This window comes from Haematobia irritans, chromosome 1 (genome assembly GCF_050003625.1).
Source record: "Haematobia irritans isolate KBUSLIRL chromosome 1, ASM5000362v1, whole genome shotgun sequence".
In the NCBI taxonomy this organism is placed as follows: Eukaryota; Metazoa; Arthropoda; class Insecta; order Diptera; family Muscidae; genus Haematobia; species Haematobia irritans.
The window spans coordinates 221,325,738-221,397,826 of record NC_134397.1 but is presented as its reverse complement, the minus strand read 5'-3'; the positions used below and the strand labels follow the sequence as shown (position 1 = coordinate 221,397,826).

The 72,089-nt window shown below is 33.0% G+C and overlaps 5 protein-coding genes and 2 long non-coding RNA genes across 8 annotated transcripts; 4 read left to right on the top strand and 3 right to left on the bottom strand.

Moving 5' to 3' along the window:
* The first annotated feature begins 18,885 nt into the window (after positions 1–18,885).
* Positions 18,886–20,387, top strand: LOC142219487 (uncharacterized). 2 transcript variants are annotated; one of them, XR_012717599.1, is made up of 4 exons: positions 18,886–19,141; positions 19,777–19,853; positions 19,921–20,013; positions 20,084–20,387. It is a non-coding gene; the product is annotated as an uncharacterized LOC142219487 (long non-coding RNA). The 2 variants fall into 2 exon arrangements; XR_012717598.1 differs by having other exon boundaries at positions 18,888–19,141; positions 19,780–19,853.
* A 6,545-nt stretch (positions 20,388–26,932) lies between these two features.
* LOC142219486 (uncharacterized) lies at positions 26,933–27,392 on the top strand. Its single transcript, XR_012717597.1, has 2 exons — positions 26,933–27,134; positions 27,197–27,392. It is a non-coding gene; the product is annotated as an uncharacterized LOC142219486 (long non-coding RNA).
* A 6,825-nt stretch (positions 27,393–34,217) lies between these two features.
* Positions 34,218–34,727, top strand: LOC142219485 (uncharacterized). Its single transcript, XM_075288450.1, has 2 exons — positions 34,218–34,327; positions 34,393–34,727. Exons 1-2 carry the CDS (start codon positions 34,318–34,320, stop codon positions 34,677–34,679), a joined length of 297 nt encoding a protein of 98 aa, XP_075144565.1. The 5' UTR covers positions 34,218–34,317; the 3' UTR covers positions 34,680–34,727.
* A 5,296-nt stretch (positions 34,728–40,023) lies between these two features.
* Positions 40,024–41,994, bottom strand: Ir62a (Ionotropic receptor 62a). The gene has a single exon (XM_075306236.1). The coding sequence runs from the start codon at positions 41,992–41,994 to the stop codon at positions 40,024–40,026; it is 1,971 nt and encodes a 656-aa protein (XP_075162351.1).
* Positions 41,995–48,324: 6,330 nt separating this feature from the next.
* On the bottom strand, positions 48,325–48,944 carry LOC142219483 (uncharacterized). The gene is made up of 2 exons (XM_075288449.1): positions 48,850–48,944; positions 48,325–48,632 (listed from the first exon to the last, which is right to left on the bottom strand). Exons 1-2 carry the CDS (start codon positions 48,857–48,859, stop codon positions 48,364–48,366), a joined length of 279 nt encoding a protein of 92 aa, XP_075144564.1. The 5' UTR covers positions 48,860–48,944; the 3' UTR covers positions 48,325–48,363.
* Positions 48,945–61,849: 12,905 nt separating this feature from the next.
* On the top strand, positions 61,850–62,345 carry LOC142219481 (uncharacterized). The gene is made up of 2 exons (XM_075288447.1): positions 61,850–61,927; positions 61,987–62,345. Exons 1-2 carry the CDS (start codon positions 61,918–61,920, stop codon positions 62,271–62,273), a joined length of 297 nt encoding a protein of 98 aa, XP_075144562.1. The 5' UTR covers positions 61,850–61,917; the 3' UTR covers positions 62,274–62,345.
* A 5,665-nt stretch (positions 62,346–68,010) lies between these two features.
* On the bottom strand, positions 68,011–68,588 carry LOC142219482 (uncharacterized). Its single transcript, XM_075288448.1, has 2 exons — positions 68,485–68,588; positions 68,011–68,341 (listed from the first exon to the last, which is right to left on the bottom strand). Exons 1-2 carry the CDS (start codon positions 68,492–68,494, stop codon positions 68,073–68,075), a joined length of 279 nt encoding a protein of 92 aa, XP_075144563.1. The 5' UTR covers positions 68,495–68,588; the 3' UTR covers positions 68,011–68,072.
* Positions 68,589–72,089: the final 3,501 nt, after the last annotated feature.

Genomic DNA, 72,089 nt, shown 5'->3' with positions numbered 1-72,089 from the left:
TATAAAATGTATCCTGTAAACGACTTAACAGTCCATTGATGTGTGGAAGGGGGTATGCATCTTTTTTTGTTATTGTGTTAAGCTTCCGCGAGTCAAGACAAAGTCGTATTTTACCAGGCTTTCTAACTAATACTATGGGGCTACAGTACGGACTATTACTCTCCTCTATGACACCGAGGGATAGCATGCGATCTAACTCAGCATATGCTTCCTGTTGACGAGAAGGTGAAAGTGGATAGTGCTTTATCTTGAAGGGAACTGAATCAGCTGTATCGATATGATGAATTTCTAATTTAGTACGTCCTAGACCAAGCTTTTTAAAAGATGGAAATTTGCCTATCGCTTGTTTCAATCTGTGTAATTGTGGATCGGATAGTTGGTGCATATTCTCAGAATGTTCTACAAATGCCTCACTATCTAGAGAAACTTCTGACAAAAATAATTCGGGTGCTATCTCGAATTGTTTCCAAAAATTAATTCCTAAATACACCTGTTGTCTTAAACCTGGAGACAAGTAAAACAAAATATCTTTTGTCGAATTTTTGAATGTAACAGGAACCTTCGTAAAGCCTATAACTTCCTGAATGCCGTTATTGGCTGTTTTGATCGAACTTTTTATCGGTGTAAAAGTAATTCCAATTTCCTTCAATAATTCTATAGCTCCCTTTCCCATAACACTGATTGTAGCACCTGAATCAAGGAGACCAAAAATTTCCTTTTTACCAATAATTATTTTAGCATAAGGTCTACAGTCTTGGTTATCGTCGATACAGGCTGACTCAATAAGCTTTGTGTACATTTTCCGCTTACGAAATCTTTCGCGACATTTTAATATTTTTCTAGAAACAGGATGTGTATTAAAAATCCTCTTCCTAGCCTCGTCATATCTTAGTTTTCTTTCATGAAGTGACATTTTCGAATCTAGTGTAACTTTTATATCATTGTTTTTACTAACAGAGCAATATGGTTTTTCTAGATCTTCTTTTAAAATATGGTTATCATTACAATTTCGAGTAGAGGGAATCTGTCCCAGGAACGAGGTACCCTCACTTACTCGTTCGACTTCCCGTTTTCCTGATGTTTTTGACACTGTGGGGTCGTAACATTTTTTTCGCCACAACGATAGCAAAATATATTTCGAACTTTAGATGGACAATCGTAATAAGAATGACCCTGTGTGTCGCAATTCCAACACTTAAAACGCGAAGTATCTATTACTTTTCGTTCCCGTTCATTTGAATTTTGAAACCTCATTGCTGCTATTTCTTGCTCTACTTTATTACTCATCTCTCCCTGACTATCTATTTCCGAAACAATCCGTCTATGAACTTTAAATTGTTGTTGCCTTTGGACATATCTCTCGGCTTTTCTTCCTGCGTCCCTTAAACTATCTACATCAAGCGAATCGTCCATAAAAAGCAAAGCTCCTATTGATTCCTTGGTATTATTCTTTATTAGGTCAATAATTTTTATTTCATTCATTGGCTGAGACAATCTAGAATTCATATTGATAATGTCGGAAAAGAAATCATCGAACGATTCCTTTGGCATTTGTCTCCTCTCTATAAGACGCACAATTTTATCGCAATCATTTTCAGTTCTACCAAATTCTTTTTTCATTGCCCGTTTCAATTCAGCTAAAGTAGTATTAGGGGCTTGACGTAAATACGCCCAAAACCATGTTTCGGCCCTACCTTTAAGTAAAATGTGAAAATTAGTTATAAGTGTTTCATCAGAACACCTGGAACGTTTGCTAAGGGTATCTACCTTGAACAAAAAGTCACCAATATCGTCTTTACCATCATAGAAAATGTTCCATTTGTCAATCCTTATGGAATTATTGTAGGATCGAGACTCGCCACGAAAGTCTTGATTCCAACTTTCATTTAAAGAACGGTCGTTAACCGCAGTCCCATCACGACTGTGATTATTAGAATTTTCATTGGCAGTGACACGATTCGCACTAGAATTGTTTGCATTGAAGCCATTACTTATTGTTTGTCTGATTGCTGACAATTCATTCAAAAATAAACTTTCTAGCCGTGTAGCAATATCACCTACTTCTGTTGGCTCTCTGGATGTACTTGTCTGCCTCTGGGGCACGCCAGATTGATTCGACGGTTCTGACATATCTAAATCGTTTTGCCTTACTTGTCTTGCCCTCGACCTTGTAATAATGGGACTAATATCTATTCGACGTCTAGCTCGGGACTGGACTTCTCTATCTTCGTCAAATGTATACTCTAAAAATTGTAGTCCGTTTAATGATTCTAAGCTACTTGCTCGTTGTGTGACCTTACGTCTTCTTGGCATTACTTGTCCACTTTCACTTTATATTAAAATAATCGAAGTTGTATAGCGTATATTGTATACTTAATTCTTTTTTTTTTTTTTTTTGATTCTTACAATGATTCTTAATAATTATCTGGAATTGCTGACAAACGCTTGAACAAATTGGGTTACATGCTAAAATTATATACATCTATGACTCTAAACTCCCCAAAATGAAATTTATATCAAAACTATGTTGCAATAAAATTTCCTATCAGTGTAGGTTATAAATTATATGACTCTCACAGTCTCGAAATAAATACTATTGAATATTATTGTGTGAAAACTATGTCAGTTAAAAGTCGCAATAAAATTATCGAATCTTTACATAGAAGTATAATTTAGACTTACTTTATCACTGACAAATTGAAATAAACAATTTAGTTACCTCTCATTACAATATGGATACATAACACTTGTTAACATATGACAAAATGGATGGTAAAAATATACTATGGCAAATCTCAACCAATTTCTGTTAAAATTAGTTAAGGACTCGTCTACTAAACTTTAAATGAAAATATACGATACCAACAATTTGCAAAACCACAAAATTGCCGATCTCGTTGGGCGCCATCTCTTTTGTAACAGTCAGTTTTTTTTTTTTTTTTTAATTTGAAAATTCATATAATCGATATTTCGCCAAGCGATGCTAGGAAGGTGTTGAAATAGGCTGAGCTCGTCGGATAGGGGAGAGTCCTTGCTTGGCACAAAAATATCATAAACTATTACTTGAGAAAGAAACTTCTACCTTTCCAAGACTAAATACAGACATGTTTCTACGATTTATTTAGAGCCGTTGGTGTTCTGCAATAGATGTTGTTATTGCCTGGACACATTATGTACCCCACCCTTCATTACCTGAAATGACCCGTGTCCAATTTAATTTCTATGGCCAAATCCCTGTGATACATTAAATATCAATATTTAGCCATGTACCCACTTTTGTTTTCGCTGCCAGCAATTCCAATTTAAAACTTTACCACATCATGTTCATAATATCAAAAAGAACTTTATTAATATAAAATGAAAAGTCTAATTTCATAACTCTATACTTATGATTCTTCAGTTAAAGCAAATCGTTACAGTAGTACTTCAAAATTAAATACATACTATGGAAGCGAATATTTTTGAATATATTTTTTTTTTGTTTGAATAATTCATGTATATCTACAAATCGAACCCATGTATAATTTTATTTGAATGATTACTTACATAAAGAAATCCGTAATGGATATCGATGATCTAAAAATTGCCAAAAAAAACTGATCATTATTTTACATCCCTGCAAATATCCGATGGACTGAGCTCAATTCATGCGGTGCAGCTGAGATCTATAAAATGTATAGAATTTCTTTACATTAATATGAGATTTAACAAATATCTGACATTTCATTCATATAAATGGTAAGCATGTAAATTCTTTACATTCGAATGTTAACCAGAACATCCAAATGATTTGTTCACGACATATATGTCTCTCCGCGCAATGTAGAGAATTTACCATCAAATAAATTCAAACATGCTAAATTTTGTTTTAATCTAATAATTACAATAACTTAAAAAAAATATTTTATAGAAACAAATTCAATATTAATAAATACTGTAATGTTAATTCATTTTGTTTGCAAGTGTTTTAACAAAGAAATATTATGATTAGTGTGTATATACATATGTTTGTTTGATGTTATTTTATTTTGTTATTTATGTCTTATTTTCATCAAATGTAAGTTTGTCAGTACAGTGAGAGATCTTACGATATTTATGGCTACGATATGACACAGGTATGTTTGTATGTTCACTATAATGAGGGGAACTTCAAAGAGAGTAGCATACTCATCATATGCACGTTTGTCTAACTCTTAAAAATTCATCGTGTACCTTTTCTTGACTAGTTATGTTTATGACGTCACAAACCACATTGTGAGGGAGCCAATAATTTTAGAAGAAGGTTAAGTCCATTTTCGTTTTAATTTTTTTTTATTAGGATAGCCAAATACATCCACGTGAAAAATCTTCTGCTCAATTTTTTTCCAATTCTACAATAACACCACCATCATCTGATTTCGGCATGCTTATAGTCAGGCTCGTTGATATAATTATTTTAAATCAGGATTTTGTTTTAGGTGATGATTAAAAAAAATTCTTCTCTGGCTACATCCACATTACTGAGAGACAACTTCTTCGGTGAGGCAAATGCGCACTTTAGGTAATTGGGATTGGAGTTTTAATGGTTTTGCCATTAACCCCAATCCCCACGTTTTAATGATTAAAATTGGGAACGTGGTGCAATCAAAAGCTTTTCTTTTTGCACTATATGAATTAAAAAAATTGGAATTTATACTTTAAAAGAAATTGGCACTGCGAATTTATTTTTTTATATCACTACCTGGTCCTCATATAATATATAGGCTTGTTAAAACACAGGTTAAATATATTTCACCGGCAGAAGTCAATTTACAAAAGAACGACTTAGAGTTTCTTGATTCGCCTCGTAGCTTACTGCGCGCTTTTTTTTTTTCTTTTCTTGCCTGTCTATGATTTTTCTCTCTTTTAACATTCAAGCATGGATATTGGATGGCTATCGATTACATTTATAGAGAATTGATAATCAGAAATTCGATTTGTGTTATTCTGGAAATTTAATAATTCACTAATTAAAAACTCGATTTCTGTTATTTTTGAAAATTTTGTAATTCACTAGCAAAAACTCGATTTCTGTTATTTTTAAAAAATTATTAATTTACTAATTTAAAAAAAAATATTTTTTTTTATGTAAGTGAAAATTTAATAATCTGCTACACTTTTCATAGTGTATATGATTTGAATTGCAAACTCAAATTTGGGACGATTTATTTAAATACGTGGTCTCCTTTTAATCATTTTCTTTAAAATTTTGACTTTTCATTTTTGATTTTTATGCATATTATTGAAAGCATACCAAATATTCTTTGAGGTATTTGACATAATAAAAAACTGTGATAACGATTTCAATAGTAACATCTACTTTCTCATCTCATAGTTAAGATAATTATTTCAATGAAATCAAATTTTCCTAGAAAATCAAAAGAAAACCAATTATTATTAACTTTATAGGCAAGTTTTCGCATAATTTTTAATAACATTTCGTATTAGACGAAACTTTTCCAATTTCTCATGTCATATTCATGCATGCCTCCACCAACAAAACATTCAGTCTCTTTCTTCACACTTTGTCTCTCCCTTAATCGTCAAAATATTGCGGTAGACATTAGTGACAAGGTATGCAGACATTTCGTATTAGAATATTTTTTTATTTTATATTTGACTATATGTTACAATAAATTCTCTAGAGGATTTGTTCGAAATTGATATTGGCAGATGTCAAAAAGAGAACTTATTGCTTTATTTTTGGTAAAGATAAAACATAGTAAATGGACAATGTAATGTGAATGCCATAAAAACGATACGTTCTGGTGTCTTCTCCATGCCCATCCAAGGAAAGGGTGTAAGCCATTTTGAAATCCATTAAGGTAGAGTACATAAGATTTGTTTAATCTTCTTTTCTCAATGTTAAATCTGTCATTTATGATTGTAGCAGAAAATCATGAATTCATAAAAGATAACACTTTTGACATTGAGTGTGATATTCAATAGCAAACATTGATTGGAACACGATTTTATGTTTAATATTAATGCCAAATTAATATCAGCACATTGAAAAAATATTAAAAACAAATTAAAGATATTTAATAGTAAATATTAATTCAAAAACAAAAAACAAGTGCATTCAATAAGTCTTTATATTTAATGAATATGTTTTCAATGTGGATGAGCATTTATGTGTGCGTATTTTTTATATGCGCAAAAAAAAATAATTCTTTCCTCCTAAATGAAATTTTAGATAAACGCAGTTTCCTCTGTTATAATATATTTTATTTAAGAGCAACAAATTTAAAAGTGTCATCGCTAAAATAAAATTAAACAAGTATATATGTCCGTAAGCAGTGTTGCCAGTATTGGGGATTTTTCCCCAAATCGGGGATATTTTTTCGTGGATGGGGACAAAATTTTTGAGTTGGGGACTTGGGGATTTGGTGGGGAATTTCCACAAATTTGGGGTTTTTTGTGGGGAATTTTCGATATTTGTTCAGTATACGAGTAATTATCACAGTATGGTTTATATGAAATTCTTTACATGCTTAAAAAAAAGGCTTAAAGAAGTATAGAGATTCTCAAAAAAAAAAAATAAAAAAAACTTTCCTCCTCTTTATTCCACGGAATTTATTTGGGTGGCCCAAGAGCTTCTTTACAATTTACTCGTTTTCCTAAGAAATTGTTTACTATTGTGAAATTATTTCGTAAGGACTCATATGGGTACATCACTGATTTTGAACATGTATCCCATATCTCGCACATACAGAGTAGAGTTCATATCGGGACAGCAACGCATTTTGATCGAAAAGTCAATTTTATTTCTTGACTATATGTTGACCGAACTCCCATTTTTATTTCTCGAGCGAGGATTTGCATAAGATGACTCGATGACACTTTATACGAATAATTAACTCTGATGGGGGCTGGTATCGGATGATATTTTGAGCACCCGTCTCCTGGGTTTGTGTTTTGAAATATTCATTCAATTGCACATTTTTATTTTATTTGAAATGTTTTTTTTTTTTTTTAATTTTGTACGGATTTTTTTTTTTCAAAAAACTTGCCAAACATTTCTTGGGGATTTTTATGGGGAATTTTAAATTAAATTGGGGATTTTTGGGGATAAAAGCGATCCATTTTGGGGACAAGAGCTCGGAAAATACTGGCAACACTGGCCGTAAGTTCGGCCAGGCCGAATCTTATGTACCCTCCACCATGGATAGCGTAGAAACTTCTACGAAAGACTGTCATCCACAATCGAATTACCTGGGGTGTGGTATCTTAAATCGTTTTCTAAATTGTGAGTTAGTCCATACGTGTTAACGGCCATATACTAGCACAATGTACCAAATTTCAACCGAATCGGGTGAAATTTGCTCCTCCAAGAGGCTCCAAAACCAAATCTCGGGATCGGGACCGATATGGACCACTTTTGGCATGGTTGTTATGGTTGTCATATACTACCACCACGTACCAAATTTCAACCAGATGGGATGAATTTTGCTTCTCCAAAAGGCAACGGAGGTCAAATCTGGGAATCGGTTTATATGGAGGTTATATATAATTATGGACTGATATGAACCAATTCCTGAATGGTTGTTGGATACCATACACTAACATCACGTACCAAATTTCAACCGAATCGGATGAATTTTGCTCTTCCAAGGGGCTCCGGAGGTCAAATCGGATCGGATGCTTCTCTTAGAGGCTCCGAAAGCCAAATCGGGGGATCGGTTTATATGGGGGTTATATATAATTATGGACCGATATGGACCAATTTTTGCATGGTTGTTAGAGACCATATACTAACACCATGTACACCCAGAAAAAAGTGACCCCTTCTTTAAGTTAAAATGAACTAATTGTGAAGAAAATTGAACTTCGTATAGCGCCAAAGACATTTTTATTTGTTTGAACAATGTGATTTTCGTAGAAATTAGGTAGATTAATTAGTTAACATTTTCCTATATTTATGTACCCTTATACTACAGAATGAAAAAAATTAACTGAATTGAATTTATATATGGAATTATTTTATTGAACTTTTTTCATTCATTGGGACAAATCTTCGATATTTGTGGTAAATCTTTTTACTTCAAACTTAGAACTGCTTACCTTCGTTTTTAAATACAATTTTATTTATTTATATAGGCAATTTTTTCTTCAATAAAATACAAGTTTCATTAATATATTAAATATATTTATTAAGAATCAACAGCATCGACTGGCCTTGAAATATTAGTTTATTATTCCACTATTTCCAATTTCCATGTAATGTCATCAACTGTAAAACGCGTTTTCCTTCTTCTTGTACCTTTCACTTTTAATAAGTTGCTGCGTACACCCAGAAAAAAGTGCCTTCGAAACTAAAGGAAAAAAATTTCATCAATATAGTTTATCCATTTTATTTCCATCAAGGTAAATTTTTGTGAAAAATAATAAAATTTACTCGTTTCAGTAAAAAAATCCTAAACTGTAAGCAGTTAGGAATAGTTCATTAACTAGAATAAGGCATGGAATTTTACTCATACTATTTTCTTCGCTGGGTATAAGAATTTACTACTGAAAAAGAAAATTTTATTCACCGATAACAAAGCATTCGTAAAAATAAACAAAAACCGAACTAAAACCAAGTTTCCTCAAAATTAGTAAAATTTCTTATAAAATGATAATTGCGACTTCCTTTATAATAGAAAGTTTTTCATACATTCGAACAACACTTGGCATAGAAAATATTTTAGTTCATTCGTACTGAGAAGTATACAATCCTTTCAAAACTTAAGGAAACACACTTGTTAGAATATAGGAAATTTTCCTAAATTTCTATTGTCTACCTGTAATCGATACCTGTCATCGTAATCGATGTGTTTGCGCGTGGGTGTAATCGATATGTTTGCGCGTCGGTTGTTTTTTCTAGTTGGAATCGCGTTGTTTTGGTATACGGAGAGATTGTTAAAAAATAATATGGTAAAATAATATAATAAATAACAAATAAAATATATAAAATATTTGTTATTTTAAATTAGTGAGAAAATTTTTCGATTTTAAAAATAAATCTATCAATGTTCGTGATAGTGTATAAAGGAAGAAAACACCAGCAGAATAACAACCCTTTCATTTGTCTTCATTTTGGAATCTTCAATTATCAGGTAATATTCAGTGACGCTAACCTTTTGGAACAAAAATGTTTTATGATTTTTTATAAAGGGTGATTTGTTAAGAGCTTGATAACTTTTTTAAAAAAAAACGCATAAAATTTGCAAAATCTCATCGGTTCTTTATTTGAAACGTTAGATTGGTCCATGACATTTACTTTTTGAAGATAATTTCATTTAAATGTTGACCGCGGCTGCGTCTTAGGTGGTCCATTCGGAAAGTCCAATTTTGGGCAACTTTTTCGAGCATTTCGGCCGGAATAGCCCGAATTTCTTCGGAAATGTTGTCTTCCAAAGCTGGAATAGTTGCTGGCTTATTTCTGTAGACTTTAGACTTGACGTAGCCCCACAAAAAATAGTCTAAAGGCGTCAAATCGCATGATCTTGGTGGCCAACTTACCGGTCCATTTCTTGAGATGAATTGTTCTCCGAAGTTTTCCCTCAAAATGGCCATAGAATCGCGAGCTGTGTGGCATGTAGCGCCATCTTGTTGAAACCACATGTCAACCAAGTTCAGTTCTTCCATTTTTGGCAACAAAAAGTTTGTTAGCATCGAACGATAGCGATCGCCATTCACCGTAACGTTGCGTCCAACAGCATCTTTGAAAAAATACGGTCCAATGATTCCACCAGCGTACAAACCACACCAAACAGTGCATTTTTCGGGATGCATGGGCAGTTCTTGAACGGCTTCTGGTTGCTCTTCACTCCAAATGCGGCAATTTTGCTTATTTACGTAGCCATTCAACCAGAAATGAGCCTCATCGCTGAACAAAATTTGTCGATAAAAAAGCGGATTTTCTGCCAACTTTTCTAGGGCCCATTCACTGAAAATTCGACGTTGTGGCTCGTTAGTAAGTCTATTCATGATGAAATGTCAAAGCATACTGAGCATCTTTCTCTTTGACACCATGTCTGAAATCCCACGTGATCTGTCAAATACTAATGCATGAAAATCCTAACCTCAAAAGAATCACCCTTTATTTGTAGGTATTGAAATTGTAAAAGGAGGACAAAATCGTTAGGCAGCAACTTATTAAAAGTGAAAAGTACAAGAAGAAGAAAAAGTGCGTTTTACAGTTGATAATATCACACGGAAATTGGAAATAGTGGAATAATAAACTAATATTTCAAAGAGATTCGATGCTGTTGATTCTTAATAAATATATTCAATATATTAATAAAACATGTCTTTTATTGAAGATAAAGTTGCTTATAGAAATAAATAAAATTGTATTTAAAAACGAAGGTAAGCAGTTCTAATTATGAAGTAAAAGTTTTACCACAAATGTGTAAGATTTGTCGAAATGAATGAAAAAATTTCAATAAAATCATTCCATATATGAATTCAAATTAGTTAAATTTTTTCATTCTGTAGTAAAGGGTGATACGGTCAAAATTTGGTCAATATAAACTTGACGAATTTCTTTCAATTTTGCATTTAAAAAACCTGAACATCCCTCATTTTGAAGGTGTGTGTGTGTAGAATGTTACTCCTATTTTGATTTTGGAATTCACTCTTCAGTTGTCAAAATGCCGTCCAAGCAAGAAGAGCAGCGTATCAAAATTTTGCTCGCGCATCGCGAAAATCCGATCTACTCGCACGCAAAGCTGGCAAAATCGCTAAAAGTTGCCAAATCAACCGTTACAAATGTAATTAAAGTGTTTGGGAAACGTTTGTCGACAGCCAGAAAGTCTGGATCGGGGGGAAATCGAAAACCGGAAGCCGCTGAGACGACAAAGAGAGTTGCCGGTAGTTTCAAGCGAAATCCTAACCTCTCTCTCCGAGATGCCGCAAATAAGCTGGATGTATCGTCTACAACCGTGCATCGAGCCAAAAAACGAGCCGGAATTACAAGAAGGTAGTGACTCCAAATCGCGATGATAAACAAAATACGACGGCCAAAGCGCGATCCCGGAGGCTGTACACGATGATGCTTACGAAGTTTGACTGCGTGGTAATGGACGACGAAACCTACGTCAAAGTCGACTACAAGCAGCTTCCGGGACAGGAGTTTTATACGGCAAAAGGAAGGGGAAAGGTAGCAGATATTTTCAAGCACATAAAATTGTCAAAGTTCGCAAAGAATTATCTGGTTTGGCAAGCCATATGTACTTGTGGCTTGAAAAGCAGCATTTTCATAGCTTCCGGGACTGTCAACTAAGAAATTTACCTGAAAGAGTCTTTGATTAAACGTCTGCTGCCTTTCCTGAAGAAACACGGTTGTTCCGTACTGTTTTGGTCGGATTTGACATCTTGCCATTACGGTAAAAAGGCCATGGAGTGGTACGCCGCCAACAACGTACAGGTAGTTCCCAAGGACAAGAACCCTCCCAACACGCCAGAGCTCCGCCCAATTGAGAAATACTGGGCTATTGTCAAGCGGAACCTAAAGAAGACCAAAAAACTGCTAAGGACGAGCAGCAGTTCAAGGCAAACTGGCTTTCTGCGGCGAAGAAGGTGGACAAGGTGGCTGTACAAAATCTGATGGCAGGTGTCAAGCGTGAGGCCCGGCAATTCGGATTTGGAAAAGCGAAAGCTTAACTAAATATTTTTAATGAATTTTATACTAATTGAACTTGAAAAAGAAATTTAATTTGATTTTTTAAATAAACGATTTCACCGATTTACACGCGTTTTCCCTTGACCAAATTTTGACCGTATCACCCTTTATAGTGGTATATAAATATAGGAAAATGTTAACTAATATATGGAATGCATTATTCCTAATTTCTACGAAAATCACATCGTTCAAACAAATAAAAATGTCTTTGGCGCTATACGAAGTTCAACTTTCTTCACAATGAGTTCATTTTAACTTAAAGAAGGGGTCACTTTTTTCTGGGTGTAACGAGTTTGTCCTCCTTTTACAATTTCAATATCTGCAAATAAAACAATCATAAACAAATTTTTTCACAAAAGGTTAGCGTCACTGAATGTTACCTGTTAATTGAAGATTCCAAAATGAAGACGAATGAAGGGGTTGTTATTCTGTTTTCTTTCTTTATAAACCATAACGAACATAATTTTTTCTCACTAATTTAAAATAACAAATATTTTATATATTTTATTTGTTATTTATTATATTATTTTACTATATTATTTTTTAACAATCCCTCCGTATACCATAACAACGCTATTCCTACTAAAAAACAACCCACACGCAAACATATCGATGACAGGTATCGATTACAGGTAGACAAAAGAGATATAGGAAAATTTCCTATATTCTAACAAGTATGTTTCCTTAAGTTTTGAAAGGATTGAATACTTCTTAGTACGAATGAACTAAAATATTTGTCTATGTCAAGTGTTATTCGTATGTATGATAAGCTTTCTATAATAAAGGAAGTCAGAATTATCATTTTGTAAGAAATTTTATTAAATTTGAGGAAACTTGGTTTGTTGTCAGTGAATAAAATTTTCTTGTTCAGAAGTAAATTCTTATACCCAGCGAAGAAAACAGTATTAGTAAAATTCCATTCCTTATTCTAGTTAATGAACTATTCCTAACTGCTTTAAGTTAAGGATTTCTTTACTGAAGCAAGTAATTTTTATCATTTTAAACAAAAATTTAACTTAATGGAAATAAATTGGCTAAACTAAATTGATGAACATTTTTTCCTTTAGTTCCGAAGGCACTTTTTTCTTGGTGTACCAAATTTCAGCCGGATCGGATGAAATTTGCTTCTCTTAGAGGGTCTGCAAGCAAAATTTGGGGGTCCGTTTATATGGGGGTCCGTTTATATGGGGGCTATACGTAAAAGTGGACTGATATGGCCCATTTGTAATACCATCCGACCTACATCAATAACAACTACTTGTGCCAAGTTTCAAGTCGATAGCTTGTTTCGTTCGGAAGTTAGCGTGATTTCAACAGACGGACGGACGGACGGACATGCTCAGATCGACTCAAAATTTCACCACAACCCACAATATAAAGGGTGATACGGTCAAACACCCCTCATTTTGAAGGTGTGTGTGTGTAGAATGTTGCTCCTATTTTGATTTTGGAATTCACTCTTCAGTTGTCAAAATGCCGTCCAAGCAAGAAGAGCAGCGTATCAAAATTTTGCTCGCGCATCGCGAAAATCCGAGCTACTCGCACGCAAAGCTGGCAAAATCGCTAAAAGTTGGCAAATCAACCGTTACAAATATAATTAAAGTGTTTGGGGAACGTTTGTCGACAGCCAGGAAGTCTGGATCGGGGGGAAATCGAAAACCGCAAGCCGCTGAGACGACAAAGAGAGTTGCCGGTAGTTTCAAGCGAAACCCTAACCTCTGTCTCCGAAATGCCGCAAATAAGCGACTTACAAGAAGGTAGTGACTCTAAATCGCGATGATAAACAAAATACGAGGGCCAAAGCGCGATCCCGGAGGCTGTACACGACGATGCTGACGAAGTTTGACTGCGTGGTAATGGACGACGAAACCTTGACGTAGGTTTCGACTAGAAGCAGCTTCCGGGACAGGAGTTTTATACGGCAAAAGGAAGGGGAAAGGTAGTAGATATTTTCAAGCACATAAAACTGTCAAAGTTCGCAAAGAAATATCTGGTTTGGCAAGCCATCTGTACCTGTGGCTTGAAAAGCAGAATTTTCATAGCTTCCGGGACTGTCAACTAATAAATTTACGTGAAAGAGTGTTTGAATAAACGTCTGCTGCCTTTCCAGAAGAAACACGGTTGTTCCGTTCTGTTTTGGCCGGATTTGGCATCTTGCCATTACGGTAAAAAGGCCATGGAGTGGTACGCCGCCAACAACGTGCAGGTGGTTCCCAAGGACAAGAACCCTCCCAACACGCCAGAGCTCCGCCCAATTGAGAAATACTGGGCTATTGTCAAGCGGAACATAAAGAAGACCAAAAAACTGCTAAGGACGAGCAGCAGTTCAAGGCAAACTGGCTTTCTGCGGCGAAGAACAAGGTGGACAAGGTGGCTGTACAAAATCTGATGGCAGATGTCAAGCATGAGGCCCGGCAATTCGGATTTGGAAAAGCGAAAGCCTAACTGAATATTTTTCCTGAATTTTATACTAATTGAACTTTAAAAAGAAATTTAATTTGATTTTTTAAATAAACGATTTCACCGATTTACACGCGTTTTCCCTTGACCAAATTTTGATCGTATCTCCCTTTATATACTTTATGGGGTCTTAGAGCAAAATGTCGATATGTTACAAACGGAATGACAAAGTTTATATACCCCTATCCTATGGTGGAGGGTATAAAAAAGGTTACCTTGTCACCCTTACCTTGTTTCAATAACTCATACACACAAAAAATTTTTTTTCTGATTCAATCACCAAATTAATTGATCCAATTAATTTTTTAATTGAAATGTCTTCAATCACGAAAATGATAGTATCAATCACAGTTTTAATTGGGCATACAAAAAATTCTTGATTAAAGAATTAATTGATTTTTTCATCAAATTTCAATTAATTTCTTAATTGATTCAATTAAAAATTTAATTGATGTTGATTGCAAAACTCAATTAATTTATTAATTAAAAAAGGTAACTATTTTTAATTACTTTCTGAATTGACTTAGAGTTTTTATTTGGATTAACAAATGATTGTTTGAAATACATTTTTAATTAAAAATTTAAAAAAATCAGCACTTTTTTTAACTGAATTAGTCTTCCGAATTTGATTAAAAAGTTAATTGTATCAATTAATTTTTTAATTAAAAATTTTAAAATTGTCAATCATTGGCTTAATAAACTTAATGCTTCTATCATGATTAAAAAGTTAATTGTATCAATTAATTTATTAATTGAAAACATTTTCAACTTCAATTAACTTTTTAATTGGAAATATTTTGGTGATATTTATTTCTGTGTAATAAGCGAATGTCAATACTCGATCAATAATAATCAATCGCCATTGTAGAGCGATGCATTCACAATTCATCATTAATTGTAAATATTCTAATTCATTTCAATGAATATTATAGCTACAGTCAATGTCAAAATAATTTTATTCAAAACTGATTTCATGTATTTGAAAGTATCGTCTCAAATTGGTTCTAACAAATTCATATTTCATTGAATGTATCAATATAATTTTACAAATATTACAACATATGTTATATAATAATGTGTGTGTTTTTTTATATATTTTTTAAGTAAAAATATGTCGTATTTTGGTGGCATTTTAAGCGTAAATATATAATGTTCATAATCCATATATAATATATAAAAGGCATTATTTATGTATTACTTGTATTATTACTATAATTACAAATTATAATAAATTTATATGTGATATGTTAGAATTTCAGTCAGATCTAAGTTGAATTTTTTACTGTTATAGTTTTTTAAACATCACACAAATTAAACATGTTTCTAAAATCACAGATAATTTCGTTTTAAAAAAGTGAACCCTTTAGAGTACTAAACTACCCAGCAAAAAATTTGGAAGTTCTTCTAAAGGCACAACTTTAAAAGCACTTCCAAAAGTGTACTCCCAAGTATGTTCTTTATTTTAACTGCACAGGAAGTTCATTTGGGTCAATTTTTTATAACTCGCTTTTTTCATACTTTTAATGGGAAATTTAAAATTTTATTGTTTAAACTAGGTTAAAAACAGATTAAGAATTAATAAAATAGTGCACATTATTTAAATTTTGCCGAAAAAAAAGCTAAATTCTTTCTAGAAAAATTTTGAAGTTTTGAAAATATTTGATGTCAAACGTTCCAGATAAGCGTTATAATGCATTAAAAATCATAAAAAATTTTAAAAATTATTTGTTCGTCAAAAAATGGATTCGCACCAAACCTTAAGAAATTATGCAATTTCGGTGCAACAGCTGTTGAAATGGTGGACATCCGTCGTATGACAAACCCATATTAAATTCATTGCTTCTGCGTCAATTTTGCACCACTTCCGGATTCAAAAAGAACATTTTCACAACTCCAATTTGGAATGCCGTTTTGACTCTGCTATAAAAAGGAGGGCCTTTGTTACTGAGCTTAACATGGAATCGGGCAGCACTCAGTGATAAGAGAGAAGTTCACTAGATAGGGTCGCGAAAAAAAGTTCATGCAGTCACCCCCCAGTTTTGTAGCATAGTTGAAGACAATTTCAGAACACTAAAAGTTTTTTTTCCGTGCACCCTACGACCCCCCGAAATGCAATTTACTGTACTGTGACGTCATTTGAAGTCCGATCGAAAAGAAACGCATATCGTTGTTCATGGTTGATCAGGGGCTATATTTCGTGCATTGGTCATTTTTGACTCCAACGTCAAATTTGAATTTTAATTTTTTTATTTCGCTTCGTATACCCCTATGATGCCCATTTCTTATAACCATTATAAAGATCTTATCAAAATATGAAACTTTTGCTTTGGAAGTATTTAATTATATTCATAAACAAAAAAGTTACAGAGATTTTAAAAAGTCAATAGGTCACCCTACACCATCAAATAGCTTTTGCTGTGTTGTCATGATATCCGATCGAAACCACATGCACATCGTTATTCACATCTACGAAATTAATTTGAAAGGTATTTAATATACACAAACTGTTTATCTGTAAATTTCTAACCGTATCATTGTATACATACTCGTTGTGTGCACTACGGCATTTTCTGCGTTATGCAAAGTTCTTGTGTTTTTGCTTGAACAACTTGAGAGCCTACTGTTTTAAAATCTAACAATCAATCTAACAATAAAAGTAAGTGGTAACGGAATTGTGGAAAATTACGAAGATCGTTATGCTGCTTACACATTGGTTAAATTTCTGCCTTTCAACATCTGACTACGCCGTATTTTTTTTTTTTGCGTTTTCTTGTCATTTTCACAATGGTGAGCAATGTTGTCACATGAGTAAATACTTTAAACAAGAAAATATTAGATTAGATTTGAATTTGATTTGAGTACATTTCATGTTTATTAATTGTACAATTTTATTATGCGGCTAACAACTTTTTAGAATTAATTTATAACAAATCCTGTCTAGAATCAAGTTTACTATGTTGTTGGCGACTTTTAATTTTGGATATTATATAACCCAATCGTTTATCGTCTGTAACATGACTAGTAGATTCATTTTTAACACTTGCGGTGCCTGCTTTCTTTAAATATAAAAGGAATTCAATAACTTGATGATTTGTTGGTAATTTAGTTTTGTCGATAACCCGAGCTTCGAATTTCATTTTGTTTTCACTTTTTTCAAATACTATCAACAGCCTTCTCTCACAAAAATATGGACAGACTTAAGAAATCATGTAGCGAAAGTGTTTGTTAGATTTTTTGCTAGAAGAATTTGAGAGCCTACTGTTCTCAAATTGTTCTAGCAAAAACACATGCACTTTGCATAACGCAGAAAATGCCGTAGTGCACACAACGAGTATGTATACAATGATACGGTTAGAAATTTACAGATAAACAGTTTGTGTGTATTAAATACCTTTCAAATTAATTTCGTAGATGTGAATAACGATGTGCATGTGGTTTCGATCGGATATCATGACAACACAGCAAAAGCTGGATGGTGTAGGGTGACCTATTGACTTTTTAAAATCTCTGTAACTTTTTTGTTTATGAATATAATTAAATACTTCCAAAGCAAAAGTTTCATATTTTGATAAGATCTTTATAATGGTTATAAGAAATGGGCATCATAGGGGTATACGAAGCGAAATAAAAAAATTAAAAATCAAATTTGACGTCGGAGTCAAAAATGACCAATGCACGAAATATAGCCCCTGATCAACCATGAACAACGATATGCGTTTCTTTTCGATCGGACTTCAAATGACGACACAGCACAGTAAATTGTATTTCGGGGGGTCGTAGGGTGCACGGAAAAAAAAAAAGTTTTCGTGTTCTGAAATTGTCTTCAAATATGCTACAAAACTGGGGGGTGACTGCATCAACTTTTTTTTTTGCCTTAGGCCGTGACCCTACCTAAAGTTCACCACTGTGGTATCACATTGGACTGAAGTGCCACCTAACCTATTACACAGAAAAAAAGGTGTCTTGTTAATTTTAGGACCAGTTTAACTTCCACATAGTTCAAAAAATTTACTGTAATATAGTTCATTTTTCGTAACCACTGCGAAAATTAACTTAGCTAAAGGAAAACTTATAAAAATTCAGTAAATGTTTTTTAGTTCACTAACTACGAAATGGGACGGATTTTTCCTTAAATAAATTTCCAATACAATAGTTAATGCATCGTTGATTGTATTATAAAAAGACATAGGCAATATAAAAATCTTACTACGAAATGTGGACAATTTACTAAGAAAAATTTTTGTATGGAAAAAAATTTTTATAGTAAAAATTAACTTAACCACAGTACCGATTCGTATGGCGGCTTCCTACAGCTTATTTCGGCTTTTACTATAAGTTGGAGTATATTTCCTCACATTGAAAATTTTAGATAAAGTAGAATAAAAAGTAGTTAATTTAATCCTTGACGGGTGTATATAATTTTTTATGGATTCCTCGTAAATTTTGTATATATTTTACCTTATCCTATAGATAGAATACCAACTAATCAATAAACGTGATACTGGAAATTGAAGTGAGAAGAAATTATGAAATTATTGCATCATCTTTTTTTTGTTTGTGTTTGTTATTGCGATGATGTTATGGAATGTGTGTTGTTGGTATCTTTTGTGGTGATAGTTGTTTTGTTGCAATAGCGAGATCAGAAAGGGATCATGTGTGTGTGGAGTTGTTTTTCTTTACATATGTGTCCTTTATGACTATTTGTGTCTTTGAGTTTTATTGGTGCATTCAGTTCTGTTGATGCATTTATGAAGTGCACACGTGGTGCGCTTGCGTGCGGTATTTGTGTTTATTAATAAAAATACATTTATTTCGTAACATTTTAGAAACTGATAAGTGAATGGTGTGATGTAAGAGAAAACAAAAACACTTTATATTGATAAAAAATAAATAACTCTAAAATAAATCACATATTAAGAAACTGTATATTTCTATTAATAATTTAAAATTAGTGCGGTTTTAAATTGGTTTACATAAAAATATTCATAATGAGTGGTAATAAAATGATCTATATTTACTCTACATCTGGATCACAGTACAATTTTTTGAGTCTATATTTTTATGTTATAGCGAGTCCTTAAGGTGTTTACTAAGTTCGAGTTTAGGTGCTAAAATCAGAAATAAATCAGTAAGAAAAGTATAAAATTATACGCCTTCGATGCAAATTTAAATATAACTTGATGGAGAATAGCTCGAAACAAGTTTTTTATAAAGTTTATATTCTTTAAATGGATTACACGATTAAGAACAGAAAATCGTTTTTAAGCTTATGTAGAACGCTGTTTTTTAATTTAATATGATGAATTGTTTTCAAGTTATTCCTATATATATAGCGGAAGTCCCTTAATTTTGAACATAACCGTATATCTCAAAAAGTCGAGCTCTTAAAAAAACAAGTGTAAATTTGGATTCAGCAACCTCAAATTACTAAAAATTTGATATAAATTTTAAATGAACACAAAAACGGTTCAATTTTGTTCCCATGTATTTCTAAAGAAAACTAATCATGAAAAATTGGGATTTTAGCCACTAAACTCGAACTTAATATCCACCATAAATACTAAATGCTATATTGACAAGTGGAAATTATATCTAATTTTATAATATTTTTATTTCATTTATATTCTGAGAAGGATTTCAAAAATGTCCCATTTGTGCATGGATATGATTCCACTAATGTAGTAATTGGATGATTTTTTTCAATGTGGTAAGTTTTTCGTCCATTTGTAATAAAGCCAAAATTTCTATTTATTAAAAATAATTTTCATTTGCAGGATGACAGCAAATCTAATGGTATTTTTTGGAATCTTCTTACTGTTTAATGCTATCTAAGCTGATATCCCTATTGGCTCTAAGAAAATTCTCTTGTAAGTTAAAGATCAAAATACCATAGAATTTGATAATATTTTTATATTTCATATACCTTTTTAACTTCAGAGGCTTATGACGCAAATCCACACAACAAAAACTAGCGAAATCGGTGAAATTGGACAAAAATGAAACGAAAATAGCAACTTATGGCATATATCTTTCATATGGATAGAAAATGGAAATTGATATTAATTAGTTTCATTCTACTAACATAGAATATTACTCTTTTGAAGAAGCAATTACTAACTACGGAAAAGTAACAACATACAGCGTACAAATAAAAACATTTCTTTTATTGTATATCATAAGCCATAGTTTTATGTAATATAATAATAATTTTTTGAAATAAAATACTGGTAGTTATGAAAAATTGTCTTATATTGTACGAAAAATTTCTTAGTTGTATACAGGCTTGTTGTACCTTTAATTCCTAAATTTATTTACTTCTTTGAAAATTATACTGATAAATAGTTTATTTGAAACCAATTTCTAAATATAGGATTCCCAAAAACTTGTTCATTTTTCCGGATAGCAGGAATATTTTGAATGAGTGTAAGTACATTCTTCCCTCAGCGTAGTAAGAATGAACTAAAATACGATGCAATACATAAACTTATTTATAAGAAAATCATGAACTTATCTAGATGAAAAAAACCTTTGGCGCCAAATCATGGTCATTCTTACTATGGGTTAGTTCATTTTTCGTAAACAATAGTAAACTTTTTTTTCGGTGTATGTTTTGAGAAAGTTTCATCGACTTTAATAATTTTTTGCGGACGTTAGCTAAATGAACAAAAATGAGGGTACAAAATTATACACAAATGAAGATTAAGGATTTACTAAATTCGTATTTCCCACAAAATGGTTTAAGTAAAAATAATTTTACCACAAATGAACATTTTTGCAATTTTTTTTGTTTTCTCTAATTACGAAATTTTCTTTAACAAGTGAAAAAATTTAATTAATATGTCGAAAAATATTTACTTATTTTTGTGATATCGGCATGTAATCAATTTTAAAGCAACCTAAATATTTTTAAAATTCACCAAATTTTCTCTTGGCTTTAAGCTTAAAATTTTCCAGTGGCTTTAAGCTGCAAGCAAGGAAGCAATATCATATCATTTAAAATCTTCCGAAAGTTTTTGAAGTACAGCTGCAACCAACTTCAGGTTACTATCATGTCTAAAACACTTTATTTTACTGTTTACAAGCTTACAAAAGCATTTTGGTGTTTTGAATTCAGAAATAACCTTATTCACAATTGATTTTAAGCGTGATAGTGTAATTTCTTTATATTTCACAGAAGAAACACAAGTTCGATCGCCAGCATTTAAATATGAATAATCTTTTTCGTACCATTGCTAGTTAGCGTGATACTGGCATCGCCTTCTAAAAGTGGAGGAAAAAAACGCTAACAACATCAGAAATGGTCCGAAAAATGAAGGCCTGATTTGATCGAAATTCACGCCGCAGTAGCGAAAACTTGCTCGTGTGCTTTGAGTGAAAAGCGCACGAGTGCACGAAAGTGGCCAGTTAGAAGCCATTCTAAATTGAGCAGTTTTGTGAACAAACAAAATGTTTGGATTTACTTGCTTTACTTATAGATGTCAGCTGATAATTTCATCCGTAGGATACAAATAATCAAATATTATCGAGAAAACGGCCTAACGGCAGTATTGAACATTTCGGCCGCAGACATTCCAACAGGACTCAGCACCATTGCACTCAGCATACGTCAGTCAAGAATGGCTACAAAAGGAGGGCCCCGCTTCATTTCTACCGCACAATGGTCCCCAAAATCTCCGGATATCATTCCGTTGGTGCAGTTTGTGTCTTTAGCGCTATACGAAGTTCCAGACAGGTACGATTTTAGTAAAAGTTACTCATTTGAGAGACTTATGAACTCAATTTATGCTAACTTCTCCCATTTTAGGAAAATATGAACTATTTTATTTTTTAGTAAAATTGTGTACTACACTGAAAAAAAAATATTTAGGTGATATTAAAGATTACGCAACCTAAATTTTAGAATGCGAAATTTAAGAAATATTAAGGACAAATTTCTTTAAAATAATGTAATTTTAATTAAAATAAAGTTTATAATCTTTGCTTCAAAAACTTTTTTCATTAAATTTAGGACACAAATTTTGTAAATTTGCGACCCTCCGTTAAAGTCTCATGTCTTTGAACTAAGGTTAATTTTCCTTAAAGTAAAGAAACACATTTTTGATTTAAAGAAATTTTACTTAAATTAACTGCCCAGAAAAAATATGGAAGTTCTTCTCAAGGCACAACTTTAAAAGAACTTCCAAAAATGCTTTCCCAAAGATGTTCTTTATTTTAACTACACAGGTTGTTCATTTGAGTCAGTTTCTTTATAACTCGCTTTTTTCATATTTTTAATTGGAAATTTATTTTTTTTTTTTTTTCAAATAGGTTAAAAACAAATTAAGAATTAATAAAATGGTACAAATTATTTAAATTTAGCCGACAAAAATGCTAAATCCTTTGTAGAAAAATTTCGAATTTTTGAAAATATTTTATCACAAAAGTTCCAGACAAGCGATATAATGCATTAAAAATCATAAAAAATTTAAAAATTTTTTTTTTGTCAAAATATCACAAAATTTCTTAATTCACATCCAAACAAGCGATATAATGCATTAAAAATCATAAAAATTATTTATTTGTCAAAATATCATAAAATTTCTTAATTCACATCCAAAACACTGAATTCGCCTCACACCTTAAGAAGTGATGCAAATTCAGTGCAACACCTGTTGAAATGGTGGACATCCGTCCAATATTTCAAGCCCATGTTAAATTCATCGCTTCTGCGTCAATTTGGCACCTCTTCCGAATCCAAAAGAACATTTTCACTACTTTTCTGGCGACGCTTTTTTGCTGGGTGAAATATCGAAACTTTAGATTTAAGGTGGGTATTAAGTTCGAGTTTAGCCGCTAAAATCGTAATTTTTTCACTAAAGGGAAAACTAAATCACTAAAAATAGGCATAAAGTTATACATTTTTGTTTCAGATTTCATTATAACTTGATGGGGAATAACCCAAAGCAAATTTTCACAAAATTTGTTTCCTTAAAATGGCTTATTAAAGAAAAGTAATCATGAAAATATGATGATTTTAGCGGCTAAACTCGAACTTAATACCCACCTTCAAGATAAAAACTAAGATTTATTTTGAGGATTTAGCACCTTTGGTTTACAGCTTGTTTTTGGAATTAAGAAAATATCCGTTATAAGTTGGATTTTTAAACTTGCATTTGTTTGTACCTGAGTACCTTTATTAATAAACCGAAAAGAGAATGAAAATTTGATAAATGAGATATGTATCCTAATTTTAATTTTATTGATCCTAGATTTAAAGCCAGAGGTCGCTAAAAATTGTCTTTATTTAAAAAAATCGCATCTTTGGCTCGGAATCAATACCAAAATCCTTAAGGGAAGGTCAACATCTTTGGATTCAAGTAAACTTTTTTTTGAGTGTATATTTGTATACAATTTTTTCTTCATTTTTAGTTCACGTTCAAGTACGCACAAAATTATTAAAATAACGTACATTTGCTCACATTGGGCAATATTGTATTAAAATCATTTAGCTGATAGCCTAAGTAGCTAATGCTAGATTTTTCTCTATTATTCTTATACTAAAGGGTGATACGGTCAAAATTTGGTCAAGGGAAAACGCGTGTAAATCGATGAAATCGTTTATTTAAAAAATCAAATTAAATTTCTTTTTCAAGTTCAATTAGTATAAAATTCAGGAAAAATATTCAGTTAGGCTTTCGCTTTTCCAAATCCGAATTGCCGGGCCTCACGCTTGAAACCTGCCATCAGATTTTGTACAGCCACCTTGTCCACCTTCTTCGCCGCAGAAAGCCAGTTTGCCTTGAACTGCTGGTCGTCCTTAGCAGTTTTTTGGTCTTCTTTAGGTTCTGCTTGACAATAGCCCAGTATTTCTCAATTGGGCGGAGCTCTGGCGTGTTGGGAGGGTTCTTATCCTTGGGAACCACCTGCACGTTGTTGGCGGCGTACCACTCCATGGCCTTTTTACCGTAATGGCAAGATGCCAAATCCGGCCAAAACAGTACGGAACAACCGTGTTTCTTCAGGAAAGGCAGCAGACGTTTATTCAAACACTCTTTCACGTAAATTTCTTGGTTGACAGTCCCGGAAGCTATTAAAATGCTGATTTTCAAGGCACAGGTACAGATGGCTTGCCAAAGCAGATATTTCTTTGCGAACTTTGACAGTTTTATGTGCTTGAAAATATCTGATACCTTTCCCCTTCCTTTTGCCGTATAAAACTCCTGTCCCGGAAGCTGCTTGTAGTCGGCTTTGACGTATGTTTCGTCGTCCATTACCACGCAGTCAAACTTCGTCAGCATCGTCGTGTACAGCCTCCGGGATCGCGCTTTTGGCCGTCGTATTTTGTTTATCATCGCGATTTGGAGTCACTACCTTCTTGTAAGTCGATAGTCCGGCTCGTTTTTGGCTCGATGCACGGTTGTAGACGATACACCCAGCTTATTTGCGGCATCTCGGAGAGAGAGGTTAGGGTTTCGCTTGAAACTACCGGCAACTCTCTTTGTCGTCTCAGCGGCTTCCGGTTTTCGATTTCCCCCCGATCCAGACTTCCTGGCTGTCGACAAACGTTCCCCAAACACTTTAATTACATTTGTAACGGTTGATTTGGCAACTTTTAGCGATTTTGTCAGCTTTGCGTGCGAGTAGCTCGGATTTTCGCGATGCGCGAGCAAAATTTTGATACGCTGCTCTTCTTGCTTGGACCGCATTTTTACAACTGAAGAGTGAATTCCAAAATCAAAATAGGAGCAACATTCTACACACACACACCTTCAAAATGAGGGGTGTTCAGGTTTTTTAAATGCAAAATTGAAAGAAATACGTCAAGTTTATATTGACCAAATTTTGACCGTATCACCCTTTAAATAAATAAATTTGACAAGCATACTTTTCCTCTGTTGGTTAAACTACACTTGTAGTTTAGTCAATGCATGGCTTTAAGCTGAGATCAAAAACAACAATATTATTCTTATATTTACTATAAGTTTAATAAATAAATAAATAAATAATATTAAAATCAACTAATTTCTTTGAACTAAAATAAAGTTATATTGGCACTAGCGTCCCCGTTTTTGAGTGAAAAATCATCGATCATCTCAAGCCCGCCCCTTCGCCTGGAATAGGTCAACATACCGCAGAGTCACTTTCGTGTCGAGTATAATGGTTTGCGGCCGTGCCAGTCACCCTGTATATATTTAAAGTCGAAATCTATAGATTGAGTATGAAATCACATATCGAATACTTTCACATATTTAATATGTTTGATTTGCATAAAGCATTTAAAAGGGAGTAGGATTAATAGTTCAATTGTAACTTTATTTATTGTACGTTGCCAATGCTTTCGGTATCATTCTAATATAAATATTCAAAATGCATTTGTTGTTCCGTTGAACTTTTAATGTGAAAAGTAGTTTGACATCCTGAAATTACATACCAACCACCTTCATATATTTCTAAAATTAGATTTCCAAGCAAATATTGCAATAGGTACACACAAAAAAAATAATACATTTATTTTATGAATAGTGTTCACAAAAATTTTCCAAACACGGGATTCATAAATTATATGAAAACAATTCATAAAATCAAAAATACAGGTTTTCATTGACTATGAATGTGTACATAATATGAATGGAATTTTTAATATTACAAATGAAGTATACATTTTTTGTCATTGAAAAATATGTACCTTTACATAATATGTACTAAAAACGTCATGCATTATATGCAACATTTCTTTTAATTTTTTTCTCCTGATTCCTAATGCCTGCATAATTGGTCAAAATGTATGAACACATTTATTAAAATCCGCATTAAAGTCCAACCAGCAAAGAATATAATTTTATAATATTTTATATTATTGATAAACATGAGCACCAACGCCTCCAGTTAATATTGTTTTTTCGTAAATTTTTTTTACAGCAATAAAAAATTTCAAATCGCGACGGCGACTCAAACTGTACTGAAAAACTCAAATACATCAAACTCGCGTGTTACCTTCAAAACGTTATGTTTCGTTTTTTGTTGTCTCGTATTATATGCTTGTTTTGTATACATATGAGAGTAACTCTATGTTGTGGCTCTCTCACTCTAAGAGAAAACCAGTATTTTTGATACATTAAGTAAAATTTCGTTAATTTTATGAAACCGTCTCTATATATTATTAAACGATTCATAATTTCAAAACAAGTATTTATGAAAACAACACCCAGAAAAAAGTGCCTTCGAAACTAAAGGAAAAAATTTTCATCAATATAGTTTATCCATTTTATTTCCATTAAGGTAAATTTTTGTGAAAAATAATAAAATTTACTCGTTTCAGTAAAAAAATCCTAAACTGTAAGCAGTTAGGAATAGTTCATTAACTAAAATAAGGCATGGAATTTTACTCATACTATTTTCATCGCTGGGTATAAGAATTTACTACTGAAAAAGAAAATTGTATTCACCGATAACAAAGCATTCGTAAAAATAAACAAAAACCGAACTAAAACCAAGTTTCCTCAAAATTAGTAAAATTTCTTATAAAATGATAATTGCGACTTCCTTTATAATAGAAAGTTTTTCATACATACGAACAACACTTGGCATAGAAAAATATTTTAGTTCATTCGTACTAAGAAGTATGCAATCCTTTCAAAACTTAAGGAAACACATTTGTTAGAATATAGGAAATTTTCCTAAATTTCTATTGTCTACCTGTAATCGATACCTGTCATCGTAATCGATGTGTTTGCGCGTGGGTGTAATCGATATATTTGCGCGTCGGTTGTTTTTTAGTTGGAATCGCGTTGCTTTGGTATACGGAGAGATTGTTAAAAAATAATATGGTAAAATAATATAATAAATAACAAATAAAATATATAAAATATTTGTTATTTTAAATTAGTGAGAAAAATTTTCGTTTTTTTAAATAAATCTATCAATGTTCGTGATAGTGTATAAAGAAAGAAAACACCAGCAGAATAACAACCCTTTCATTTGTCTTCATTTTGGAATCTTCAATTATCAGGTAATATTCAGTGACGCTAACCTTTTGCAACAAAAATGTTTTACGATTTTTTATATTTGTAGGTATTGAAATTGTAAAAGGAGGACAAAATCGTTAGGCAGCAACTTATTAAAAGTGAAAAGTACAAGAAGAAGAAAAAGTGCGTTTTACAGTTGATAATATCACACGGAAATTGGAAATAGTGGAATAATAAACTAATATTTCAAAGAGATTCGATGCTGTTGATTCTTAATAAATATATTCAATATATTAATAAAACATGTCTTTTATTGAAGATAAAATTGCTTATAGAAATAAATAAAATTGTATTTAAAAACGAAGGTAAGCAGTTCTAATTATGAAGTAAAAGTTTTACCACAAATGTGTAAGATTTGTCGAAATGAATGAAAAAATTTCAATAAAATCATTCCATATATGAATTCAAATTAGTTAAATTTTTTCATTCTGTAGTATAGTGGTATATAAATATAGGAAAATGTTAACTAATATATGAAATGCATTATTCCTAATTTCTACGAAAATCACATCGTTCAAACAAATAAAAATGTCTTTGGCGCTATACGAAGTTCAACTTTCTTCACAATGAGTTCATTTTAACTTAAAGAAGGGGTCACTTTTTTCTGGGTGAATATATTGTTTTCATAAATACTTGTTTTGAAATGTAAGTGTACACACTTTTTATGAAAAAGTCCATAAATTTATAAAAATGTACAAATTTATGTTCAAATTCATATTTTATTTTTTTGTGTGTATAAGATTAATCGTTGGACAATTGTGACTTTATTTATTGTGATTATAGGCTTGGCCAGAGAGACCAAGAGTAGCGGCCTAAAATTTAACTAAAAAATTTTCCTTTAATTAACGAGTAATCATGACTATGGACAAATTTCAAATTAATCGCATTTTACAAAGTGTAAACAGTCTGTAATCGAAACTTGTACGTACATCGCACCTATTTTAAAAGACCATCAGACCATTTCTAATGGCCCATAATGGAAATGTGTTATTATTGGAATCGATTATGTAACACCTATCAAAATCTGATGTAATCTTTCAAGCAGAAATAGCAATTCGTATCACTTTACCTCAATATTATACTACCAACCAACCGCAGTCTCAATTGCCCATTAGAGTGCACTTGAACTCATTCATTTAATAACCATCAAATGTGCCTCATATTCCTCAAGTACAACATGACTGCCATCCATCCATCCATCGCATCCGTTTTTTTTTTTTATTTTTTGCTTTGTTACATGAACTGAATGAATCTGAAGAAGATGAATTTTAAAGATCTGATAAATGATGACCAACTACATATCGATCGATGATGGGCAACGAAGAAACTACCAAAAATCGAAAAAGCCAAACCACAACACTGTAAGCGATTATGGTGACGATGACTATGATGAAAACGTCTTAGTGATGATACATGCACATATTTTGAAAGTGAAATTTTGAAATTTTTTGTTTTTCGTTAAGTATCATTGCAAAGGTTTTGAGAAATCCCCAAAAAGAGACCACCAAAAACTCCATAGTTAGCCAATGTTTAGGAGAAACATAAAAGCACACTCACTTTTCGGAATTGGTTTTTTTAAGTCTCACATATATGTCGGTATACAAGTCAGTAAAATTAACCCTTAAGGGTTTTGGTATTTTTTAGTTTGAATGTTGAAAGACATTGAACGTCAATTGCAATCGCAAATTAGTTGTTGATCTATTTTCTCGAGTAATTTGAATTGCACTTAATGGTCGAAAATCTTTCAAAGTGGCAAGTGGTGAATGGGATTATGAAAAGGGAATTTTTGTGTCTAGTAGAGAGACCACACCAATAATCGAAGACTGATCATTTTCTTTTCAAGTTGGTATCACAGTTGCCATAGTTGGTAGAATTCTACCAAAAATTTTGACAAAATTTTCTATAGAAATAAAATATGGACACATTTTTCTAAAGAAATAAAATTTTGGCAAAAATTTCTAAAGAAATAAAATTTTGACAACATTTATTATGGAAATAAAATTTTGACAACATTTTTTATAGAAATAAAATTTTGTGAAAATTTTCTATAGGAATAAAATGTTGAAAAAATTTTCTATAGGAACAATATTTGGACAAAATTTTCTATGGAAATAAAATTTTGACAAAACTTTCTACAGAAATAAAAATTGGACAAAATTTTCCATAGAAAGAAAATTTGGACAAAATTTCCTAAAGAAATAAAATATTGACAGAGTTTCCAAAGAAATAAAATGTTGACAAAATTTTCTATAGAAATAAAATTTTGAAAAAAATTTCTATAGAAATAAAATTTTGACAAAATTTCCTAAAGAAATAAAATATTGACAGAGTTTCCTAAAGTTATAAAATGTTGACAAAATTTTCTATAGAAATAAAATTTTTAAAAAAATTTCTATAGAAATAAATTTTTGACAAAGTTTTCTATAGAAATGAAATTTAAAAAAAAAAATCTATAGAAATAAGATTTTGAAAAAAGTTTCTGTAGAAATAAAATTTTGAAAAAATTTTCTATAGGAATAAAATTTTGAAAAAAAAATTTTTTTAAATAAAATTTGGGCAAAATATCCTAAAGAAATAAAATATTGACAGAGTTTCCAAAGAAATAAAATGTTGACAAAATTTTCTATAGAAAGAAAATTTTGAAAAAAATTTCTAAAGAAATAAAATATTGAGTTTCCTAAAGAAATAAAATGTTGACAAAATTTTCTATAGAAATAAAATTTTTAAAAAATTTTCTATAGAAATAAAATTTTTAACAAAGTTTTCTATAGAAATGAAAATTTGAAAAAAATTCTATAGAAATAAAATTTTGAAAAAAGTTTCTATAGAAATAAAATTTTGAAAAAAATTTCTATAGAAATAAAATTTTGAAAAAAATTCCTATAGAAATAAAATTTGGACACAATTTCCTAAAGAAATAAAATATTGACAGAGTTTCCAAAGAAATAATATGTTAACAAAATTTTCTATAGAAATAAAATTATGAAAAAATTGTCTATAGAAATAAAATTTTGACAAAATTTTCTATAGAAATAAAATTTTGACAAAATTTTCTATAGAAATACAATTTTGACAAAATTTTCTATAGAAATAAAATTTAGATACAATTTTCTATAGAAATAAAATTTTGAAAAAATTTTCTATAGGAATAAAAATATGAAAAAATTTTCAATAGAAATAAAATTTGGACAAAATTTCCTAAAAAAATAAAATATTAACAGAGTTTCCAAAGAAATAAAATGTTGACAAAATTTTCTATAGAAATAAAATTTTGAAAAATTTTTCTATAGAAATAAAATTTTGAAAACATTTTCGATAGGAATAAAATTTTGAAAAAAAAAATCTATAGAAATAAATTTTGGACAAAATTTCCCAAAGAAATAAAATATTGACAGAGTTTCCAAAGAAATAAAATGTTGACAAAATTTTCTATAGAAATAAAATTATGAAAAAATTGTCTATAGAAATAAAATTTTGACAAAATTTTCTATAGACATAAAATTTTGACAAAATTTTCTATAGACATAAAATTTTGACAAAATTTTCTATAAAAATAAAATTTTGACAAATTTTTCTATAGAAATAAAATTTAGACAAATTTTTCTATATAAATAAAATTTTGACAAAATTTTCTATAGAAATAAAATTTTGACAAAATTTTCTATAGAAATAAAATTTTGACAAAATTTTCAATAGAAATAAAATTTTGACACAAAATTTTCAATAGAAATAAAATTTTGACAAAATTTTCTATAGAAATTAAATTTTGACAAAATTTTCTATGAAAATAAATTTCTTTCTTTTTCTCTGTTGGTTAAGCTAAACTTGTAATTTAGCCAAGCAAGGTTTTAAGATGAAATCAAAAACAACAAAATGATTGAAGAATAAACCAACAATAACAAAACGAAAAATAAAATTTTGACAAAATTTTCTATGAAACTAAAATTTTGACAAAATTTTCTATGAAACTAAAATTTTCTATGAAACTAAAATTTTGACAAAATTTTCTATGAAACTAGAATTTTGACAAAATATTCTATGAAAATAAAATTTTGACAAAATTTTCTATAAAAATAAAATTTGGGCAACTATTTTTATATAGATATACAATTTTGACAAAATTTTCTATAAAAATAAAATTTGGACAACTATTTTTATATAGATAAAAAATTTGGACAACTATTTGTATGGAGGTATAAAATTTTGACAAAATTTTCTGACGAAATAAAATGTTGACCAAATTTTTTATAGATATAAAATTTTGGCAAAATTCTCTATAGAAATAAAATTTTGATACAATTTTCTATAAAAATAAAGTTTTAAAAAAATTTTCTATAGGAATAAAATTTTGACAAAATTTTCTATAGGAATAAAATTTTGACAAAATTTTCTATGAAAATAAATTTCTTTCTTTTTCTCTGTTGGTTAAGCTACACTTGTAGTTTAGTCAATGCAAGGTTTTAAGCTGAAATCAAAAACAACAAAATGATTGAAGAACAAGTATATACGGCCGTAAGTTCGGCCAGGCCGAAGCTTATGTACCCTCCATCATGGATTGCGTAGAAATTTCATCTAAACACTGCCATCCACAATCGAATTACCTAAGTTGCGGTAACGCTTGCCGATGGCAAGGTATCTTAAAACCTCCTAACACCATCTTCTAAATTGTATAGAATAAAAATTTATAGAAATAAAATTTTCACACAAGTTTCTTTAGAAATAAAAATGTTGACAAAATTTTTTATAGAAAGACAATTTTGACAAAAATTTCTACAGAAATAAAATGTTAACAAAATTTTTTATAGAAATAAAATTTTGACAAAATTTTCTATAGAAATAAAATTTTGACAATGATGAAAATTTTATTACGAACCGAATAAAATTTTAACAAAATTTTCTCTAGAAATAAAATTTTGACAAAATTTTATATAGAAATAAAATTTTGACAACATTTTCTATAGAAATAAAATTTCTATAGAAATAAAATGTTGGTAGATTATTTTTGGCTCTAGTGGCAACCATGATTATGAACCGATATGGACCAATTTTTGTGTGATTGGACCAATTTTGGTATGGTTGTTAGCGACCATATACTAACACCACGTTCCTAATGTGAACCGGATCGGATGAATTTTGCTCCTCCAAGAGGCTCCGGAGGTCAAATCTGGAGAATGTTTTATATGGGGCTATATATAATTATGGACCGATATGGACCAATTCTGGCACGGTTGTTCAAGATCATATACTAACACCATGTTCCAAATTACAACCGGATTGGATGAACTTTGCTTCTCTTGGAGACTTCGCAAGCCAAATCTGGGGATCGGCTTATATGGGGCTATATATAATTATGAACCGATGTGGACCAATTTTTGCACGGTTGTTAGAGACCATATACCAATACCATGTACCAAATTTCAGCCGGATCGGATGCAATTTGCTTCTCTTTGAGGCTCCTCAAGCCAAATCTGGGGATCGGTTTATATGGGGGCTATATATAATTATGGACCGATGTGGACCAATTTTTGCATGATTGTTAGAGATCATATACCAACACCATGTACCAAATTTCAGCCAGATCGGATGAAATATGCTTCTCTTAGAGGCTCCACAAGCCAAATCTGGGGATCGGTTTATATGGGGGCTATATATAATTAAGGACCGATATGAACCAATTTTTGCATGGTTGTTAGAGACCATATACCAACACCATATACCAAATTTCAGCCGGATCGGATGAAATTTGCTTCTCTTTTAGGCTCCGCAAGCCAAATCTGGGGATCGGTTTATATGGGGGCTATATATAATTATGGACTGATGTGGACCAATTTTTGCATGGTTGTTAGAGACCATATACCAACACCATATACCAAATTTCAGCCGGATCGGATGAAATTTGCTTCCCTTTTAGGCTCCACAAGCCAAATCTGAGGGTCCCTTTATATGGGCGCTATACGTAAAAGTGGACCGATATGGCCCATTTTCAATACCATCCGACCTACATCGATAACAACTACTTGTGCCAAGTTTCAAGTCGATAGCTTGTTTCGTTCGGAAGTTAGCGTGATTTCAACAGACGGACGGACGGACGGACGGACATGCTTAGATCGACTCAGAATTTCACCACGACCCAGAATATATATACTTTATGGGGTCTTAGAGCAATATTTCGATGTGTTACAAACGGAATGACAAAGTTAATATACCCCCATCCTATGATGGAGGGTATAAAAATAAAATTTTGACGAAATTTGCTATGAAAATAAAATTTTGATAAAATTTCCTATGAAAAAAAATGTTTGACAAAATTTTCTATGTAAATAAAATTTTGACAACATTTTCTATAAAAATAAAATTTTGACAAAATTTTCTATGAAACTAAAATTTTGACAAAATTTTCTATGAAACTAAAATTTTGACAAAATTTTCTATGAAAATAAAATCTTGACAAAATTTTCGATGAAAATAAAATTTTGACAAAAATTTCTATGAAAATAAAATTTTGACAAAATTTTCTATAAAAATAAAATTTGGACAACCATTTTTATATAGATATAAAATTTGGACAACTATTTTTATATAGATATAAAATTTTGACAACATTTTCTAACGAAATAAAATTTTGACAAAATTTTCTAACGAAGTATTATTTCTATAGAAATACTATTTTGACAAAATTTTCTATACAAATAAAATATTGACAAAATTTTTTATCCAAAAAAAAATGTTCTAGAGAAATACAATTTTGACAAAATTTCCTAAAGAACTAAATTTTTGACAAAATTTGGACATCATTTTCTATAGAAATAAAATTTCGCAAAATTTTCCATTTTATTTCTATATTGGACTAAGAATTGACCTTGAAACTCGTAGACACATGTCTCCCTTATACTCAGCGATAAAATCGAAAGGATACCGCACCCATATATCCCGTCATATTAAACTACATGGCGATCTGTTATCAGTAAATTGCAAAACAACGTTAAAAAATATTCTCCATATATAATAAGAGAAAAAAAATATGAACCTTGATACCTTAATTTTTAAGATATTGATAAGATATATGAAGCTAGTGCAACAAATGTTCCATGTTTAATATAAATAAACGAATTTTTGACAATTAACAATCAGTCAGTGATAGATTCATGAAACATTCTCACACTCAAAATGCATAAAGGTATATATATATAGGTCTTTTTGTAGATAAAATTCTATAAAGAAATTTTACTTTCATACTTTCAGTTTCCATATTTGTTGTATGTGCTCTTATGGCCTTGGCTTCTGGTGCCCATTTGCCTCAAGCTCGTTATGAACCTCAAGATATTTATGCCGAACCCAATTGCGCCATTGTCAGTGATCACACACGCATGTTCCGTGATATTTCCGATCCTACTCATTATTGGATTTGTCCAGAGGGTAAAGAGAAAGCCGATTACATTCAATGTCCACCCAATGAAGCCTTCATGGAAGCTCCACAAAAATGTGTTGTCTGGGAGGAATGGAAATGGGTTGAACCTTATACCAGATAAGAGATGATTTGAAACTAATAAAGACATGTGCTTACTAAAATTTAATAATTGCTAAATTTTAAGGGATGTGTTGTCTAAAGCTTTAAGTTTGGTATAAACTTGGCGATTAATAATAGGTGCACGCTAAGAAAAACACATTTGGAAAACGTTTACCGAAAACGTTTTACTTTTGTACGAGTTTTTCGAATTTCTTCGAAAATATCAAACTTTTATCATCAAAAAAATTGTGTTATAAAATTTTTATTTTTTGATCCAAACAGTCCATTTCGTTTATATCAAACAATAAGTCACATTTTGAAGTTTCACAGTGAGAATGAATATAGTAGTATGTAATGTCGACATCTTTTCGGTATCTTCCGAGAATTTTTGGAATATATGTAAAAAAAACTTTTTGGTGTTCGGTGTAAGCAGTGATTGGACACATGTATGTTTCTGTTAAATAAAGTTTCTTTACATCGGCTCGTGTGCGCCCAAAACTATGCTATATAAATATAACTGTTTGACTGTTTGCGTTGCTTGAGCGTTGGTAGGCTATAGCGATAATTGTCTGTTGATGACAATAACAGTGACGTAGCTCAGTGGATAGTGTGTTGGCTTACAAACTGTATGGTCCAATTAAAAAATTAATTGGATCAATTAATTTCGTGTTTGATTCAGAAAAAAATTTTTTGTGTGTGGTCCATATCGAGGCATTATTTTATATATATGTCCCATATGAACCGATCCCTAAATTTTACTTCTTCAGCTTTCCGGAGAAGCCAATTTTGTCCGATTTGTTTGGAAAATGGTAGGTTTTGTAAATATATGCTTTCTACTAATCGTCCAAAAATTGGACCATATTTGTCGATAATTATGTAGACCCATGGTTGGGTTAGGTATAGTGGCAGCCCGATATTTCAGGCTCATTTAGTCTATTCAGTGCATTGTGATACCATAGTGGTGAACTTATCTTTTATCACTGCTGCCCGATACCATGTTAAGCTCAATGACAAGGGACCTCCTTTTTATAGCCGAGTCCGAACGGCGTTTCACATTCCAGTGAAACCACTTAGAGAAGCTTTGAAACCCTCAGAAATGTCACCAGCATTACTGAGGTGTGGATAATCCACCGCTGAAAAACTTTTTGGTGTTCGGTCGTAGCAGGAATCTAACCCACGACCTTGTGTATGCAAGGCGGGCATGCTAACCAATGCACCACGGTGGCTCCCTAAGGCGGGCATGTTAACCATTGCACCCATATTTGACTTCAGGACCATCTTCACCCTCAAAAAAATCGCTTCTGTAACATATACCCCAAACACATTTTGCTTCAAGCATATATATTTTCACGATTGGTCCAAACAAAATATTGTTTGTATTGCTCACACATATTATGTTTCACCTTAATGCATACACTGGTGGAAATAATTTTAATGAAATTTTCTTTGTATGATATATTTTTAAGGCAATTTGCGCCTTCCATTAGTTTACTTGCAGCTTACTCTCTAGGCCTCTCTTTCTAAACACATACATGTTTATAGGCTATTTCTAAACAAGTACATACAGTAGTAAGTTCGGTAGTAAGTTCCTTTTTATAGCCGAGTCCGAACGGCGTTCCACATTGCAGTGAAACCACTTAGAGAAGCTTTGAAACCCTCAGAAATGTCACCAGCGTTACTGAGGTGGGATAATCCACCGCTGAAAAACTTTTTGGTGTTCGGTCGTAGCAGGAATCGATACACAAGGTCGTGGGATCGATTCCGGCTACGACCGAACACCAAAAAGTTTTTCAGCGGTGGATTATCCCACCTCAGTAATGCTGGTGACATTTCTGAGGGTTTCAAAGCTTCTCTAAGTGGTTTCACTGCAATGTGGAACGCCGTTCGGACTCGGCTATAAAAAGGAGGTCCCTTATCATTGAGCTTAACATGGAATCGGGCAGCACTCAGTGATAAGAGAGAAGTTCACTAATGTGGTATCACAATGGACTGAATAGTCTAAGTGAGCCTGATACATCGGGCTGCCACATAACCTAACCTAACCTAAGTTCGGCCGGGCCGAATCTTAAATACCCACCACCATGAATCAAATATAATAGACAATACCAGTATATTTACATTGAGCAAATCGGGTAAAAACTACGGTTTCTAGAAGCCCAACGAGTTAAATCGGGAGATCGGTCTATATGGGGGCTATACTAAAACATGGCTCGATACACACCATATTTGGCTGACATATTTTTGGTCCTAAAATACCTAGGTTTCCAATTTCAGACAAAACATGGAAACATGGCGAATTATATAAAAACTACGGATTCTAGAAGCCCAAGAAGTAAAATCGGGAAATCGGCTTATATGGGGGCTGCACCAAAACATGGACCGATACACCCCATTTTCAACACACCAATTTGTGGTCCTAAAATACCTCTTGATTTTCACTTTCAGGCGAATCGGACAGAAAATACACTTTCTAGACGCCCAAGAAGCAAAATCGGGAAATCGGTCCATATGGGGGGCTATACCAAAACATGAACCGATACTGACCATTTTCAACACACCTCTTTATGATCCCAAAATACCTCTAGATTTTCAATTTCAGGCAAATCGGATTGTAAATACAGTTTCTAGACGCCCAAGAAGAAAAATCGGGAGATCGGTCCATATGGAGGGCTTTACCAAAACATGGACCGATACTGACCATTTTCGACACACCTCTTTATGATCCCAAAATACCTCTAGATTTTTAATTTCAGGCAAATAGGATTGTAAATACCGTTTCTAGACGCCCAAGAAGTAAAATCGGGAGATCGGTCTATATGGGGGCTATGCCAAAACATGGACCGATACTCCCCATTTTCGACACAACAATTTGTGGTCTTAAAATACCTCTAGATTTCCAATTTCAGACAAATAGGATTGTAAATACAGTTTCTAGACAAGAAGCAAAATCGGGAAATCGGTCCATATAGGGGCTATACCAAAACATGGACAGATACTGACAATTTTCAACACATCTCTTTATGGTCCCAAAATACCTCTATATTTCAAACTTCAGGCAATCGAATATCAGCCAAATCGGTTCAGATTTAGATATAGCTCCCATATATATCTCCCGTCCGATTTGCACTCATATGACCAAGGGGGCCAAAGTTATACTCCCATTTACGTGAAATTTCGCTTAGATAGCAGAATTATTATTCTAACTACGCATGTCAAACTTAGTCAAAATTGGTTCAGATTGTATATAGCTCCCATATTTACGTACACCAGAGTTGGGCAAATATGGTAGACTGTTTCATATTTTAGACCCATTTTTAATGGGATTTTCCTCCAATTGACTGGATAGTTTCCTCAGAGAATACAAATATGGCCAAAATTCTCACACTTTACAAAATTCTGTGATGATTTGCCCATATCTTAGCCATATCCTACACATTGCAATACCAAAATTTCCACAGAACGGATGAGTTTTAAATAAGGTTCCAAGTCGCCCGACTAGACCAAATAATATATCACAACCCACACTTGACCACATATCTTGGCGAGATCTAACCAATATCCTTGTAAAATCGCCACTGCTGAGTAGCAAAAATTGTAAATATTACTCAAATTGTCCTATATCTCGAATAAATCATAAATGCTCTTTTGTACAATTGCATTAAAATTTCTCTTGCTTCATATTTCCCATATTTATACCCTTCACCACTACTGTGGTACAGGGTATAATAAGTTTGTGCATTTGTATGTAACGCCAAGAAGGAAAAGTCTGAGACCCATCGTTTAGTATGCCGATCGTCTTAGAATTAAATTCTGAGTCGATTTAGCGATGTCCGTCTGTCTGTCTGTCTGTCTGTCCGTCTGTCTGTTCATGTATTTTTGTGCGCAAAGTACAGGTCGCAGTTTAAATCCGATTGTCTTCAAAATTTGCATGGGTTCGTTTTTTGGAACAAAGACAATCGCTATTGCTTTTCGAAAAAATCGGTTCAGATTTAGATATAGCTGTCATATATATTTATCCCCGATCTGGTCATAATTGGCGTGTTTATCAACCGATGTTCTTCAAATTCAGTACATCCGAATATTTTATGAGTCTCGAAAAACTTGCAAAATATCAGCCAAATCGGTTCAGATTTAGATATAGCTCCCATATATATCTTTCGTCCGATTTAGACTCATATGACCACAGAGGCCAAAGTTTACTACGGATTGTCGTGAAATTTTGCATAGAGAGTAGAATTGACATTCTACCAATGCTTGGCAAATTCGATTGAAATCGGTTCAGATTTAGATATAGCTCCCATATATATCTTTCGTCCGATTTGCACTTATATGGCCTCAAAAGCCAAAGTTTTGCCGTGATGTGGTTCAAATTTTGCACAAGGAGTACGTTTAATAGTATGGCTAAGTGTACCAAATTTGGTTGAAATCGGTTCTGATTTAGATACAGCTCCCATATATATCTTTCGCCGGATTTGCACTTATATGGCATCAAAAGCCAGAGTTTTGCCGTGATTTGCTTCAAATTTTGCACGAGAGGAACGTTTAATGGTATAGTTATGTACGCCAAATTTGGTTAAAACCGGTTCTGATTTAGATACAGCTCCCATATATATCTTTCGTCCGATTTGGACTTATATTGCCTCAAAAGCCAGAGTTTTGCCCTGACTTGCTTCAAATTTTGCACAAGGTGTGCGTTTAATAGTATCGGTAAGTGTGCCAAATTTGGTTGAAATCGGTTCAGATTTAGATATAGCTCCCATATATATCTTTCGCCCGATTTACACTCATTGACGGGATCTAACCAATATTCTTGTAAAATCGCCACTGCTAAGTAGCAAAAATTGTAAATATTACTAAAATTGTCCTATATCTCGAATACATATGTATCACCTGATAAATCATAAATGCTCTTTTGTACAATTGCATTAAAATTTCTCTCGCTTCAATTTCCCATATTTTTTATTAACATTGTGTTTCATTCCAGGGCGTTAGCCGATTTCAATTTTAATTCTAGAGATTTTGTAGAAGTAGAAAAAATTGTTTCCATTAAAAGTATTTGTATCTGGAAATGCAAACTTTTACATAGCTCCCAGCAAATTTTAAATAGTTGAGATGGTAACACAAATGTTTGTCTACATAGTGGTGAAGGGTATAATATAGTCGGCTCCGCCCGACTTTAGACTTTACTTACTTGTTTTCAATTATGTTGTGCCTTTCTTTATTGATTCTAAATTAAGGTGAGATTATAATGATAAAATTGAATAACATTGATAACACAATTCTTAGTGCATTGTGATTAAAAGTTGGAGCCAAGAAAAGCAATACGAATTTGTCAAAAAGTTACTTCATAAATCTTCATTCACATTTCAACTCATCTTCTTTAGAGCTTTCCAAACTCTGGTTTTACCAAGAATCTGCATCAGTTCTTCACCATACAATTCCAAAAGAAAAACAAAAATACTGCATGTGTAGCCCACAGTTAATACAAAAATCATGGCAGACATTGTATTAAAAGTGAAAGCCTCATCATTGCCATCCGATAGTTCGTCATCTTGATAATATTCCATTTTACCATGTTCTCGGGCTCTCTTAAAAAGCTCCGTTTTAAAATGGGCAGACAAACCTGCTTCACGTTGACGCAAAACGAATCGATGAAAGGCCTCCGTAAAATGACTATCAGCCTGTAATTGTAATTGAACAGGAAATGTACCATAACAAATTTTAGTAAGAATAAAAGGTTGAGGATCCACCAAAATTTGTTGTTGCTTGTGGACCTCATAAACGGTACTCGATACCATATACATGAAGGATGTATTGAGTTCATTACGATGCTTCAGTATTTCTTGGTGGGATTCTATTACGAAATACTTGCGTTTTTCAGCTTCACTAAGTTTGAAACGTTCACTTAATAAATCAGCCATGAATTGATCGGTCATCAGAGGTATATCACGGGAAAATATATTTTCGAAATGAAAATGGGGTTCCTTCAAACTACAGGCTGTCAAAAAAGAGCTGAGATTTGTGGAGAACAGTTGGTTGATACAGGTGCCACACAAATTGATCAGGGAAAAAACCACAAGAATACGGCTGAAAATAATGAAACTCATTCGCCCCAAAGATGGAACCTGTATTGGGGGTACAGGCATGCCGAGAAGTAGGAATACTACATATAACCAATTATAGGATCTCTTATAGCTTCTCTGTATGGTTGGAATTGGATAATAATTGCGATAAATAATCCAAATTATTTCGTTGACTCCAACAACTATACCAATAAAAAAGCACAAGGTCCAATCCACAAATTTTCCAATACTGATATCCTTTATGATGTGACGAGGAGTCATAATGCACAGAGGAGTAATCAAATAGGGATATGTGTAGTCAATATCCCTTGGAGCTACAGTGGTAACCATATGGGGACTCAATTCAATTTTGCCAGTATGTAGCAGATGTAGTATATGATCGATATTCAAATAATTCGATTTATTCACATACAAAGGATATACCCGCAAGGTAACATTTAATTGTTGCATAAGTGTCGATATCAACCAACCTCCTATGCCATCGATCACAAATTCGGAAGTTTCCTGCTGGCGATAGAAGAAAGTAAAAGGTACATCCATTTGTACGGGTATATTGAGAATGTAACCCTGAAAATCACGAATATTATGAACTTTGGGGAATATCTGCGAAACAGGTTTGTTGGTAACATTCAACACACGTAACTTGGGATATGGATCCATGGTAAAGAATTCCTTGCTATCCACTATTACCAAGGGTCTACGTAATTGATATCTCCATAACATTTCAAATAGGTACTGCATATCCTCTTTCGTCATTGGTGAATTGTGGATCAGATATATGGTAAAGCATGTTCTACGATGACGAGTAGCGTAGGCTGTCCTCTCTACGATTCTATCATAGGCATTATGCACGAAGCTGACAACCAATGAAGATTCATTGAATCCTGGTTCAGTGTAAAATTGATTTTCTATTTCCTTATCAGCAGGTATCATTCGTGGTAATTGACCCAGGTAAGTTCCATTAAATGATAATTCTTCAAGAATATCCCGAGTTGATTGATATTGAAGCATCTTCAAGTTATAAATCATGAAAATCGATGACATATTCCAATATTCAGCTATGGTATTAAGATATCGCGAGAGCTTTGATAATCGATTTGTATTAGCTTCATTTTCTAATGATTTAATATTCCAAGACTGATTGATCTCCTTTAATATTACATTTGATTTCAAATCTATATCATTTTTAACTCTTCCATTTCCTTTCACTGTATACAGTACGCAGAAAATTAGAATGAATTTCAACAAATCCATATTGAAGAGTGTAACTTTATTATCCTATCACTTTCTTTTTTTGATTGACTTTTTTGAAGTTTTAAAAATTCCTAACAGGCGAGGATGATACACTATTGTAAAATTTTTTGACTTCATGGAAGATGATTGTTATAATTGTTGCTATTAGATGTTGATTTAAATAATTGAATGTAATCATTGTCCCCAGTGATTTATCACCTATTGCATATTACATGAATCATTTTTAATGAAACCGAGGGCATATTTAGTATTGTAAATTAGGGTGTATCGAATCGTATATTAAATACGATGACTTAACAAACTTTTAACCTCTTTTATTGAATATCGAAGAAACTATGAAGTAATGTCGCTTCGTCGAATCCCACCGGTGTTCAAGGAACTGAACTCGGTGAATGTGAACCATAGAAGGTGAAAACAGTTTTATTGGCTAGAAGAGTAATGGACACCGTGTTCTGGAATTCACAACACATAATCGAATACTTGGAGAATACCGACCAAGACCAATTCGACGCTAAGTAAAATCGGTCGACGAGAAGTAAAATTCAAAATTACAAAGTTACATAAGAACCTACATTCATGAGAACCATTTTTATACCCTAAATCACATAGTGGTCAGGGTGTAATAAATTTGTTCTGCCAAAAAATGTGCCTACCAGAAATATTGACTTAAGACCCCATAAAATATATACCGATCGACTCAGAATCACCTCCAGAGTCGATCTAGCGCTTGGTGTCCGTCCGTCCGTCTGTCCATGTATTTGTTGTTCACAGGATTCCGGTTGCAATTATTAACCGATTTTGATGAAATTTGGTACAGGACACAAGGAGGAACGCTATAGAATTTGGAAGAAATTTAGATATAGCTCCCATATATATGTATCGCCCGATTTCGACAACTGGGGTTACGTTGCGCTTTTTTAAAAACGGATCGTCACCAAATTTGGCAAAAAATAATCTTTTTCATCGCCCTTCAAGTCTGCAAAATTGCATCCAAATCGGTTCACATTTAGATATAGCTCTCATATATATGTATAGCCCGATTTTCCCAAATTTGTCCACAAAACCCTTATTTATCAATCGATCTTACTCAAAGTTGGCTAAATGTAATCTTCTATAGCACTAACTAGATGTGCAAAAAATCATCGAAATCGGTTCAGATTTAGCTATAGCTCCCATATATATGTACCGCCCGATTTTTTCTAAATTTGGCCATAAAACCCTTATTTATCAACCGATCTTACTCAAATTTGGCTAATTGTAATATTCTATAGCACTAACTATATGTGCAAAAAATCATCGAAATCGCTTCAGATTTAGCTATAGCTCCCATATATATGTATCGCCCGATTTTTCTAAATTTGGTTATAAAACCCTTATTTACTCTTACTCAAAGTTGACTAGATCCAGTCCTCTATAGTACTAGCGGAATGTGCAAAATTTCATTGAAATCGGTTCAGATGTAGATATAGCTCCCATATATGTATCGCCCGATTTTGAAAAATTTGCCCCTAATAACGTTATGTTTGACCATAGAGGCCTAATTTCTTAACTGATCTTACTCTAATTGTGCACAAGGTAACCTTTTGTTGTAGTAATCAAACCCGCAAAATATTATGCAAATTGGTTCAGATTTACATATAGCTTCCATATATATGTATCGCTCGATTTTCCCAAATTTGGCCATAATACTTTTATTTATTAACCAATGTTACTCAAATTTCAAATTTTGATGTACTGGCCGATCGTATTTATACATACTTGTAGCTATTACATAAGAATATTGCTCGATTTTTACCAATTTGGATTTATTACCTACAATAATTGAGCGATTTTCTCTTTTTATACCCTAAACCACATAGTGGTCAGGGTATAATAAGTTTGATCGGCCAAAAAATGTGCCTACCAGAAATATTGATTTTAGACCCCATAAAATATATACCGATCGACTCAGAATCACCTCCTGAGTCGATCTAGCGCTTGGTGTCCGTCCGTCCGTCCGTCCGTCTGTCCATGCATTTGTTGTTCACAGGATTCCGGTCGCAATTATTAACCGACTTTGATGAAATTTGGTACAGGGAGTTTTTTGGGCACAAGGACGAACGCTATTGAATTTGGAAGAAATCGGATCAAATTTAGATATAGCTCCCATATATATGTATCGCCCGATTGCGACAAATGGGGTCACGTTGCGCTTTTTTTCAAACGGATCGTCACCAAATTTGGCAAAAGGTAATCTTTTCCACCGACCTTCAAGTCTGCAAAATTTCGTCCAAATCGGTTCAGATTTAGATATAACTCTCATATATATGTATCGCCCGATTTTCCCAAATTTGGTCACAAAACCTTTATTTATCAACCGATCTTACTCAAAGTTGGCTAAATATAATCTTCTATAGCACTAACTATATTTGCAAAAAATCATCGAAATCGGTTCAGATTTAGCTATAGCTCCCATATATATGTACCGCCCGATTTTTCTAAATTTGGCCATAAAACCCTTATTTATCAACCGATCTTACCCAAATTTGGCTTAATGTAGTCTTCAATAGCACTAACTATATGTGCACAATTTCATTGAAATCGGTTCAAATTTAGATATAGCTCCCATATATGTATCGCCCGATTTGGAAAAATTCGCCCTTATAACCTTATGTTTGACCATATAATCTTCTATAGCACTAACTATATGTGCAAAAAATCGTCGAAATCGGTTCAGATTTAGATATAGTTCCCATATATATGTATAGCCCGATTTTCCCAAATTTGGCCATAGAACCCTTATTTATTAACCGATCTTATTAAAAGTTGGCTAGATCCAGTCCTCTATAGTACTAACTATATGTGCACAATTTCATTGAAATCGGTTCAAATTTAGATATAGCTCCCATATATGTATCGCCCATACAGGCCTCATTTCGTAACTGATCTTACTCAAATCTTGCACAAGGTAACCTTTTGTTGTTTTAATCAAACCCGCAAAATATTATGCAAATTGGTTCAGATTTAGATATAGCTTCCATATATATGTATCGCTCGATTTTCCCAAATTTGGCCAAAGTACTCTTATTTATTAACCAATTCTACTCAAATTTCAAATTTTGATGTACTAGCCTATCGTATTTATATGTAGTTGTAGCTCTTACATAAGAATATTGCTCGATTTTTACAAATTTGGATTTATTACCCACACTAATTGAGCGATTTTCTCTTTTTATACCCTCCATCATAGGATGGGGGTATATTAACTTTGTCATTCCGTTTGTAACACATCGAAATATTGCTCTAAGACCCCATAAAGTATATATATTCTGGGTCGTGGTGAAATTCTGAGTCGATCTAAGCATGTCCGTCCGTCCGTCCGTCCGTCCGTCCGTCTGTTGAAATCACGCTAACTTCCGAACGAAACAAGCTATCGACTTGAAACTCGGCACAAGTAGTTGTTATCGATGTAGGTCGGATGGTATTGAAAATGGGCCATATCGGGCCACTTTTACGTATAGCCCCCCTATAAAGGGACCCTCAGATTTGGCTTGTGGAGCCTCTAAAAGAAGCATATTTCATCCGATACGGCTGAAATTTGGTACATGGTGTTGGTATATGGTCTCTAACAATCATGCTAAAATTGGTCCACATCGGTCCATAATTATATATAGCCCCCATATAAACCGATCCCCAGATTTGGCTTGCGGAGCCTAAAAGAGAAGCAAATTTCATCCGATCCGGCTGAAATTTGGTACATGATGTTGGTATATGGTCTCTAACAACCATGCAAAAATTGGTCCACATCGGTCCATAATTATATATAGCGCCCATATAAACCGATCCCCAGATTTGGGTTGCGGAGCCTCAAAGAGAAGCAAATTTCATCCGATCCGCCTGAAATTTGGTACATTATATTGGTATATGGTCTCTAACAACCATGCAAAAATTGGTCCACATCGGTTCATAATTATATATAGCCCCCATATAAACCGATCCCCAGATTTGGCTTGCGAAGTCTCCAAGAGAAGCAAATTTCATCCAATCCGGTTGTAATTTGGAACATGGTGTTAGTATATGATCTTTAACAACCGTGGCAGAATTGGTCCATATCGGTCCATAATTATATATAGCCCCCATATAAAACGTTCTCCAGATTTGACCTCCGGAGCCTCTTGGAGGAACAAAATTCATCCGATCCGGTTCAAACTAGGAACGTGGTGTTAGTATATGGTCGCTAACAACCATACCAAAATTGGTCCAATCACACAAAAATTGGTCCATATCGGTTCATAATCATGGTTGCCACTAGAGCCAAAAATAATCTACCAAAATTTTATTTCTATAGAAAATTTTGTCAAAATTTTATTTCTAGAGAAGATTTTGTTAAAATTTTATTCGGTTCATAATAAAATTTTCATCATTGTCAGAATTTTATTTCTATAGAAAATTTTGTCAAAATTTTAGTTCTAGAGAAAATTTTTTTAAAATTTTATTCGGTTCATAATAAAATTTTCATCATTGTCAGAATTTTATTTCTATAGAAAATTTTGTCAAAATTTTATTTCTATAGAAAATTTTGTTCAAATTTTATTCGGTTCATAATCATGGTTGCCACTCGAGCCAAAAATAATCTACCAATATTTTATTTCTATAGAATTTTTTTTTTAAATTTTATTTCTGTAGAAATTTTTGTCAAAATTTTCTTTCTATAAAAAATTTTGTCAAAATTTTTATTTCTGTAGAAAATTTTGTGAAAATTTTATTTCTATAGAAAATTTTGTTAAAATTTTATTTCTACTTTTTCAAACTGAATTATATACGTATTGGATCGATCTTTTTTGATTTAATATATACCACGTATGGACTTACATACAATTTAGAAGATGGTGTTAGGAGGTTTTAAGATACCTTGCCATCGGCAAATGTTACCGCAACTTAGGTCATTCGATTGTGGATGGCAGTGTTTAGAAGAAGTTTCTAAGCAATCCATGATGGAGGGTACATAAGCTTCGGCCTGGCCGAACTTACGGCCGTATATACTTGTTTAATAATGGGCTCAATATTAGTGGCATACTAACTCCGTAGGTTCAATATCAACCCTATATGTAGGGTTTTTCTAATATTTAGCGTCTTGTAGGGACATAGGGCCACAATGTAGGACATTTTCACTCAACACAATGTGTAATAATTTTTACATTTTAGTGGCTCTAGAGGAGGAAATTAGAAGCCGACAAGGCTTGATTTTTAACAATGTGTGGTAAACTTTATTCCTGTAGAAAATTTTGTCAACATTTTATTTCTATAGAACATTTTGTCAAAATTGTATTTCTATAGAAATATTTTTCAAAATATTATTTCTATACAAAATTTTCGCAAAATTTTATTTCTGTGGAATTTTTTCTCAAAATTTTATTTCTATAGAATTATTGTCAAAATTTTATTTCTATAGAAAAATTTCTCACAAAAATTTGTTTATAGAAACTTTTTCCAAAATTTTTTTTGTATAGAAATTTAACAAAAAAGATAACGAATTTGGGTAGAATTCTACCAACTGTGGCAACCGTGGTGGTAATACAAATTTATTTTCTAGGTTATATACGATGCATTTTCATCTTTTAATATAAGAAAATACTTAGAAACATTTTTGTTTTGTAAAATTTGTTTAAATTTAACGAAAAATATTGTAGGGAAAATTGTTTGGAAATGTATGGGAAAGTAGGGAACTTTTTTGTCGTTGTAGGGTAAACCGAACATTTTCTCTGGCAACACTGACTATGAGCTATAGCAAAGATAATTGAGAAGAAGATGCAGTCTTGTCATAGCAAAACTGAAGCACCAGAGGACTCTGCCAACAAAATATCATAAAGTTTGCGTCGACGTGTCTCTCAAATGTACTGCCGTTTGCGTCGGAAAATATCATAATATTTGTGTTTTTCATAAATTTCTGAATAAAAACCCGCAAAAGCAATACCAAAACGATTGTAGAAAATTAAAATAAAACGTATGTGTATTTTAAAGCGAAAAATTGACAAATAAAACAATTTTTTTCTCATAGCCCTCTACACCTTGACATTTGTGTTCTCTTTATAAGAGCACAATGCTTAATCTTGTTATACTCAATTATCTTTGGCTATAGTCAGATTGATACAAAGCACCCATAAGCATGTACCCCTTAATTTTCTTAAATATGCACCTGCGGTTTATCTCCCAGACCTATATCAATGTTACCCGGCAAATGCTTATGATTACTAATTCAGTTAGGGTATGATGTAGTCGGCCCCGCCCGACTTTCTACTTTACTTACTTGTTTTGCTTACATTCTATAAAGTATTAAATAAATCCAATATATTTATCCAAATTATTAAACTTTATTAATTAATATCAATCTTAAGCAACAGTTGGGGGATTTTCAGGCTTCTTCCAGATCCAGTTGGGCCATGGAATGCATTCTTTCAATAAATGCATATAAGCAGTATCCTTAGGGCAATCTTTTTCAATGGCATTCTCGTTCAATTTTTCACAATACCAATATTTGGATGGATCCCAATGATGAGGATAAGTTTGACCAATTTCGGAGGGATCACGGCAAGCCGATTGACCAGCCAAGCCATTTACTGAGACAACAGCCAAAGAGGCAAAAAGAGCCAAACATGCCACTGGAATGTAAAAGAAAATATGTGAGAATACAGATAGTTTTCAATGGAAATATTAAGAGCAATGTTAGTGTAATGATAACAATTAAAAACAGTCAAAGCCTACAATTATATTTATAATTTTATTGTAAATGTAATTAATCGATAAATAAACAAAAATTAAAATAATTTTTTATTTCAAATTAATTTCTTTATTCTTATTTCTTAACTCGTTCCTTACAAAATTTCATTGTTTTTTTTTTTATACTGAGAGCACGCCTTTTGAAGAACTTGCTAAATTATGATCTATGTTCATCTATGTGGCGAACTTCTTTTTTATACTACGATCACAAAATGAACAATAGCTTTGCTTTTTATTGTCATAGGAAAAATGCATATTTTTCATGTTTTTATTTAATTGATTTTATAATATAAAATGTCAATTTAGATAACAATTCAATTATCAGAAGGCGTGTGCATCCGAAAATATATATCACACGACCATCTGAGATAAATAAACATTGAGGCAAATTTGACAATGAGTCACAATTGAAAATGTAACTAACGCTATACGCTAGCGAAACGTAAAGTATTTGATAATTGTTTTAGCTACTGGAATTCAATATGACAAAATACTATTTAACGATTAACAATAAGCACACTATTTTTTTCAAGTCGTATTCAAATCGACCTATGCTTACGTGTAATGTTCCATATTTGGAACCAGGGCTGCCAATTTTGCCTATTTATCGGCATTTTGACGATTTTTTACTAAAAAAATAGCAAATGCCGATTTTCCGATTTTTGCCCCAAAAATGACGATATTAGCTCAGTTCAACAATTTGGACTAGAAGCAGTTCGTTTACACATTTAGAGCCACCAAAAGAGAGAATATATTACATTTGACAATAGTCAGATAGAGAAATTGCAAGTTTTTGCTATACCACACTTTACATCTACAGTATTAGTATCACGGTTGCCACTCGTGCCAAAAATAATCCACCAAAAATTGATCAAAAATCGACCAAATTACAAAAATTTCTTGAAGTTGTTGATCAAATTTTTTGGTTAGTATATACAAAAATTTTGTTTTATTAGAAAGAAATGTTTTTTATGGAATTTGTAGAAAATTTTGTTAAAATTTTATTTCTATAGAAAATTTTGTCAAAATTTTATTTTTATAGAAAATTTTGTCAAAATTTTATTTCTATAGAAAATTTTGTTAAAATTTTATTTCTACAGAAAAAGTTGTCAAAATTTCTATAGAAAATTTCGGCAAAATTTTATTTCTATAGAATTTTTTTTTTTTCAAAATTTTATTTCTATAGCAAATTTTGTCAAAATTTTATTTTTATAGAAAATTTTGTCAAAATTTTATTTCTATAGAAAATTTTGTTAAAATTTTATTTCTCAGAACAAGTTGTCAAAATTTTATTTCTATAGAAAATTTCAGCAAAATTTTATTTCTATAGAAAATTTTGTCTACATTTTATTTTTATAGAAAATTTTGTCAAAATTGTATTTCTATAGAACATTTTGTCAAAATTGTATTTCTATAAAAAATTTTGTCAACATTTTATTTCTATAGAGAGTTTTGTCAAATTTTTATTTCTATAGAAAACTTTCTCAAGCCTTTATATCTGTAGAAAATGTTTGCATATTTTTATTTCTATAGAATATTCTTGCAAAAACTTATTTCTCTAGAACATTTTTGGCAATTTTTCTGTAGTAAATTCTTGCAAAAATGTATTTCTAAGAAAATTAAAAAAATTTTTTTTTAATAAAATGTTTGCAAACTGTCAGATTTTGGAAAATCGGGCAACATATATGTAAATATTAAAGATCTTTATTCTTATTTTTAAATAAAAAACTTACTGAAGTAAAACTATATATTAAAAATATTTTTAAAATTATTTTTTAAATTGCATAGCATTGCATAAAAATGTTTTTTTTTGTTTTTATTTCATTTTTATACAAGACTGAATTCATTATGATTGTTTTGTTTAAATGCATAGTTGTGTTAATTTTCTGTTCTTTATATGAAATAAGTATTTTTGTTTTTAACCAAAAAATTAGTTTGGTTTTAATATTATTGACTTTGCAGATTTTTTGACGATTTTTAAAATGGAAGTGACGATTATGACGATTTTTTCGGAAAAAAGTGACGATTATTCTTGAAATTTTATTGGCAGTCCTGTTTGGAACATCTATTTGTGAACCTAAAATGCCTCTATATTTCCAATCTCATGGTGATTTCGTTTGGGGAAAAAGTGTTGCATACAAATGGTGCAACATTTTATGGTGTTTCCACAGAGTTGCCGAAACCCCTTGCAAAGACCACACCGTTTGCGTTGCGTTGAAAACGAACAAAAAAGGTGCAACACTGATGTAAAATCAAAACAAAAGAAATTTGGCGGAAATATTTTGATTATTTTTAACAACTATTATTGTAATTAAACATTAAAGAAAAGGCAACCTCCAACTATTTTATAATGGATAATGATGAAGCTACAAGTCAACAAAGTTTCTGACTCGCCGTTTGTCATTTCGTCCAAGCAATGATGTTGTAACTTCTTCATCGTCGTCAGAAGAACAACTCTCCAATAGTGTTGGCCAAAAAAAGCGCATTTGCTTTTTGCATTTTGCTATTATATTAAAACTATTTAATATCGTAGTTTGTTGTCGCGGCACTAAACAATTGATATGCTTCTTCTTGGTAAATTAATCAGCTGTGTTGAAGAAATTGAAAAGTAACCACAATACACACGTCACGCACTTTCTTTTGTATTTTCAACAACGCTATTATTTAGGTCGAAGAATAAAAGCGTCTTCAACATATGATTGAAAGTGTAACCATCTGCACCGCAGACCAGCTACGGTGTAAAATGGGTGACACTTTTGCTCTTGCGATGGATAACACCCCGTCAATCGAACGTACACATTTTGGGTAGGCTGCACTGAATTTTCCAATCGAACAACAATTTTCGATTTATTGGGGTAAGGTGTAAAATATGCAACATATTTTTTACCAATCGAAATCACCATCAGTCAAATCGTATAATAATTTTCAATATCCATAAGCCCATGAATTCAAATAGGGAGATCGGTCTATATATTATCGATCTATATATGATCGGTCTATGAACCGATACACAACCTATTTAAAACATCTATTCGTGGACCTAAAATACTTCTTTATTTCCAATTTTAGACAAATCGTATAAAAATTGAAGTATGCAGATTATGAGGAAGCCAAATCAGGAGATCAAGATCAGTTGTAGTGTGTAGAAACCCAAAAATCAAATCAAGACATTGGTTTAAATGGGGGCTACACAGTCTCACACAAGTTTACATACGATTAAAGAATTTGTATTTGCTTTAAATAATAAAATATTATAAACTATGCATGTACATGCTCTAATTTTAGTAAAATAATTTGAACAAGATAAAAGTTTGATTTTGAGATAAATTTTGGGAATGATTCACACTTGAAAGTGACTATTATTTCAATGAAATTACTTTACATGTTTTACTACTGGAATTCATCAATGTACTACTTTTTGAAAAATAATATTACTTTTTGAAAATAAATAAAACCGAATAAATTCCTATCAAGAAGTGTAAATAAAATGGCACACATCGTTTAAACCAACTCAAAAACAGGTTGTTATCATTGACAGTTCATTTTACTGTTTACAATCTTACAGAATTGTATTGAGAAATTAAATTATTCGTGATGGTATTCAAGCGTGATAGTGCACGCAAAAAAAGGAATATGATCACCTGCTTCTTTGGCTCGGAATCAATACCCAAATCATTTTTGGAAAAAGGCATACTTTTGCAGTGTAAAATGTTTTCACATCCTACCAGTCAACAGCTAAGAGATGTGCAAATTAGAAAAAACAAGTATATACGGCCGTAAATTCGGCCAGGCCGAATCTTATGTACCCTCCACCATGGATTGCGTAGAAACTTCTACGAAAGACTGTTATCCACAAATTTCAACTCACATGGTTGTTAAATATCATATGCTACCACCACGTACCAAATTTCAACCAGATCGGATGAATTTTGCTTCTCCAAAAGGCACCGGAAGTCAAATCTCGGTTCGGTTTCGGTTTATATGGGAGCTATATATTATTATGGACTGATAGGAACCAAATCCTGCATGGTTGTTGGATACCCTATACTAACATCACGTACCAAATTTCAACCGAATGGGAAAAATTTTGCTCTTCCAAGGTGCTCCGGAGGTCAAATCTGGGGATCGGTTTATATGGGGCCTATATATAATTATGGACCGATATCGACCAATTTTTGCATGGTTGTTTGAAGCCATATATTAACATCACGTACCAAATTTCAACTGAATCAGATGAATTTTGGTCTTCTAAGAGGCTCCGGAGGTCAAATTTGGTGATCGGTTTATATGGGGTCTATATATAATTATGGACCGATATGGACCAATGTTGTTGTTAGAGACCATATACTAACACCATGTACCAAATTTCAGCCGGATCGGATGAAATTTTCTTCTCTTAGAGGCTCCGCAAGCCAAATCGGGGGATCGGTTTATATGGGGGCTATATATAATTATGGACCGACGTGAACCAATTTCTGCATGGTTGTTAGAGACCATATACTAACACCATGTACCAAATTTCAGCCGGATCGGATGAAATTTGCTTCTCTTAGAGGCTCCGCAAGCCAAATCGGGGGATAGGTTTATATTGGGGGCTATATATAATTATGGACCGATATGGCCCAGTTTTTGCATGATTGTTAGAGACCATATACTAACACCATGTACCAAATTTCAGCCGGATCGGATGAAAATTGTTTCTCTTAGAGGCTCTGCAAGTTAAATCGGGGGATCGGTTTATATGGGGGCTATATATAATTATGGACCGATGTGGATCAATTTTTGCATGGTTGTTAGAGACCATATACTAACACCATGTACCAAATTTCAGCCGGATCGGATTAAATTTGCTTCTCTTAGAGGCCTCGCAAGCCAAATTTGGTGGTCCGTTTGTATGGGGGCTATACGTAAAAGTGGACCGATATGGCCCATTTGCAATACCATCCGACCTACATCAATAACAACTACTTGTGCCATGTTTCAAGTCGATAGCTTTTTTCGTTCGGAAGCTAGCGTGATTTCAACAGACGGACGGACTTGCTCAGATCGACTCAGAATTTTTCCACGACCCAGAATATATATACTTTATGGGGTCTTAGAGCAATATTTCGATGTGTTATATATATATATATCCTATGGTGGAGGGTATAAAAACAAAGTATTTGTTAATTAAAAAAAAATTAAGTGTGGTTTATAAACAACAAGAAACATGTTTAGTTAGAAGGTTAAAATTTCAGGGGTATGTAAACTTGTGTAAGACTCTGTATATAACAAAAGATGGACCAATTTGTTTGGGGGCGTATACTTACATCACGTACGAAAATTCATCCAGTTGGGATGAAATTTGCTCTTCCAAAAGGCTCTAGAAGTAAAATTTGGGGATCGGTTCATATGGGGCATACATAACAGGTTGGCTGATAAGACCCCGGTCTAAGAAAGAAAAACACATTTTTTTTTTTGTCAAAATTCGTTTTTATTATTCAACATAGTTCCCTTCAAGAGCGATACAACGATTATAACGACCTTCCAATTTTTTTATACCATTTTGGTAGTACTCCTTCGGTTTTGCCTCAAAATAGGCCTCAGTTTCGGCGATCACCTCTTCATTGCAGCCAAATTTTTTCCCTGCGAGCATCCTTTTGAGGTCTGAGAACAAGAAAAAGTCGCTGGGGGCCAGATCTGGAGAATACGGTGGGTGGGGAAGCAATTCGAAGCCCAATTCATGAATTTTTGCCATCGTTCTCAATGACTTGTGGCACGGTGCGTTGTCTTGGTGGAAAAACACTTTTTCTTCTTCATATGAGCCGTTTTGCCGCGATTTCGACATTCAAACGCTCCAATAACGCCATATAATAGTCACTGTTAATGGCTTTCCCCTTCTCAAGAAAATCGATAAAAATTATTCCATGCGCATCCCAAAAAACAGAGGCCATTACTTTGCCAGCGGACTTTTGAGTCTTTCCACGCTTCGGAGACGGTTCACCGGTCGCTGAGTATTACGAGTTAACAGCTGCAAACACCTCTCAGAATCATCAACACGTTGTTGTTTTTGGCCAAATGTGAGTTCTCGCGGCACCCATTTTGCACAGAGCTTCCGCATATCCAAATATTGATGAATGATATGACCAACACGTTCCTTTGATATCTTTAAGGCCTCTGTTATCTCGATCAACTTCATTTTAGGGTCATTCAAAATAATTTTGTTTTCGTCGGTAACCACCTGTTTCGGGCGTCCATTGCGTTCACCGTCCTCCGTGCTCATTTCACCACGCTCGAATTTTGCATACCAATCAATTATTGTTGATTTCCCTGGGGCAGAGTCCGGAAACTCATTATCAAGCCAAGTTTTTGCTTCCATCGTATTTTTTCCCTTCAGAAAACACGAAATTCCTTTTTTTCAATTTGTTTCACAATAACAAAAGTTGCTTCACAAAAGACGCTCTATCTCACAAACTAATTGTCTTACAGACGTCAAATTTTGACACGAATCATTTGAAGGTTGGTACACGCTCACAAAAAATCGCTTCTGTAACATATACTCCCAAACATATTTTGCTTCAAGCATATACATTTTTGAGTATTGCCCAAACATTTATATGTTTGATCTCTTCCAATATATAATATGTTTGAAAGCATATTAGTCTAAACAATATATGTTTGGGTAGTCTAAGTTCCAAACATTTTGTATTTTTGCATCCAAATTCAATCATGTTGTCTTCCAAAAAACAATATGTTATTATGTGAACATATAATATGTTTGGAAGCATTTTGCACCCAAAAATATTATATGCTTAAAAAAAAATCTCCCAAACAATATTGTGCTCAAAATTTTATTTATTTATTTATATATTTACAATCATAATGAATTATGAAAATAAACAGGTAATATAGGTGCTAACAACATAGGTTTTCGACCTGAATGCTCAAAATTTTGTTTCTGCCCAATTGTATATTCCCCCACATCTTTCTCACTTCCACGAGATTTTTTAGTTCTTAGCACCTTTTTCTGTAATACAAACATTGTAGAAGAAATTATTCAATTGTATGATTTTTTTTTTATTTTAATTTTACCTTTTGCCGGACGGGGATTCGAACAGCGGACCACACAGTTTGTAAGGATCAAAGAAGTAGCTGATCAATTGCCCAAGGAAAAATAAAATGTTAATTTTGTAATAACAAGCAACAACCACCAACTTAATTCAATATCGCTCCCTGTTAAATAGCGCTCCAAGCTACTAAACACATATATGTTTATAGGCTATTTCTAAATTAATATATGTTTGCATCCAAGCATATTATATTTACAAACATTTTATGCCCCAAACATAATATGTTCTAACATATTAACATATATGTCCCACACATGTTATGCTAGTTTATGAACATTATATGCTTGCACTCAAAAATATTGTGTTTAAAAATTTGTGTTCCAAACATATAATGTTTATAGCCAAACATATGAAAAACAGTCTTTTTCATCCGTGTACTATGTAAAAATAATATGCATTTAATACTAGCGACGCCATCTATGTGTCAGACCGGGGACTTATCAGCCAACCTGTTATATAGTTATGGATCGATATGGACCAGAAGCAATATATTAACATCACGTATCAAATGACATCCGTATCGGGGACCGGTTTGTATGGGTGAGATATATGTAATATTAGAGGCCATATGCTAACGTGGTGTACCGAATCCCAATCGGATCGGATCAAATTTGCTCCACCAAGAGGCCCCGCAAACTAAATCAGGGGATCGATTGATATGGGAGCCATACTATGGACCAATAAGGACCTATTTTCTACGCGGTTATTAGATGCCATATACTAAGACCATGTACCAAAATTTCACCGGATTGAATAAAATTTGCTCCAAGAAGAGGCTCTGCATGGTAAATCTAAAAATGGTCCAAGAAAAAAATATTTTTTTCTTCAATCACGAAATTAATTGATCCAATTAGTTTTAATTGAAATGTTTTCAATCACAGAAATGATAGTAACAATCAACAAAGTCAATTAAAAAATTAATTTTTCAAATTATACAGTTAATAGATACAATTAATTTTTGTGCTTGATTTTTGTTTCATTTAACAATATTTTGTTAAACCAATAAAATTTTTAAATAAATGTCTTTTTTAAATCAATTAAAATTTTGATTGGGAAAATATTGGTGATATTTTTTCTGTGTTTGCAGTACAATCAATAACAACTATATGTGCCAAGTCGATATTTTGTTTCATTGGAAAGATGAGAAACGATTTTAACAGACGGACGGATGGACATCGCTATATCGATACATAATTTCGACACCCACGGTGCCCTTTGTATACATACTCGTTGTTTGAACTACGGCATTTTCTGCGTTATGCAAAATGCATGTGTTTTTATACCCACCACCATAGAATGGTGACGGGGGTATAATAAGTTTGTCATTCCGTGTGTAACACATCGAAATATCGATTTCCGACTATATAAAGTATATATATTCTTGATCAGGGAGATATTCTAAGACGATATAACGATGTCCGTCTGTCCGTCTGTCTGTCTGTCTGTTGTAATCACGCTACAGTCTTCAATAATGAAGCAATCGTGCTGAAATTTTGCACAAACTCGTCTTTTGTCTGCAGGCAGGTCAAGTTCGAAGATGGGCTATATCGGTCTAGGTTTTGATATAGTCCCCATATAAACACACCTCCCGATTTGAGATCTTGGGCTTATAGAAATCGTAGTTTTTATCCAATTTGCCTGAAATTTGAAATCTAGAGGTATTTTATGACCATAAAGAGGTGTGCCAAAAATGATGAGCATCGGTCCATGTTTTCGTATAGCCCCCATATAGACCGATCTCCCGATTTTACTTCTTGGGCTTTTATTCAATTTACCTGAAATTGGAAATCTAGAGGTATTGTAGGACCACAAATGCATGTGCCAAAAATTGTGAGTATGGGTCCATATTTTGGTATAGCCCCCATACAGACCGATTTCCCGATTTTACTTCTTGGGCTTATAGAAACCGCAGTTTTTATTCAATTTACCTGAAATTGGAAATCTAGAGGTATTGTAGGACTACAAATACGTGTGCCGAAAACGGTGAGTATCGGTCCATATTTTAGTATAGCCCCCATACAGACCGATTTCCCGATTTTACTTCTTGGGCTTCTAGAATCCGAAGTTTTTATCCTATTTGCCTGAAATTGGAAATCTAGAGATATTTTATGACCATAAAGAGGTGTGCCAAAAATGGTGAGTATCGGTCCATGTTTTGGTATAGCCCCAATATAGACCGATCTCCCGATTTTACTTTTTGGGCTTATAGAAACCGCAGTTTTTATTCAATTTACCTGAAATTGGAAATCTAGAGGTATTTTCGGGTCAAAAAGAGGTGTGCCGAAAACGGTGAGTAGCGGTCCATATTTTAGTATAGCCCCCATAAGAACGATCTCCCGATTTAACTCCTTGGGTTTCTAGAAACCGTAAATTTTCTGGTATTTTAGGCTCACAAAAACGTGTATCGGGTTAAGTTTTTATTGGTTCATTTGGTAATGCCTCCATATAGACCGACTTCACTTTTTGAGGATAAAGAAGGCGCACTGAACATGAAAATTGCTTGAAACTCAATGTAAAATTTCCAGATTTTACTTGTCGGGTGAAAATCTACAGATTTAAGATTTCAAATCATTTTAAGATTCGCCCCGGCCGAACTTACTGCTGTATATACTTGTTGTCAATGCAACTGTATTTTCTGTTTGAATTTGTTTAGTATTCGTCTTCAATACTCACACTAACATTCCAGTTATTAACAGTGACGTAAATAAATCAATCTGTAATTATCTTTGGGCATCCATAAATAATAAACAATTGACCTATATAGAATTCTTCGTACTTTTTAATCGCCTTGCATTGAAATGATGCATGTAAGTACCCAGCAAAAAAATTTGGAAGTTCTTCTTAAGGTACAACTTTAAAAGCACTTCCAAATATATCCTCCCAAAGATGTTCTTTATTTTAACTGCACAGGAAGTTCATTTGAGTCAATTTTTTATAACTCGCTTTTTTAATATTTTTAATGGGAAATTTTAAATTGTATTGTTTCAAATGGGTTAAAAGCAGATTAAAAATTAATAGAAAAGTGCTAATTATTTAAATTTTGCCGAAAAAAATGCTAAATCCTTTCTAGAAAAATTGCGAATTTTTGAAAATATTTTATGTCAAACGTTCCAGACAAGCGTTATAATGCATTAAAAATCATAAAAAATTTTTAGAAATAAATTATTCGTCAAAATATGACAAAATTTCTTTATTCACATCCCAATCACTGGACTCGCATCACACCTTAACAAGTGATGCAAATTCAGTGCAACGGCTGTTGAAATGGTGGACATCCGTCCTATGACAAGCCCATGTTAAAATCATGGCTTCTGCGTCAATTTTGCACCACTTCCGGATCCAAAAAGAAAATTTTCAGTACTTTTTTGGCGACGCTTTTTTTGCTGGGTAGTTCTGAAGCGAGCCTTTTTGAGATCAATCTTTGCATTTGGCAAGTATCCAATAAAAGTTGTGATTAATTTAATTTTTTTTTTTTTTTATTTTTTTAAGAACGATCTCCCGATTTAACTCCTTGGGTTTCTAGAAACCGTAGTTTTTATCTGATTTGCCTGAAATTGTAAATATTCTGGTATTTTAGGCTCACAAAACGTGTATCGGATTAAGTTTTTAGCGGTCCATTTGGTAATGCCTCCATATAGACCGACTTCATTTCTTGAGGGTGTAGAAGGCGCACTGATCATGAAAATTGCTTGAAACTCAATCTAAAATTTCCAGATTATACTTCTACAGATTTAAGAGTTCAAATCAAGACGTTATTTTATAATTTTCTTGCACACTTACAAGAGATGTTAATGATTCCTCTAAAACTCAAACAAAAATGGTTCTTATAAATCCAGAATCTGATATAGTCCTCATAGGTGAAATCTTTAAATTTATCTTCGGGAGGACAGTCCTCAAGCCCTCCTGAAATTTCAAAGGAAACCCTAATATTTGGTTCATGGTGGTGGGTATTTAAGATTCGGCCCGGCCGAACTTAGTGCTGAATATACTTGTTGCTAGTACAATTTGAGAGCCTACTGTTTTAAAATTCTAACAATCACTTTCGCTACATGATTTTTTAAGTCTGTTAATTTCGTAGATGTGAATAACGATGTGCATGTGGTTTCGATCGGACATCATGACAACACAACAAAAACTATTTGGTGGTGTGTAGGGTGACCTATTGACTTTTTAAAATCTCTGTAACTTTTTTGTTTATGAATATAAGTAAATACTTCAAAACCAAAAGTTTCATATTTTGTTAAGATCTTTATAATGGTTATAAAAAAAATTAAAAATCAAATTTGACGTCGGAGTCAAAAATGACCAATGCACGAAATATATCCCCTGATCAACCATGAACAACGATATGAGTTTCTTTTCGATCGGACTTCAAATGACGACACAGCACAATAAATTGTATTTCGGGGGGTCGTAGGGTGCACGGAAAAAAAGTTTTGGTGTTCTGAAATTGTCTTCGAATATGCTACAAAACTGGGGGTGGCTGCATCAACTTTTTTTCCTTTAGGCCGTGACCCTATCTAGTATCGACCTTTCAGAGGTTTCACTGTGTCTACTTTATGGAGTCTGAGATAAATATTTCGATATGTTACAAACGGAATGACAAATTTAAAATAGCCCTCATCCTGTGGAGGAGTATATTCTAAACAGAAAATGTATTTAAAGATTTTAGTTTAATGAAGATTTCAATATTTCAAGTCGAGTCTGAATTTAAAAATAAAGGGTGATTCTTTTGAGGTTAGGATTTTCATGCATTAGTATTTGACAGATCACGTGGGATTTCAGACATGGTGTCAAAGAGAAAGATGCTCAGTATGCTTTGACATTTCATCATGAATAGACTTACGATCTGCCACAACGTCGAATTTTCAGTGAATGGGCCCTAGAAAAGTTGGCAGAAAATCCGCTTTTTTATCGACAAATTTTGTTCAGCGATGAGGCTCATTTCTGGTTGAATGGCTACGTAAATAAGCAAAATTGCCGCATTTGGAGTGAAGAGCAACCAGAAGCCGTTCAAGAACTGCCCATGCATCCCGAAAAATGCACTGCTTGGTGTGGTTTGTACGCTGGTGGAATCATTGGACCGTATTTTTTCAAAGATGCTGTTGGACGCAACGCTACGGTGAATGGCGATCGCTATCGTTCGATGCTAACAAACTTTTTGTTGCCAAAAATGGAAGAACTGAACTTGGTTGACATGTGGTTTCAACAAGATGGCGCTACATGCCACACAGCTCGCGATTCTATGGTCATTTTGAGGGAAAACTTCGGAGAACAATTCATCTCAAGAAATGGACCGGTAAGTTGGCCACCAAGATCATGCGATTTGACGCCTTTAGACTATTTTTTGTGGGGCTACGTCAAGTCTAAAGTCTACAGAAATAAGCCAGCAACTATTCCAGCTTTGGAAGACAACATTTCCGAAGAAATTCGGGCTATTCCGGCCGAAATGCTCGAAAAAGTTGCCCAAAATTGGACTTTCCGAATGGACCACCTAAGACGCAGCCGCGGTCAACATTTAAATGAAATTATCTTCAAAAAGTAAATGTCATAGACCAATCTAACGTTTCAAATAAAGAATCGATGAGATTTTGCAAATTTTATGCGTTTTTTTAAAAAAAAGTTATCAAACTCTTAACAAATCACCCTTTATAAGTTATTAATTGCGCAAAACTCAAATTTAAAAGAGAATCTCGTCTAACCTTAGATGCATTCTTAGTGCAGTTCTTTGACTCAGAATATTGGTATTGATTGTATAAGGACAAAATCTTTGGATCCGGTCAAGATTTTTTTTGGTGTAAAAAAGTAAAGTCCAAAAGGATATCATATCAATAATATTCACATCGAGCCATAATGAGACAACATGACGATTCATTATCAGTAAATTGAAAAACAAAGTTAAAATGTGTTACCCATCTATAATATTACACACAGAAGCGTGATTGATAATAGCCTCGATATTGATAAGAATATATGAAGCTGGAGCTGTTGATATAAATAACAGAATTTTCACAATTAACTATCAGTCAGTGATAGATTCAGAAAACTAACATTCAAAATGTCCAAAGGTATTAAGGTTATTTTTACATAAAATTCGATAGAGAAATGTTTACATTTATAATTTCAGTTTCCATATTTGTAATGTGTGCCCTTGTGGCCTTGGCTTCTGCTGCTCATTTACCTCAAGCTCGTTATGAACCCCAGGATATTTATGCCGAACCCAATTGTGCCATTGTCAGTGATCACACACGCATGTTCCGTGATATTTCCGATCCTACTCATTATTGGATTTGCCCAGAGGGTAAAGAGAAAGCCGATTACATTCAATGTCCACCCAATGAAGCCTTCATGGAAGCTCCACAAAAATGTGTTGTCTGGGAGGAATGGAAATGGGTTGAACCTTATACCAGATAAGAAATGATGATAAATAGATATATGTGATTTAAATGTGTGCTTAATAAATAATGGTTGCGAAATTTACGTGAATTCTTGGGTTTAAATGAAAATTATGAAATTCGGCAGGGACGACACCAGAGATCAACAGCCTTACGCTGTGTTGTAGAAATGTTTCCGAAGGTTAAAAACCAATTAAAGAATTTTGTAAAAATGCATTTTAGTGCCCAACAATATAAGAAATATTTATAGCTTATTTATATTAAAGCCTCTACTTTAAAATAACAACCAAAAATAAATCGAAACTAAGTGGGGAAATAGAGTTTGTTGTCGTTTTGGAATTTCCTCTTAAGTGGACATCGGTAGTTAAAGGGTAAATCACGTCATAATAAGAGCCTAATATGTGAAATTGAATAAATGATGAATTTAAAAGATACATGTGAATAAAATTCAATATAACTGTAGCACAGTCTAAGAGATAAAAGAAATTATTCGAAGGATTATTGGCTTCAAACGACCGACAAAGCCATCACACGTTGCAAGTCAAAGGCTGTGCAGTATTTTGACCCATTTTTGCATTTTTCAAAATTCCAGCAGATTAAAATGTAGAGTTTTTAGCGGTCATTATACCGTAGAAATGTTTATGTGTGCAAAATGCGATGGTGCTGAGCAGCGTTCCCAGAATTGTTTCACTAAAAACTGCTAGATTTCCAATTTCCAAAAACATAGAAAAGCCACACCCTCAAAAAAAATGGCTTCTGTAACATATACCCCAAACACATTTTGCTTCAAGCATATATATTTTCAGGATTGGTGCAAACAAAATATTGTTTGTATTGTTCAAACATATTATGTTTCACCTTAGGGCATACATTTTAATGAAATTTTCTTTGTGTGAATATATTTTTAAGGCGTCAATTGGTTACTTCCATTATTTTACTTGCAGCATACTCTCTAGATCTCTCTTTCTAAACACATATATGTTTATAGGCTATTTCCAAATTAATATATGATTGTATCTAAGCATATTATATTCACAAACATTTTAAGTCCCAAACATAATATGTTCTAACATATTAACATATATGTCCCAAACATGTTATGCTAGTTTACGAACATTATATGCTTGCGCTCAAAAATATTGTGTTAAAAAATGTGAGTTCCAAACATATAATTTTTACACCCAAACATATGAAAAACAGTCTTTTTCGTCCGTGCAGAAAAAGCGATCATTTTTTTTATACCAAAAGTTACAGAGGGAAATGTTGAAAATGTTTTGATTGAGCTTTTAAATATATGGAAAACCTTATTCTGGCAGCATGTAGTGATAAAAAGTCATGTATATATAGACAGTTTTGTCCACACATATTTCAATAGAAACCTGTCGAAAATAGAAAATTTATAAAGGGTGATACGGTCAAAATTTGGTCAATGGAAAACGCGTCTAAATCGGTGAAATCGTTTATTTAAAAAATCAAATTAAATTTCTTTTTCAAGTTCAATAAAATTCAGGAAAAATATTCAGTTAGGCTTTCGCTTTTCCAAATCCGAATTGCCGGGCCTCACGCTTGACACCTGCCATCAGATTTTGTACAGCCACCTTGTCCACCTTCTTCGCCGCAGAAAGCCAGTTTGCCTTGAACTGCTGCTCGTCCTTAGCAGTTTTTTTGGTCTTCTTTAGGTTTCGCTTGACAATAGCCCAGTATTTCTCAATTGGGCGGAGCTCTGGCGTGTTGGGAGGGTTCTTGTCCTTGGGAACCACCTGCACGTTGTTGGCGGCGTACCACTCCATGGCCTTTTTACCGTAATGGCAAGATGCCAAATCCAGCCAAAAAAGTACGGATCAACCGTGTTTCTTCAGGAAAGGCAGCAGACGTTTATTCAAACACTCTTTCACGTAAATTTCTTGGTTGACAGTCCCGGAAGCTATGAAAATGCTGCTTTTCAAGCCACAGGTACAGATGGCTTGCCAAACCAGATATTTCTTTGCGAACTTTGACAATTTTATGTGCTTGAAAATATCTGCTACCTTTCCCCTTCCTTTTGCCGTATAAAACTCCTGTCCCGGAAGCTGCTTGTAGTCGGCTTTGACGTACGTTTCGTCGTCCATTACCACGCAGTCAAACTTCGTCAGCATCGTCGTGTACAGCATCCGGGATCGCGCTTTGGCCGTCGTATTTTGTTTATCATCGCGATTTGGAGTCACTACCTTCTTGTAAGTCGATAGTCCGGCTCGTTTTTTGGCTCGATGCACGGTTGTAGATGATACACCCAGCTTATTTGCGGCATCTCGGAGAGAGAGGTTAGGGTTTCGCTTGAAACTACCGGCAACTCTCTTTGTCGTCTCAGCGGCTTCCGGTTTTCGATTTCCCCCCGATCCAGACTTCCTGGCTGTCGACAAACGTTCCCCAAACACTTTAATTACATTTGTAACGGTTGATTTGACAACTTTTAGCTATTTTGCAGGCTTTGCGTGCGAGTACCTCGGATTTTCGCGATGCGCGAGCTAAATTTTGATACGCTGCTCTTCTTGCTTGGACGGCATTTTGACAACTGAAGAGTGAATTCCAAAATCAAAATAGGAACAACATTCTACACACACACACCTTCAAAATGAGGGGTGTTCAGGTTTTTAAATGCAAAATTGAAAGAAATACGTCAAGTTTATATTGACCAAATTTTGACCGTATCACCCTTTAAAAACCGCAAAAACGTCATGAACTCAACGTTTTTCGCGCTAAAAACTTAAACAAAAACAATTATATATGGCCGTAAGTTCGGCCAGGCCGAAGCTTATGTACCATCCACAATGGATTGTGTAGAAACTTCTTATAAACACTGCCATCCACAATCGAATTATTTGGGTTGCGGTAACGCTTGCCAATGGCAAGGTATCTTGAAACCTCCTAACACCGTCTTCTAAATTATAAGTAAGTCCATACGTGGTATATATTAAATTAAACAAGACCGATTAAATACGTGTATAATTCAGTTTGACAAAATTTTCTACAGAAATAAAATTTTAACAAAATTTTCTATAGAAATAAAATTTTGACAAAATTTTCTATAGAAATAAAGTTTTGACAAAATTTTCTATAGAAATAAAATGTTAACAAAATTTTCTATAGAAATAACATTTTAACAAAATTGTCTATAAAACAAACAATTTTGACAAATTTTCTATATAAATAAAATTTTCACAAAAGAAATAAATTTTTACCAAATTTTCTATAGAAATAAAATTTTCACAACATTTTCTATAGAAATAAAATTTGCACAACATTTTCTATAGAAATAAAATTATCACAAAATTTTCTATAGAACTAAAATTTTCACAAAATTTTCTATAGAAATAAAATTTTGACAAAATTTTTTATAGAAATAAAATGTTGACAAAATTTTCTATAGAAAAAACATTTTAACAAAATTGTCTATAAAACAAACAATTTTGACAAATTTTCTATAGAAATAAAATTTTCACAAAAGAAATAAATTTTTACCAAATTTTCTATAGAAATAAAATTATCACAAAATTTTCTATAGAACTAAAATTTTCACAAAATTTTCTATAGAAATAAAATTTTTACAAAATTTTCTATAGAAATAAAATTTTGACAAAATTTTTTATAGAAATAAAATGTTGACAAAATTTTCTATACAAATAAAATTTTGGTAGATTATTTTTGGCTCGAGTGGCAACCATGATTACGAACCGATATGGACCAATTTTTGTGTGATTGGGGATCGGCTATATATAATTATATACCGATATGGACCAATTTTGGAATGGTTGTTAGCGGCCATATACTAACACCACCAAATTTCAGCCGGAGCGGATGAAATTTGCTTCTCTTATAGCCTCCGCAAGCCAAATCTGGGGATCGGTTTATATGGGAGCTATATATAATTATGGACTGATATGGACCAATTCTGGCACGGTTGTTAGAGACCATATACCAATACCATGTTCCAAATTTCAACCGCATCGGATGAAATTTGCTTGTCGTTGAGGCTCCGCAAGCCGAATCTGGGGATCGGTTTATATGGGGGCTATATATAATTATGAACCTATGTGGACCAATTTTTGCATGGATGTTAGAGACCATATACAAACACCACATTCCATATTTGAGCCGGATCGGATGAATTTTGTTCCTCCAAGAGGCTCCGGAGGTCAAATCTGGAGAACGGTTTATATGGCGGCTATATATAATTATGGACCGATATGAACCAATTCTGGCACGGTTGTTAGAGACCATATACTAACACCATGATCCAAATTACAAACGGATCGGATGAAATTTGCTTCTCTTATAGCCTCCGCAAGCCAAATCAGGGGATCGGTTTATATGGGGGCTATATATAATTATGAACCGATGTAGACCAATTTTTGCATGGTTGTTAGAGACTATATACCAAAACTATGTACCAAATTTCAGGCGGATCGGATGAAATTTGTTACTATTTGAGGCTCCGCAAGCCAAATCTGGAGAACGGTTTATATGGCGGCTATATATAATTATGGACCGATATGGACCAATTCTGGCACGGTTGTTAGATACCATATACTAACACCATGTTCCAAATTTCAGAAGGATCGGATGAAATTTGCTTCTCTTTGCGGCTCCGCAAGCCAAATCTGGGAATCGGTTTATATGGGGGCTATATATAATTATGAACAGATGTGGACCAATTTTTGCGTGGTTGTTAGAGACCATAACATACACAAACGTTCACAAACGTCTCAATTTGTAATGTCTTCTCATAGGAGAAAACCAAATTCATTAAATACCTCGTTGGGTCTTTCCAGTCTAATTTTGTGTTCTGTGCATCGGTGAGCTTTTGCTTTTTTTGCAACTTCAATGACTTTTGTCCAAGCTCATTTTTCGATATGTGTTACATCCGTTCTCTCGAATATACAAGTTTCCTACCACTGCGGAGTCTATTTTGGTCAAATCTGACCTTCAAAACAAAAAGTAAATTCTCTAGTTCACTAAAGCGAATTTAACTTTATTTTAGGCCATGGAATTATTATGTTTGGGGAAAGTTTCCGTTACTCTAATAATGTTTTGCGTACCTTAGTTAAATGAAATTAAAAATGGAAAAAATTATAAACAAATTAAGCATTAAGATTTACTAAATTCGTATTTCTCACAAAATAGTTCGTTATTTCTTTAAATGTGTAAATTTTTCTACGAATGCGTCCATCATGAACTTCGTATGTCACTAAAGACATTCTTGCAATTTTGAACTCCAATTTTTCCTTCCAACTACCAAATTTACTTTAACATGTGAACAAAATGAATTATGTCTAATAAAATTTCTTGAATTTGTCGAAAAGTATTTACTTATTTTTGCGATATCGGCGTGTGATACGGTTTAAGGTTGAATTACACACCATGCGTAAATCCGTAAATCCGTTTGCGGCAGACTATTCGAGCTTTTGATTTCAGAGAGAAATTTCAACTCTTCAATCATCGGACGCATTGAACGCATGGTATGTAATTCTACCTTTAGTTAAAAATTTCTAAAACTATTCAAAATTTTCTAAAATTAACCAAAAGTTTTCTTTCTGGTGGGTTCACTGTTTTTTCAGTGTAGTATTATGGCCGTTGTTGTCCAAGACCGGTACATACCGGTACCTGTAGGGCTGGCTCCAATAAACTGCTCCAGGCAGTGTACCTTATAATAAATTCATGTCATGTAATAGAGTGTGAATTTACCCCGTCAATAACTTTTCCAGAAATGTTTTAAACAATTTTGTTCTTAATTAAATTCATTTTATTCTTCGTAACCAAAATTTATTCATTAATATCGATTTTAAGCAACAGTTGGGGGGTTTTCAGGCTTCTTCCAAATCCAGTTGGGCCATGGAATGCATTCTTTCAATAAATGCATGTAAGCAGTGTCCTTAGGGCAATCTTTTTCAATGGCATTCTCGTTCAATTTTTCGCAATACCAATATTTGGATGGATCCCAATGATGAGGATAAGTTTGACCAATTTCGGAGGGATCACGACAAGCCGATTGGCCAGCCAAGGCATTTACCGAAACAACAGCCATAGAGACAAATAGAGCCAAACAAGCCACTGGAATGTAAAAGAAAATATGTGAGAATACAAAATACAAAAAGTTTTCAATGGAGAAATATAAAATGTTGACAATTAATGTAATAAGAGTTTCTTTTTAATCTTTATGTTTTAAGCAAAATAATATTAATTATTCATCTTACAAAATTTCATTTTCGTTTTTATTTTTATTTGTACTGAGTACACGTCTGATAGAGAACTTTCTAATTGGTGAATCTTCAACAACTTCCTTTTTATACTGCCATCATAAAAATAGCTACAATTTGGCCCTTGTTTCTCACTTTATATTTTAGTTGTTTTTTTTCATGTTGTTGTATTTTTTGTTAAATTGGTTTCAATATTAAAATTTCTATTTAGATAAGAATTCAATTATCACAAGGAGTGTACCTCCAAGACCACGACCATCTGAACAAGATAAAAGTTTGATTTTGAGATAAATTTTGGGAATGATTCACACTTGAAAGTGACTATTATTTCAATGAAATTACTTTACATATTTTACTACTGGAATTCATCAATGTACTACTTTTTGAAAAATAATATTACTTTTTGAAAATAAATAAAAACGAATAAATTCCTATCAAGAAGTGTAAATAAAAAGGCACACATCGTTTAAACCGACTTAAATACACCAACTTCAAGTTGTTATCAGTGACAGTTCATTTTACTGTTTACAATCTTACAGAATTGTATTGAGAAATTAAATTATTCGTGATGGTATTCAAGCGTGATAGTGCACGCAATCAATACCCAAATCATTTTTGGAAAAAGGCATGCTTTTGCAGTGCAAAATATTTTTACATCCTACACACAGAGAAGGAATATGATCACCTCAACCATGTTTCAAGAGCAAAATGTTATTTTTGGATGGTGACCATGTAACATGTTTATCGCAAAAATGTTCTTTTCTCGCCAAAAATAATATGCTTGCCGAAATCAGACACATAATCTACGAGAAAATAACATGCTTGCGACAAACATGTTACATGGTCACCATTCAAAAATAACATTTTGCTCTTGAAACATGGTTGAGGTGATCATATTCCTTCTGTGGGTGTACCGGTCAACAGCTAAGAGATACGAAAATTAGAAAAAAACAAGTAAGGAAAGTCTAAAGTCGGGCGAGACCGACTATATTATACCCTGCACCACTTTGTAGATCTAAATTTTCGATACCATATCACATCCGTCAAATGTGTTGGGTGCTATATAAAGGTTCGTCCCAAATACATACATTTAAATATCACTTGATTTGGACAGAATTTGATAGACTTTTACAAAATCTATAGACTCAAATTTTAAGTTGGCTAATGCACTAGGGTGGAACACAATTTTAGTAAGAAAATATGGGAAACATTTAAATCTGAAGCAATTTTAAAGAAACTTCGCAAAAGTTTATTTATGATTTATCGATCGATATATGTATTACAAGTTTAGGAAAATTAGAGTCAGTTTTACAACTTTTCGACTAAGCAGTGGCGATTTTACAAGGAAAATGTTGGTAATTTGACCATTTTTGTCGAAATCAGAAAAACATATATATGGGAGCTATATCTAAATCTTAACCGATTTCAACCAAATTTGGCAGGCATAGCTACAATGCAAATTCTACTCCATGTGCAAAATTTCAACTAAATCGGAGCAAAAAATTGGCCTCTGTGGTCATATGAGTGTAAATCGGGCGAAAGCTATATATGGGAGCTATATATAAATCTTAACCGATTTCAATCAAATTTGGAACGCATAGCTAGAATTCTAAATCTACTCACTGTGCAAAATTTCAATCAAATTGGGCCAAAACTCGGGCTTCTGGGGCCATATAAGTCCATATCGGGCGAAAAATATATATGGAAGCTATATCTAAATCTGAACCGATTTCAATCGAATTTGGCACACATGACTATACTACCAATTGTGCTCCTTGTGCAAAATTTCAAGCTAATCGGGATAAAACTCTGGCTTCTGGGTCCATATAAGTGCATATCGGGCGAAAGATATATATGAGAGCTATATCTAAATCTGAATCGATTTCAACCAAATTTGGCACACATAGCTACAATGCTAAATCTACTCCCTGTGCAAAATTTCAACTAAATCGGAGCAAAAAATTGGCCTCTGTGGTCATATGATTGTAAATCGGGCGAAAGCTATATATGGGAACTATATATAAATCTTAACCGATTTCAATCAAATTTGGCACGCATAGCTAGAATGCTAAATCTACTCCCTGTGCAAAATTTCAACCAAATTGGGCCAAAACTCGGGCTTCTGGAGCCATATAAGTCCATATCGGGCGAAAAATATATATGGAAGCTATATCTAAATCTGAACCGATTTCAATCAAATTTGGCACACATGACTATACTACCAATTGTGCTCCTTGTGCAAAATTTCAAGCTAATCGGGATAAAACTCTGGCTTCTGGGTCCATATAAGTGCATATCGGGCGAAAGCTATATATGGGAGCTATATATAAATCTGAACCGATTTCAATCAAATTTGGCACGCATAGCTAGAATGCTAAATTTACTCCCTGTGCAAAATTTCAACCAAATTGGGTCAAAACTCTAGCTTTTAGGACCATATTAGTCCATATCGGGCGAAAGATATATATGGGAGCTATATCTAAATCTGAACCGATTTCAATAAAATTTGGCGCACTTGACTATACTACTAATTGTACTCTTAGTGCAAAATTTCAACCAAATTCGGCCAAAAATCTGGCTTCTGGGCCATATAAGTCCATATCGGGCGAAAGATATATATGGGATCTATATCTAAATCTGAACCGATTTCAATCAAATTTTGCACACTTGACTACACGACTAAGTGTTATGCTAATACAAAATTTCAAGCAAATCGGTATAAAACTCTGGCTGCTGGGTCCATATTAGTGCATATCGGGCGAAAGCTATATATGGGAGCTATATATAAATCTGAACCGATTTCAATCAAATTTGACACGCATAGCTAGAATGCTAAATTTACTCCCTGTGCAAAATTTCAACCAAATTGGGTCAAAACTCTAGCTTTTAGGACCATATTAGTCCATATCGGGCGAAAGATATATATGGGAGCTATATCTAAATCTGAACCGATTTCAATAAAATTTGGCACACTTGACTATACTACTAATTGTACTTTTAGTGCAAAATTTCAACCAAATTCGGCCAAAAATCTGGCTTCTGGGCCATATAAGTCCATATCGGGCGAAAGATATATATGGGATCTATATCTAAATCTGAACCGATTTCAATCAAATTTTGCACACTTGACTATACGACTAAGTGTTATGCTAATACAAAATTTCAAGCAAATCGGTATAAAACTCTGGCTGCTGGGTCCATATTAGTGCATATCGGGCGAAAGATATATATGGGAGCTATATCTAAATCTGAACCGATTTCAATAAAATTTGCAACACTTGACTATAGTACTAATTGTTCTTCTTGCGCAAAATTTTAAGCAAATTAGGGTAAAACTCTGGCTTCTGGCGCCATATAAGTGCATATCGGGCGAAATATATATATGGGAGCTATATCTAAATCTGAACCGATTTCTTCCAAAATCAATAGGGATCTATTCTGAGCCAAAACACATACTTGTGCCAAATTTGAAGTCGATTGGACTAAAACAGCGACCTAGACTTTGATTACAAAAATGTGTTCACGGACAGACGGACATCGCTATATCGACTCAGAAACCCACCCTGAGCATTTTTGCCAAAGACACCATGTGTCTATCTCGT

What these genes read in the sequence shown, in the direction of transcription:
- Ir62a (XM_075306236.1), bottom strand. Translation starts at nt 41,994, where the DNA reads ATGGATTTGTTGAAATTCATTCTAATTTTCTGCGTACTGTATACAGTG.